This window comes from Mobula birostris, chromosome 3, assembly GCF_030028105.1.
Source record: "Mobula birostris isolate sMobBir1 chromosome 3, sMobBir1.hap1, whole genome shotgun sequence".
Lineage (NCBI taxonomy): Eukaryota > Metazoa > Chordata > Chondrichthyes > Myliobatiformes > Myliobatidae > Mobula > Mobula birostris.
In genome coordinates this window covers 154,124,483-154,196,571 of record NC_092372.1, presented here as the reverse complement: position 1 = coordinate 154,196,571, position 72,089 = coordinate 154,124,483, and the positions used below count along the sequence as shown (strand labels likewise).

General features: G+C 40.8%; 2 protein-coding genes across 2 annotated transcripts; one reads left to right on the top strand and one right to left on the bottom strand.

Moving 5' to 3' along the window:
* Positions 1–46,536: 46,536 nt before the first annotated feature.
* On the bottom strand, positions 46,537–49,277 carry alg2 (ALG2 alpha-1,3/1,6-mannosyltransferase). Its single transcript, XM_072253518.1, has one exon. The coding sequence runs from the start codon at positions 49,217–49,219 to the stop codon at positions 48,014–48,016; it is 1,206 nt and encodes a 401-aa protein (XP_072109619.1). The 5' UTR covers positions 49,220–49,277; the 3' UTR covers positions 46,537–48,013.
* A 332-nt stretch (positions 49,278–49,609) lies between these two features.
* On the top strand, positions 49,610–71,530 carry sec61b (SEC61 translocon subunit beta). The gene is made up of 4 exons (XM_072253519.1): positions 49,610–49,733; positions 51,011–51,114; positions 59,161–59,262; positions 71,157–71,530. Exons 1-4 carry the CDS (start codon positions 49,731–49,733, stop codon positions 71,242–71,244), a joined length of 297 nt encoding a protein of 98 aa, XP_072109620.1. The 5' UTR covers positions 49,610–49,730; the 3' UTR covers positions 71,245–71,530.
* The last annotated feature ends 559 nt before the right edge of the window (positions 71,531–72,089 follow it).

Here is a 72,089-nt window from a genome sequence, read left to right as displayed (position 1 = left end):
AAGGCACATTTGAAGATCTGGTCACTTCTGTAGTTAAAAAGTGCATAAGCAGGAAGTGCCAGGAACGGATAAACATGGCAGATACTGCAGGAATTTCCTGTCGCTGTCTATCTATCTCTGAGATTTTGGAGATTATTGGGAGATACAGTTCATCATGGGAAGTACTAGAGAGATGGGGAATTCAATTGTAGGAAACAAGAAGGAATCTCTTCTGTAGCCAAAAAGATGCCACGATTAAAGTTGAGAGTGCTTTGGAGTAGCTGCAGAGCATTTGGGGTGGAGAGTGAACAGCTAGTTGTGTGATGCATAAATGTAATGCCGATATGGATTAAAAAGGAGATGAGGCCTCCTCTACAAGTTGAATCTAGGTAGTTAGAAAATTGTATCTCAAATTTAGTCATTTGCGCCACATGCTGATTCGGGTAGAAATAACAGGATTTATTACAGGAATGAAGTAAAGGGGAATGTTTCAAATTCAAGTTCCAGGAAGACAGAGGAGTTGAACCAATGAGTGGGAGGAGGGTTTGATAATGCTGCTAGAGAGGGTGGAACCTAAAATAGACAGGGGTTGGGAACCTCTGCAGGAAAACAGATGGAAAAAATTAATAGAACTAAGGCTTTGTCTTAATATGTAATAAGTAGCATTGCTGGGTCCAGATGAGATTAAGGCAATAGTAAAGAATAATTTTGGTTCTGGTGATGTAAATCTGTATGGAACTAAAGAATGTAAAAGGGCAGAAAACATTGGTGGCAGTGGTTTACCAATTCCAAAAGTAGTGGTGACATTGGGCATAATGTTAAGCCGGAAATTAGGTGTAAAATTCGTGTATATGGGAAGAAGGTTTGGGCAAACACATGGAGGAGCCAAGTAAAGAACAGACTTATTATTGCACAATGATAAAGGATTAATTAGCAGTCGTGTAGTGGGATGAGTAACTACAATATGGTATAATTCTTGAATGAGCTGGAGAATGATGTACTTACTTCTGAGAGTAAGGTCCTAAATCTTAAAAAAAATAGTTGGTTCACTCCCATCTAACATAAAAATGAGACCGGAAGGATAGATCAAACATGACTAACAATGGAATTAGAGATGCTGTTAAATGTGAGGAGGAGGCAAACAAATGGCTTGAAAAAGCAGAAAACCTGTAGAGTGGGAACAGTTTAAAACCGAAGAAAGACCAAGGGATTAATTAAGAGGGGAAACAGATTATTTGAATAAGCTTGTAGTAAATATGAAGATTGCATGGGAAAGCAAGTACTGGTGTGCATGAAGAGGAAGATTAGTGAAGATAAGCAAGGACCCTTGCACAGCTAAGCTTCCCAGCTATGTTGCGGATACATGATCTTGTGAGGGGAAGGATAGGGAAAGGGTGATCGATTGATAGTTGATAGGTTCCTAGGGTCCAACAGTCTGCATTTCAGAAGTGATCCAAGAAATAGTGGATGCAATGGTGGTAATTTTCCAAAATTCTTTGTAATCTGGAACAGTTCCTGCAGCTAGGAGGGTAGCTAATGTGATAACATTAATCAAAAAGAGAAAAAGAAAAAAAGGACGAGATGGCTTGTCATTGCTATTCGGATATATTATAATCCACTAACAAAAGATGTACTGTATTTGAAAATCAGTGACAGGATAGATTAAAATGATCATGGATTTATGAAAGGGAATCAAGCTTGATAAATTCATTAGATTTTTTTTGAAGATGTAACATAGAATGGATGGGAGGGAACCTACAGATGTGCTTTTTTTGGACTTTTGGATGGCTTTTGATAAGGTTCCACGTAAGAAATTTGTATGGAAGTAAAAAGCAGGGAGGATTTGGGAATGTTTCCATGGATGTCCTGCATTTGCCCAGTAGTAGAGGTAACTGTGACTCATCCTGAGGAAATGAAGCTTGGTTTGAACATTGACTGACCTCACTCTCACCAGCAGGTTGTGCTAGGACTTGCCATTGGCTTGTCAGGTGATAGCAAAAGTTATAGTGGACACAGGACTTGTATCTGTGCTCATGAATGATCTTTTCTGTTTATGACAAATTGTTGTAGCAGGAATTGTCCATCACAAATTCACACTAGTGGGATGGAGATTCATTTGTCACACTGCTATCTCCTGTAATGTGGGAATGTCAACTTTAGTGCATTGAATGGTGCAAGGAGTTGTTGCTTGCATCCATCTACCACCCAATATCCATGGTCCATTTTATTTTCTTCAGTAGAATAATGGATAGCCTATGAATATGGACAAACTGGGTAAGCACTTGAAAAAGATTGCACTTTGATCTATTGCTGCAGCTGGAAGGTGAGTGGTCTTTCATATCATTGCTGGTGGTGTGCAGCCTGTCAGGTTGATCTGCAAGGTGTCAGTGCTGGCCTCAAATGCACTGGTCATGTTGAACCTACCTGTTCTGTATGCTTCTGGTGGACATTCGCTGCACATAGAGTTCTGCATCAAAATAACTTCTAGCGGTCTCTGTGTCACAACTGTATCCTAATGCAGAAGATATAATTTGGTTTCTAAAAATTTCTAGACTGCAGATGTCTGGTATAGCAGCCCTAGGGATGTAAATTATAGTAATGAGCAATTAAATTACACTAGTTCGAGTTCTCAGAAAGACAAATCTTAACTCCTGCACTCAATTTAAGTCTGCTTTCACCCGTCTGCCAAAATAAAAAGGTTCTCTCTCCAAAAAGACATCTGACCTTACAAATTATCCCTGGTGAGATTAGCAGATGAATATTTAGGCATAGCAGGGTTAAAACTTGTTTAAAAATAATCAGTTGAGTTAGCTAATATCTCTTACAGAATTGTCAATAGCATTGCCAAAGAAATTTCTAGGCTCTGACTTCATTTGTCTATTTGCCTACCAACTTCATTAAAAGTTTTCTGATTCCCAACTATCTATCACTACTGTTGTATGGCAGATAATAGAGTTGCTCCCTCATAGTTCCAGTGACCCAGGTTCAATACTCCAGTGCTGTGTGTGTTGAGTAACCATGTGGATTTCCTCTGGGTGTGCATTGGTGGGTTAATCATCCATTGTACATTGTCCCGTGTTGGTGCGAGGTAGAACGAAGGGAGGGCATTGAGGTTAACAGGAATATAGAGCGCATAAATTATAAGGAAAGTTAATGGAGAAACAAGGTTGCTCTGTAGTGCTTGGTTCAGTCTATTCCTTGATTTAAAGGTCAATAGAAGCAGGTCTGATCAAAGGCAAAGAGCAAACAACAGTGCAGTCACTGTGAGCCTACGGGGCCATTCCTGCTGCTCCAGGATTTACATCAAAATATCTTATGGTGACTGCTTGGCTGATGAAGATTCTAGAATTACAAGCCTTAGAGTGGACATCCAGTGAAGGTTTTGTGTCTGATGTCTCTCTGGACAGAATTATGAGATAGGTTTGGTAGTAGTTACTGAGTCCATTGTTGAGGGTTTCTCTAAAACACCCAAAGTTTTGTGGCATTCAAACCATTTTAGAAAGTGAGGAGATTGCCCCTCCCCCTCCATAAATTAGACCTATTGTACCTATCTTCCAATGTTCAGGGTTCAGCTTCAGATTTCTGCCTGCTATTATATATATTACCACAACAGTTTTTGTAAAATATCAATAGAAACAATAAATTTGTTGGATTTGTATGATTTCCATTTTTACCAGCGTTATTATCACATGGAAGCAAAGTGCCCATTGCCATGTGTTCAATAAAATTAATATCTTATAATAGATGGCAAAGAAAATAAAGCACTTGTGTGCCTACCAGCTGATTGAAATGCATTTCTCTCCCATAGCTAGGGTGGACACATCACTAACTGGCACATGCACGGATGAGGAAGATCAGAGTTGATAAATCTCTTCTGTCTGTCATTTTTCTTCCTCTTCTCCATGATATATTTTGGCCTGAAGATGATTTACTGGATGTATGAAAACATCTTTGCAGTAAGTTTTTGTGACTTCGGAGATGTTACCAGCAATGCTTGAGGTCTCAGTGATAAATTTTCCGCTTGTCCTTTACAGATCCATTTATTACCTGATGGAATGTGTCAGAATATTCAATAACCTGAAGGGACTATATAGTCCTTTCTTCCTGTCTCTCCGAGTGAGATGCAGACTGCAATACCCACATGTCCTGAGGGTCCATCAAATGAAATGGTCAAGGCCTGTTATGGCATTTTATCTTGAGCTGTGATCCTCAAGCAAGCCATGTTATTAGATCTGTTTGGATATTCTATTTGTTGTCATGGCTATACCACTAAATATAAAGTTCATGAATGATGAGACAAGTTAGAAATATACTTCAACCCTTGGGATGTTCCAGCAATGAACTTGGGGCATATTGCAGTCTTCCAGAATCAATGTTGCATTTTATATTTCAGGTACCTTTGTCGGGTTTTTAGAGAGGTTGTGGATATTCCAAATTACAGAACTAGCAGTCTCTTGAGCCTTCACATTTTGTGCCCTCTCCTTGTCCATCTAATTACTTTATGTACCTTCTTAACTTTCTATACTCTTGCAAGTCCTCTTATTTTCAGTTTAACAGAATTGCAATGAACTTTCTTTATTTTTTTTATCCAATTCTTTGACCTGGGCTGATCTTTGGAAAGCCGAACCACACCACATCCAATTTTTCATCCAGGCAGTGTACGATGTGCTTCCAAGCCCATCAAACCTGCACACATGAGGCAAGGCAGAGTCATCTGCGTGCCCACTGTGCTCCAAGCGATGAACCCTGGAGCACATCTTCAGCGGCTGTGCAAGGGCACTTGGTGAGGGACGGTACAGGTGGAGGCATGATCAGGTCCTGAAGACCATCGCTGAAGCCATCAGCGCAGGAGTTGAGTGGGCGAAGCAGTCCCGACCCTCCAAGCAGACCATTGCCTTTGTCAGAGCTGGGGAGCAGCCAATACCTGCCAAAAGAACATCTACAGGCATTCTGACCTCTGCAAGGGACTGGCAGCTGTTGGTGGACCTCGAATGGCAGCTGAAGTTCCCCAACCATATCGCAGCCACCACCCTGTGACCAGACATTGTCCTAGTGTCTGAGTCTACTAAGCAAGTGGTGCTGCTGGAGCTGACAGTCCCATGGGAAGATAGCTTGGAGGAGGCCTTTGAAAGGAAGCTCTCCAAGTACGCAGGACTGGTCAGCAACTGTCAGCAGGCTGGATAGAGAGCGAGGTGTCTCTCAGTGGAGGTTGGTTGTAGGGGATTCGCAGCCCGTTCCCTAGTTAGAGCCTTCAGCAATTTGCTCATTGAGGGAGAGGGGAAGAGGAGAGCCATCCACAGTACCACCAATGCAGTAGAGAGGGCCTCAAGATGGCTGTGGCTCAAAAGAGGGGAGCCATGGAGTCATAAGTAGCTAGCCATCTGGACACAAGCTGGGGTCTGATCAGCCCCGGCTGGGTCACCTGGAGGAGGGTGTATGATGTTGAAAGACCCGAAACACCCGATGATTCCAGGAACATCACTGAAGATGTGTCCAGAAGCATCAGTAGATGTATGTACACAGCAGTTTATCACTTAAAATTCAGGATCCTTATCTGCCCTGTTACAGCCCTAAATTGCTATTATTCCACTTCTGTCAGGCCTTACAACATTGAGATCAGTTTTCCTCCAATTCATGACCATTAAATTCTGCACCATTCTTCATCCATTTCCATAACTACCTCAAAACTTGGAGTTATGGTCACTGTCTCCAAACTGTGTATCAGGTCAAAGGCAGGGAAGTCGGAGTTGGTCTGGGATGGAGGATTAAAGTAACAAGCAAGCAAAATATTGAGGTCAGTCTAGAGAACTGAACAAAGCTGCTCTACTGTACAAATTTATCAACAAATCTATGTTTGGTCTCCAAAATGTAGAGAGATCACATGCATTTCCTCAACATGAAAGGAGTAACAAATCTAATCAGTCCAATTATTGCTCTACCTAGTTTATTCTTAATCAACAGCAGTACATGTGTGTATATGTGTGTGTTAATTGATTCTCATTTAGTGTTCCACTACAGTGACTTGGCTCTAGGTCTTGCCCCAAATATAGACAAAAGACCTGGCTTCAGAATTAAGGGGAGAATGACCACCAGTGACAATGTACAGTAATGCAGCATGAAGTCAGTTTGTATCAGGATGAAATCTCCAGACTGGTAGGAGCCAAATCTAGCAAAAAGTGAGTTTGCTATAGCTGTTGATCTGTCTCAAGAAATAATTGCATCTGTTGCCTCGTTCAGTTTCCCAGAACCAAACACTTTCATTGGTTTCAACAGTGTCCTTCCCTCCATTATAGGGGTAAAAGTGAAGATGTTCTCCAATGAATGCTTAGTATTCAATTCCATTTATTATTACTGAGTTAATGAAATCAAAGCCTAAATAATATTAAGACTTGGATGGTTAAGTGGTAAGTAGTATACAAGTAATGAGCACTGATGGTCTCTGACAAGAAGACTAAATGCATCAACATGCAAAGGCATCACCATCACCAAGTCTCTAAAATTCAATGGCGGGAGTGGGATTCATCATTTATGAGAATCAGCTACATAAATATTGTGACTCTAAGAACAGATTAGAAGTTGAGTATTCTGTAATGATTTACTCATCCACTGAGTCTCTGAAGCCTACCCAATATCCACGAGGAAGCGTCAATAGTGTGTTGGAATACCGCGTGATCGATTACAGCTCCCATTAAGTGCTGCACTATCCAAGATTAAGCAGCCATTTGACTAGCATCCGATACACCACGATGAAGTTTCATTCCCTCCAGCAGAAAAGCACTATTGTGTGCTTCTACAAAATGAATTGTAGACTGCAAAGGTACTCATAGGTCCGTGATTCCATCCACACAAGACAAATGCGGGTGGTGCATGACAACAATTTCAAATGCAACTCACTCTAGGCCATACTCTTCAGGAAATATATAATTGTCCTTGTTTGTCATTGGATTGAAACATTCAAACAGCCGGTCAATGCCTTCACCAGAAGAACTTAAATCAGCTGTTAATATTGTTTTTAAGAGCAGCTTATGAATGGTAAATGTTGACTTCATCTGTTTTTCATACATTTCACAAATGAATGATAAAAAAATTAAAATAAATGAATCCAAAGGCCACAAAGTTATTACATTTGTACATTGGAAAGCTTGATGGTTTCCACTCACAACAGTAATACATAGAACAACAATAAAACCACCAGCATTTTTATAGATGTAATTAATATATACAGTACATAATCTGTATCAACTAAGAACGATCATTTAATTATTATTACATTGCTGGGAACATACTATGATTGATTATAGGTCCTTGAGAAAGATTAAGATTGCTATCTACGAAGGAGAATCCTTGAAGACACCAGTGCTTAATTCATTAAAACAATACTTCAGAGCTGATTGGATGTTTGCACACAAATTGATTGCAAAGTAACAGTGTTCCTCAAACAAGAATGGACCCTCTGGAAGTAAGGACTAAACTTACTTGTGGCATCGATCATTTTTGATGAGCAAGCAGTATGTGAAAGTGAGCCTGGCTTCCTGTCAGAGTTGCTATTTGATTAAGCCACTGTACATGAGTGCAGTGCTGTGTTTATGTTGCCCACCGTATTTGTTTAAAAGTACAACATTAGCTCTGTCTCCAGAATATGGACTTTGCTTTGCGAACTGCATTATTATCCTCCAGATGGTCTTTGTATTTAATATTCCTCAAAGGATTTTTTTTTTTAGAATCACAGTTACTGAAAGCACGAAGGATTTTTATGACATTGGAAGAAGCAGAGTTAAGGGGATTGAGTAGGAGTGTAGGCATACAGATGTTGTCAGGGATAGGGCAAATAAACTCTTCTTCAGTGTCTACGAGACAAAGGAGATGGTTATCGACTTCACAAGAACATACACCACTCACACCCCTCTTTACATCAGCAGCGCAGCAGTGGAAACTGCAAGCAGTTTCAAACACCTTGGAATGCATATCCTCTCATGGTCCCAGAACACATTCTATATGTTCAAGAAAGGTCACCAATGCCTCTACTTTCTAAGGAGTCTGAAAAGAGCTAAACTATACTCACATCATTCTACCAATGCACAGTGGAGAGCATCCTAACAAACTGCATCATTGCACACTTTGGAAGCTGCTCTGCGGCAGACAGGAAGGCTTTACAATCGTAGTCGAAACTACACCAGGCCACCCGTCATCAAGGGCATACATACAAAGGGTGCCAGAAAAGAACCAGTAACATCACGAAGGATCCCATCCAATCTGCTCATGGACTGTTTGTCCCACTCCCATCAGGAATGAGAGTAGGTAACATCCACACCAAGACCACCTGACTCAAAGTAAAAATGAACAGCTCCTTTCCCCAAGCAGTAAGGCTGAACAACACCTCCAGCCATTAGCCTACCCCTCCATACCCCCAACCACCATCACTTTATCATTTCCTGTCAGTCACCTTATATGTCCAGCATCACTTTATGGACATACAATCAATCTATGTATACAAGCTATCTTATGTATTTAAATTTATTGTTTTTATATTATTGTGTTCTTTATCTTACTGTGTTTTTTCTTGTGCAGCATCAGACCTGGAGTAACAGTATTTTGTTCTCCTTTACACTTGTGTACTGGAAATGACTTTAAAACAATCTTGAATCTTGTGCATATGTCAGATCTGAATCGACATGGTACAGTTCCTTGGTATCTGTATGATCTATTGCTCAAAAGTATGAGGAATGGATTTCACAAGGAGGAAAACTACCATTACTAGCTGTCTTTGATCTTAACCGTGTGTACTCTAACCCCGAAGCAATGCTGATACTTAAATGACACTGCACTGAAACCAGTAACTCAGCCAATGTTACCCTGATGAGATGAGGGAGATTTCAAATCATTATTTGAAAAGCATGGTCTACAAAGGATTATTTACAATACAATAGATTCTAGTTAATTGGGCCATCGGTTAATTGGAGCACTTATTTGGGACAACTCTTATAGAACAAAAACTAATCGAGAAAAGAACCGGGGTTCCCTTAATTTATTTGGGACACTGTGCCACTTAATTGGGACAGGAGACTGTTGCCGAACAGTTTCTAACTTGCATCATCTCATACAGTTGTATAGCCGTTAGACACTACACTGCACTTCAAGCAAATAGTTTTTAAATAGCATCACTTGTGTTTGTTTGTGGTCAAGAAACATTGATTTTTATCACTGATAGTAGGTGAGGAAGAAGCAGTAAGACCATTCAGAACTGTTTTGTTCACTGCAGTTTCAAACATTCAGGCTTGGAGATGCCAAAAACAGTCAGGAGTGAAAGTGAAACAATTTCACAACTTTAACAAGTTAGGAACTAATGTGAATTTGAAGGTATCAACACTCATCTTGAATGTTACAATGAAAATGAAGATTTTGAGGATTCAATCATTGAAAGCAATGTATGAAGGCAGTCCATTATCTACATTAGGTTTCTGCACCTGGTTTGATTCATTTACAGTTGTTCAAAATAACACGGCAGCATATAGCTAGATGAATATATCCCCCGTGACTATTCCGAACTAATGCAGTTTTACAATACTGTAGTATTGGTAGATTTCTAATTTGTTCTGTATTTCATTCAAATACATTCTTTGTTGCTTAGCTAAACAGTAGTTAGTCTTTTTTATATGTCTTAAAATATTTCCATGAAACTTCAGATAATTGGGACAGTCACTTAATTGGGCGAAACTGTACTAGTCTCAATATGTCCTAATTAACTGGAATCCACAGTTCAATGAAAAGAAGAATTTTGTAGTCTTTTAATTAAAAATCAAAAGACAAGATAGCTATTTTTTAAAAATTCAACTTCCAGTAGGAAATAGTCAATTATGACAAAGATTTCCAAATGTTCTTGTCCTTGCATAGCACGCCCCAGGACTGGGAGAGTGTGCCAGCTTCTGTGCATGTATTTTTTTCTTTCTGTTTCAATTAGTGAATGATATCTGATACACATACACACAGCACTATGCACAAAATAAACTCAATAGATCTTCTCTTTCAGTTAAAAAAAATCAATAAACCTTACACAAGTATAGCTTTATTTAAAAACGCAAACAACAGGAATTCTGCAGATGCTGGAAATTCAAACAACACACATAAAAGTTGCTGGTGAATGCAGCAGGCCAGGCAGCATCTCTAGGAAGAGGTGCAGTCGACGTTTCAGGCCGAGACCCTTTGTCATGACTGCACCTGAAACGTCAACTGCACCTCTTCCTAGAGATGCTGCCTGGCCTGCTGCACTCACCAGCAACTTTTATGTGTGTTACAAGTATAGCTTTTACTTTTTTTATTGAAATAACTTTGATAAATAATTGAGCATAATCTGCAAGAACAATGTCACCTCTTCGTAAAAGTTCCAACAATTCAGCTGCTAAACACAAAGTATATATACTGGAAATTAGTACACTAGACATGTTCAATCCCTTATGTATTCATTTCCATTTTTCTGCCTATAGAAAATGACATTCCTCTAGACTGAATGAGTTAACCTGAAATTTAACCAAATCCATTTCAGTTCCGACTCTTTAAAGTGCTGAACTAAATTAGTTTAAGGACACACGGTTGTGTCACCCTTATAACATCTGTGCATATCTTATTATTCTTTGCACAAGTTTTCATCGTGAATATGAAGGGAAGGGATCAAACAACCAATCTGAAAGGCGTTATACTCATTTGTAAATGCTTGGATTCAGGAGGTGAATCAAAGGTGGTGATGATCAACATATAAGAGAGAGACTGAAAGTCTGGCTGAATGGTGCCATAACAGTATCAGCAAAACCAGGGAGCGAATTATTGGCTTCAGGAGGAGGAAACCAAAGGTTTACAAGACAGTTCTTATTGGAGGATCAGCAACCGAAAATTCCTCTGTGATTTTATTTCAGTGGACCTACCCTGGGCCCAGCACATAAGGGCAATTATGAAGAAAGTTTGTAAAGATTCAGCATGTCATCCAAAACTTTGATAAACACTGTTGCCAACAGGAAAAAGGCACAGGACACTCAGGACTCACACCACCAGGTTCAGGAACAGTTATTACTCCCCAACCATCAGGCTCTTGAACAAAAGGGGATAATTTCACTCATCTTCACTTGCCCCATCTTTGAAATGTTCCCACAGCCAATGGGCTCACTTTCAAGGGACTGTTCATTTCATGTTCTCAATATTTCTGGCTTATTTATTGATTATTATTATTTCTTTCAGTTTGTTGTGCTTTGCAGACTGGTTGAATGCTCAAGCTGGTGCAGCCTGTCATTAATTCCATTATAGTTATTATTCTGTTGTGAATTTATTGAGTATGTCCAGAAGAAAATGAAACTCGGGGTTGTATATGGTGACACTAATGTATTTTGATAATAAATTTACTTTGAACTTTGAGGTAATGTTTTTGTCATTTCTTGCCATTCTTGATTTAATTTGACCAGATGCAGCAGTATGTCAGGTGAAAATGTTAAATCCATCAGTCACTGAGAGAACTCAGTGAATTATTTGTTGTTGTATTCAGATAAAAGTTTAATATCAGGCAACTTAAACTAATCAAAGGGTTGCTTTCCCTGCAGAAAGGCCACTGAGCAAAGAGAATCACAAGTTTGGTTTTTGTTCATTACATCCCTCAATTAGAATTTTGCAACTCATTCAAAGCATGATTTTTAATGTAATTCAGTTCCTAGAATAACCTTCGTGACATGCTTTGAGTGTTTTGTTATTTGTTGCTCTCACTGTGAATGATGCAATGAAACATCCACATTTCAAGTGCAGTCATCTTCTTTACAAAGTTGTACTAAATCAGCCATTGAACATAATGCCAATTGAACCTCATCTACAGCAGTGGCAATATATTTCTGTCATGGTTCTGAATGGATGGAAAACACAGGAACAGGTCCTTCAACTACATTAGTAATTAATTGTCCATCTAAATTGATTCCTTATGCTTACATGGTTTGATACATTGACTGTTTATTTCCCTCTGTAGATGCTGCCTGACCTGCTGAGTTCCTCCAGCATTCTGTGTGTATTGTTCAACATTTCTGGATATGCAGTCTTTCTCATGTCTATGCTGTTTACATTCTTTCTGCACATTCATGTGACTATTTAAGAGCCTCTTGAACGCTTCTTTTGTATTTTGCCGCATCACTACCCCGGACAGTGCATCCTGGATTCACCACTTTCTGAGTAGTTTGATCCTTCATACTACACACAAGCTATCATGTTGATTAGGGTTTTCTCCCCTCCACCTTTCAGTCCAGATGAAGGGTTTTGAATCAAAAGGTTGGCTGTCCTGCTACCCACTCCTGAGTTCAGCCAGCACCTTGTTTTTGTTGCAGAATGAAATATCTTCTCATTGGAGGTCTATGTTACCAAGAATATTACAGACACACAGTTGCTCTCTTTAGTTAGTTTCTCTTCTTTCTCGGTTGTCCATCAAAATTCAATGACGATGTCCACTCCTTCAACGGTGAGACCTTTGGTGACTTTACAGTCCTATCCTGGACCCACAAACTCTATTGCAGGTGGGACATGTATATGTAGTAGTGGTGGCAACCATGGCTGCATTTCTCCTGGCTCTCTTCTGCTGTCTTCTGGTTGTTCTTTCCATCTCCAGAATACGAACCCCATCCCTACACAGCTGTTGCCAAGTAGCACGGTCAGCAGCAACCTCCTCCAGTTAGTTTATTTCATAGTAATTAACAAACCAATTTTTCAATCCCTTTAAAAATGGATTATTTCAAGTGACATTAAGATTAAGTATTGGAACTAAGGTCAAAATAAATCTCAAGGTTGTATATAGTGACATACACATACTTAGATTGTTAGGGAGTATTCTGGAGTTATGTGAATATAGCAAGTATAAATTCAAACAAGAACCAGACCTCGTGTAAACCTAAGTAAGTACAGGAAGCCTTCAATGAGCCTTCAGGTTTTTTTTGAAAATTGCAAGCAGTAAATTGGAATTAAAAGTTCAAGCTGCTCCACAAACTAAGAGGCTGCATATGCAAGAGCCAAACTTAAAACAATAGAGTTGTGTTAATTGGCTTGCATCTAACCAGGTAACATGGCTAAGTTATTTGCACCATTGCAGGGTCGATCATGGATGTTGCATCTAGCTGTCTAGATACAGAAGCATGGGCAGTACGATATGGAGAATAAGCTGTGCCCATGTAGCTCTCCCCTCCAGACATTTGATGAACCCAAAGGAACAGCAGAGACCAATACAGTTTGGCACCATCAGCATCGCTGGAATTGCCAGCCAACTTTGAACTCAACAGAAGACTGCTTAGGGACTCCAGCTCCAGATTTTTCCCTTGGGGTTTACTCCCGAAGCCTTCCCCGTGAGTGGTTAGAGCTACAAAGCAGCAGAGGTTTGAGATCAGAGTTTTCCTTCTCCTAGATGAGCTGCCAACCATGGCTGATGAACCCAATCTGCCCAAAGCAACTGGTTTTAAGGTACCTTTGTCCCTTCTTTCAGTAGAAACTGTTCCCCCGGGCTTAGTATCTAAGCCACACATGAAGGCCTTGGTTGGACTTGGTTGTCAGAGGCTGCTTGAGGTGCATGCCATTGAGAGCATTTAATAGGTAGTGGAAGCTTGTCCCCATTACCACCCCTGCCTATAACAAGCTTAATGAATCATTGTCACTTCATTGCAAACTGGCACACCAGACGGATGTTGTCACTTAGCATATCAAACATCACAGGTATAGGCAATCAATTGTTTTTGTGTATTTATCATATTTGTGTGCTCAGAACAGCCCTGGCAACATTAATTTTGGGTGTCTACCTCTCCATCATCAAAAAGTTTTAGAATAATTCACTTCTCCACAAGGCGTTTGGGTCTTCAGGGTTGTCCTTTCAGCTACAATATGCTTCCACGACTGATCTCAAAGGAACAATTTTCCAACCCGAAGTATTGAAGTAAACAATGTCATTGTAACTATTGAAATTGTATTGAATCACCTGCTGTTACTTTTGATGTTGCATATAACAACGTGATGTACTTTTGGGTTTGTGAGCCTTGATTGAGAAGGTCTCCAGAATGATGCCTGCTTGTTATGATGAATAGAGACTTCTATATTACCAGCTTCAGTGTCTTTCCAGTAACTTTGATCACAGTCACAACAAAATAATAAATTTGAGTTGAACTTTGAATTTAGGTCTTGAACATAATTCGGATGGAGAGTTAAGTGCCGGGCCAGATCGAAAAGGTCAAGGTGTCAGGGCCCAAGGCGAGGTACAGGACAATTAAGATCTCTGCTCCACGTTGTTTACTCGGCTCTGTGTTGAACTATGGGTCTTGGACTCTCTTTGTGGACTTCTATCCAGAAATGCTATTTGCTTGCAGTTACTGCTGGCATTTTTTCATTGCACATTGGGTGTTCGGTCATTTTTATGAGTTAGTTTATTCTTTTATTTTCTTATGTGCATGATGTGCTCTTTTATTCTCTGCACATTAGGTGTTAGACAGTTTTTTTCATATATATATTGGGTTTGCCTTTGAGTTTCTTTGTTTCGTGGCAGCCTGTTAGGGGGTGTAGGCCGCTCTGGATAGAGATTACCTTTTGATATCTGGCAGCTGCACTCTACCTTGTGGCATGGACGGGCATCACTGGTCCTCATCCATCTCCTAAATCTCTCACATCTACCTCCAATTGCAACACCCCCGTACACCGCTTCAGCTGGTGGGCTAAGCGACATGTGGGGGTGCTGCTAACATGGCACCACTGGTGAAGAACCTTGTCGACAAAGTCACAAGGCCAGGGCAGAGGAGTTCCCGGAAAAACTACAATGGTCACAAGTTCGAGACCAGGGAGGGCCACCGAGTTGGAGGACATCGGCTGTGGTCTGGCCTGGAGAGCGATGGGCACCACCAGGCCTCACTAGCCCAAGACGTGCATAGGCACCCCTACAACCCTTAAAAAAGGTTTGCTTGATCCGAACCAAACTGAACCATTAGCAGATGAACTTCAAGGTTCTATAATGTATACATACTTTGATAATAAATGTGCTTTGAACTTTTTGAACTTTAAATAATCTTCCATATTAACTGCAATAGTAACTACACTTAAGTTATATTTTATTGCTTTCAAAGTGTTTTGGAACATAATGTGCTCCATTTCAATGCAAGTCATACAGGAGTATGTGACTTGTGATCAGTAAATCAAAGCTCCGTCTGGAATTGAAGTGTATAAGTGTCTGGTGGCTCTCCAATGTGGAGTTTGTGGTACTTTTGTGAGATGGCATCTCCATAGCATCTTTTTTAAAAGAATCTTTGGAATTGGTATTAAAGTTTGCCAGAAATTCTATCCCATTCATGTTTGAACATCTGGGCGTCAACTAGATAGCTGACTACCGGTTTTATGCTTAGCAGTTTTTGAAAGTAAATCACCCGTCACTGTTTTTAACAGTGAATTCACATCATTATACAATATCCCAGAAGAAAAGCGGAGCCATCTGTTGTATTTGACCTAAAAGCATTTCAATGCATAATATGGCATTGCAGATGAATGTGAGTGTTTAGTGCATTCCCCATTGATGGGAAATACATTTGACATAGTAATGACAAAAAGGTTAAATATTTTTAATGTTTCTCTGATGCCTCTAACTCTAATTATTTGTCCGTTCTTCCCATGAGAGAGTTTCCTCCAGTGTACACAGCCCAAAGACGTACTGGTTAGCAGGTTAATTGTTCATTGTAAATTGTCCTGTGGTTAGGCTAGGATTAAATAGATGGGTTGCTGGGCAATGCAGTTTGTTGGGCTGGAAGGGTCTGTTTGAGCTGCATATAGTCATAGTCATACTTTATTGATCCCGGGGAAAATTGGTTTTCACTACAGTTGCACCATAAATAATTATTTAGTAATAAAACCATAAATAATTAAATAGTAATATGTAAATTATGCCAGGAAATAAGTTCAGGACCAGCCTATTGGCTCAGGGTGTCTGACCCTCCCTTGGAGTTGTAAAGTTTGATGGCCACAGGCAGGAATGACTTCCTATGACACTCTGTGTTGCATCTCGGTGGAATGAGTCTCTGGCTGAATGTACTCCTTTGCCCACCCAGTACATTATGTAGTGGATGGGAGACATTGTCCAAGATGGCATGCAACTTAAACAGCATCCTCTTTTCAGACACCACCATGAGAGAGTCCAGTCCCATCCCCACAACATCACTGACCTTATGAATGAGTTTGTTGATTCTGTTGATGTCTGCTCCCCTCAGCCTGCTGCTCCAGCACACAACAGCAAACATGATAGCACTGGCCACCACAGACTCGTAGAACATCCTCAGCATCGTCTGGCAGATGTTAAAGGACCTCAGTCTCCTCAGGAAATAGAGACGGCTCTGACCCTTCTTGTAGATAGCCTCAGTGGTGTTCTTTGACCAGTCCAGTTTATTGTCAATTCGTATCCCCAGATATTTGTAATCCTCCACCATGTCCACACTGACCCCCGGATGGAAACAGGGGTCACCAGTGCCTTAGCCCTCCTCAGGTCCACCACCAGCTCCTTAGTCTTTTTCACATTAAGCTGCAGATAATTCTGCTCACACCATGTGACAAAGTTTCTTCCCGTAGCTCATCTCCCTTGCTGATGCATCCAACTATGGCAGAGTCATCAGAAAACTTCTGAATATCCTTAAAGGTATAAATGTGATGAACCAAACATACAATGGAATACAATGTGAGATATATAATACGAGAGAATAGACAAATGAGATAATAGACAAACATGCTTTGAGTTTGTTGTTATTCACCATCTTATTTGTATGTCTAATGTCACTGGCGGGTAAGTAGGACAGACTAAGAAAAATTCACTGATGATTTTGGGGCTAAGGCCCACTGTAGAATATCAAACTGAATCCTTGGCAGTAGATTATATAGTCACTACAAAATCTGTTAAATAGAAAATTGTCCTTTGCAAGCTCTTCCCAGATTTGTTTATTACTCCTATCTGTAAAATTTAGAAATGGAGGAATGTTTCTTAACCTGAGGCAGCTCAGGAAGGTAGGCCTTGCCACATTGAATAATAAGTTGCCACTTCCAGAGGAGAACAAGTGCCATTTTAAATTTTAGTCCACATGTAATTTCTCTGGCAGTACATGTCCTCATCTGAAATTAAAAGTCAGATGGGCCATGTTCCAGCTGAGTGGTGGAACAGGCTCAGGAAGGGGCAGAGCCAAATCTCATCCTCAGTTCCCAGAGCAAGACACAATTTAATGGTGGTTTTCATGCTGAGTTCTGGCCATTCAGGTCAGGCCTATTCCAATGTGACCAACTTGCTGCACCTAAATCATAAATAATTAGTGTGTTGGGAGAAGGAACAAAATTAATGATTGTAAGTGGTTTATTGTACCAAGGGACAGTGAAAAACTTTGTTTTTTATGCCAATTTTAGAGACAATTTCATTGCATCAGTGCATTGAGGTATTACAAATGTAAAGCAATAATAGAATGCAGAATACAGGATAACAGAACGTAAATTGATCCCAAGACGGGATCACCCTTTTTACTGCAACTCATAAATAAAAGAGGCCTGGAATATATTCGTTACAATACCGTGTTGTTGTATTATTAGAATTTTCAGGCTTTGTGTTGTCTAGAGCACAAGTGACTCTAACCATAGAAGAGATTGGACTTTACTTCTGCAACACGTAGCATGCGTGAGCCTGATGTTATACTTGGCACATAATTATAACACTGGGCTCACTGCAGCTGTGAGGTGGTGGCAGTCAGCAATGCTAAGCATAGCCACTAATGCATTGGTTATGGCAGTGGCTGTGCTGGATTTCTAGGGGGCAAGGAAAATTATGTGACCTAATGACAGCCCATCGGGCATGTTTGAATAGACATGCTGATTGCTTTTACGACTGAATTGTGCCATGTAAAGGAACATGGAGACTGGAATTGGCCATTCAGCCACTCAAACTGGCTTTACCGGTCAGCTAAACCATGAGAGCATGGTTGATTTGTAACTCCACACAAGCATGTGTTTGCATAAGTAATTTTACTTGTGAAATCATTAATTGAACTTGTTGGAAGTGGCCCACATAACACACCATGTTTCTGCAAAGATATGAATTATTCTGTGACACAGAGGAGGGTTGTTGCACATTAGCACAGTGATCATGTAAGTTTGAGATTGGAATAATTGTAACAAAAAGGCGCATTTGAATACAGCTCATATAAAAACCCTGCTTGATTGATTTTGTTGTTTAAGTGCATTTAATGAAATGTTTGTTTATTTAAGATTTTAGTGGTGATATACTGTATTACTCCTGTGTTTGTGATACTGCAGTGATCATGTGCTTTATTCTAACATCACTTGCTGAAATGTAACAATGTAATATTATAAATTTTCTCATTGGAGGAGCTTGTTTTGTATATAAATACAGTCCATAGAAATCAAAACAACATAGCCTGTAATAAATAGTCCTTTGATGGCACGCTCCATAAATACTCACTTTAACATACCCTTTTGGCATTTTCTATCATTGATAGATCTATTAAAAATAATTGAATCTGAACTTTTGCTGCATAAAAATAAAACCCAAAGCCCTGGCTGAATTATAATCATGTTAATCACGTTTCACCTATTTGTGGGAATAATAAAGTTAACAACAGACTAAAGAAGAAATGTATTTTATTGCTGCAATAAAACTTAACGTTCTTCCAAGATAATAAGGTTGGTTAGTATGGTAAGGATCTACATTTAATAGATCTAACTGCAGTAAAATGAGAACATAATAACAATATGATTTTCATTAACCTTGGATTAACTCTGATCATCAATAATAACTAATGTAATAAATATTCCTTTAAGATCGTTGTGTTCTATTTATTCCTTCGAAAGCAGTGGCATGCTTCATCCCAGCTGTACACTTTTTCACTATTGATCTATCTTGGGCACTACATAATCTTCATGATTGCAAGCCGCTGTGTTACAGTGGAGTTCCTTGTACTGCTAATTCTGCTTCATGGAAACTGTCCCTTTTGCTCAACTTGTCCATGGCAACAAAGATGCCAAGTTAAAATTATCAGAATGCAATTATCAGCCTATATATAAAAAATTAAGGAAGATATAACAAGATGGAACCTGATTCCTTTTTTTAGTCTCAGTTCAAGGATTGAATCGATTAAAATGAATATATTGCCCAGACTATTATATCTCTTTCAGACCCTACCAATAGACATTAATCAGAATCAATTCAATGAATGGAACAAAATGTTATCAAGATATATATGGCAAGGTAAAAGGCCTAGAGTTTGTCTGAAAACTTTGGAATTAGCCAAGGAAAAGGGGGTGGGGGCCTACCTTCTCTTAGAGGTTATTATTTTGCAGCACAGTTGAGAGCTGTGATATGCTGGTGTAACCCATCATATGACGCTCAATGGAAAAACATTGAGGAGAGGATATTTTCCATCCCCATACAGGCAATTTTGGCTGATAACAGCCTACAAAGTTACATAAATACTGTTGATAATCCGTGGGTGAAATGGACTCTTAGAATATAGAAAACTATTATAAAAGAATATAAACTAGAGAGAGACATTGCAATTCTTAAATGTTTTGCATATGACTCGGATTTTACGCCGAATAAACTGGATGCTAGATTTAAGGACTGGACAGCTAAAGGAATAACAGCTATTTGCAATATAATGAAAGAAGGAACACTGTTCAGTTTTGAAATGCTCAAAGAGAAACACTTATTAGAAAAACAAGACTTTTACTGGTATTTACAGATGTGACAGTATGTTAATAGGACGGTTAAAAATGTAACCAAGGCAAGTACATGTCTGATAGAGCTATTTAGAAAAGCATATAATTCAGACAACGGTAGTAGAATAATTTCAAGCGTGTATAAGGGTTTGTCAAATCTTAAAACACATTCGACTTCATACATTAAAACAAAATGGGAGAAGGAAGGAGGGATAATAATATCTGAGGAAGACTGGACAATAATATGGAGGTATCAATGGAAGTGTACCAGTTCACAGAAATGGAGGGAGTTTGGGTGGGAAAACTTGGTAAGATATTTTATTACACCCTCTCAGAAATCCTGTTATGATAGTAACCTCCTGTCTGCTGGAGAAATTGTGGAAATCAAAATGCAAACCATTATCATATTTTCTGGGAATGCTCCGTTATCAAAGATTATTGGAGTGGGATACATAATGCCCTACAAGACATCTTTAAATGTGAAATACCCTTAGAGAGTAAGACCACGTATTTTGGATACATACGTCAAGAATGCTTGAAAAGAGAATGAATGTACTACTGCTGGCTGGTAAAAAGACCCTTACCAGGAAGTGGTTATCACAGGAGACCCCAACTTTAAATGTATGGATGGAAATTACAATGGACATTTACAAAATGGAGAAGATAACAGCATCTGTTAATCATAAGTTGCAACAATTTTATTCATACTGGAAAAAATGGTTTAACTACGTAACACCTCATAGGCCTGATTTTATTCTCACAAGTCAATGAATATGTTGTAAAAAAAAAATCACTTCCTACTCTGTACATAGTTTTCTTCTTTCAATTGTTCTTTCTTTCCTCTCTTTTCTATAAATGTATACCTCAGATAAATATTATGTGGAGATTTGTGACAAATATGATTATATGAAACGTATAAAATCCTAAAGGGATTGGACAGGCTAGATGCAGGAAGATTGTTCCCGATGTTGGGGAAGTCCAGAACGAGGGGCCACAGTTTGAGGATAGAGGGGAAGCCTTTTAGGACCGAGATTAGGAAAAACTTCTTCACACAGAGAGTGGTGAATCTGTGGAATTCTCTGCCAAAGGAAACAGTTGAGGCCAGTTTATTGGCTATATTTAAGAGGGAGTTAGATATGGCCCTTGTGGAAGGCTGGGGCGGGGTTCTGAGTTGGATGATCAGCCATGATCATAATAAATGGCGGTGCAGGCTCGAAGGGCCGAATGGCCTACTCCTGCACCTATTTTCTATGTTTCTATGTTTCTATATGATATATATGTACAGTATCTGAAATACATGTTATGGAAATGTTTGCTGATGAAATTCAATCTGTCTGTCTGGGTACCATATCTGATGCGGACTTTGGTGACCTTGGTTTCCCATATAGATCTAGCCTTCGTTTTTTGGATGACTTCCATTTCCTCAACGTGTAGCCTCCTGGCTATGCTTTTGATGTACATAAGCCAAGGTCTTCCTCTAGGTTTACTCCCCTCAATCTTTCCAGGGAGTATGAGTTTTTCTAGTTCATCTTTCCACATGATGTGTCCTAGGAATCTGAGTTGTCTTTCTCTTATTGTTGGTATGAGTGATCGAACTGCTTGGGCTCTTCTAAGAACTTCTTCATTTGATGTGTGTGTGGTCCATGATATTTTTAACATTCTCCTGTAGAACCATAATTCAGCTGCTTCTAGTCTCTTTTCCATTGCTGGAGAAATGGTCCAGCATTCACTTAGGAAAGAATAAATGTAGCACTGCAGTATTCTGTTTTCTAGTGTACGTGCTCATCTTTCTGTCTGTTAATTCAATAAAAAATAAATTACAAAAAAAGAATAAACATGATAATATAATACAATATAAGTACATATTTTAATGTCACATTTTCTGCATATACCCAACTTGGTTTACAGATTAGACAAAGTCACTAAACAAAGTATTACATTCACCCTTGGAGGTCGACTGGGGGGTGGGGGTGGGTGCTAACTCCATGAAATGAGTTTTTTCAGGGTGAGATGTCTGCATTTGGCCCCTATCTCTCGAAAGTCTGAACCTTTATTGTTCATATACCTGTCCAAATACTTTTTAAACAATGCATTTGTACCCACCTCCACCATCTCCTGTGGCAGGTTGGTCTGTATATCCATCAGGCTCTGCGCGGAAAAACTTAAGCTCGGGTCTGCTTTCCTTCTCTCTCCTTCAACCGGTGCCCTGTAGTTTTAGATTCCCCTTCTCCGGGAAAATGACTGTGGTTATCTATGCCCAATATTATTTAATAAACCTCTAGAAGGTCAATCCTAAACCTCCTTTGCTCCAGAGGAAATTGTCCCAGCCGACCCAATATCTCCTTTTTAATGGATGCCCTCCAGCCCAGTTCCTTTTAATTTCACTTCTCTGCATTCAAACCTCACCCCTTAACTCATTCGGTGCACTACTTGACATTCAGCTATGGCAAAGGTGAAATGTAGAAAACGACATCTGGCCATCACTTTCCCGACTGCACCCACATCTCTGGCCGTTTTCTCAGCATAACCAGACAGAGTGCATCGACGGTAATGGGTTTAATTGTGAACCCAGCATGAGGCCACTTATCCTATGCACCACAAAGGTCACTTCATCTCCTCTTCAGAACATTGCCCTTCTCGGCACCTAGTTTGACACCATATCTGCTGAAACTTGAAGCTACAATTGCATTCCATCAAGATTTGGCAATGTTGTAGCCAAATCGTCTTGCAAAGAAAGGCCGACATAATATATCCCTTCCTAACTGTTTTCTGTACCTGCACATTAAATTTCAGTGATCATGTACAAGTACATGCAAGTACCTCTGAAGAACAATATCTTTCAATGACTAACAAATTTTTAAAATCTGCCTTTCAGTTTCATTTCCCTATAAAGTGGATGACCTCTATTTTTCTATATTGTATTCCCAACTACCCTTTCTTCACCCATTCAGCTTGCCTGTTTATGTCTTATTCTCTTCACAACTAACACTTTGTAGCATTAAGAAACATAAATGTATTGTATTTAGTGGCCCATTAAAATTACTGATATGGATCATTGTGATAATCCAAGTCACACTGTCCAAATCCAAAAATGACATGTTAAATCCTACTCTCTCTTCTTCTGTCCATTAACAAATCCTTACTCAATGTTAGAATGTTATTTTCAATCCCACATGCTCAATTTTTGTTTATTAACCTCTTGTGTGGTGCCAAACTGAGGCCTTCTGACAATCCAAATGTATTAACAACAACCAGTTTCTCCAAAGTGAGATAATAGGATATTAGTGAACACTTTGATCTCCTTTGAGTTTGCAGTTGGATCTTAATATATCTACATATCTATTGTTGAAGCTGGATAAGATGTTGGCAAGGCCTAATTTGGATTATTGTGTGCAATTTTGTTCAGCTACCTACAGGAAAGATGTAAATAAGATTGAAAGAGTACTGAGAAAATTTAAAAGGATGCTGCCAGGGCTGGAGGACCTGTGCTACCATGTGATAAGTGCATGCCTCGCTTAAAGTAAACCCATAGTTGGACTCACATTGCAGACTCCCGTGTCTTCCTTTGAACTAGTTTAATGTTTTGAAGTTAAAAAAACATAATGTTGGGAATAAAGTATTTTAAAAATGAACCCGAGAACAACCTGTTGTTGTGCAGAAAAATGTTCAAGTTAAAAAAAAACGGCAAGAAAACATGCAGCCCAGCACATGCAGAGAGGGTTGAGTTTTTTTTAAATGCAGTGCAGCGCATGTTCTTCGGAAGGGAAGACACAATTGTATTTTTAAAAGAAGTTAAAAAATGAAGTATTTGTGTATTCAAAAAGAGTGAGTACTCTTTAAAAGTAACAGAAATGGCTACATATTTGGAAAAGATTGATGCATTTGATTACACAACAGATAACTGGATTTTATATACTGAACAGATTGAACAATATTTTGAAGCAAATTAAACAACCAATTTTGCAGAGTGAGTTGTATTTAAAGGCATACAGCTTGCTTTGAAGTTTAACTGCTCCTACCAAACCAGCAGAAATGAGATTTGTGGGTATTGTCAAAATAATACAGGAACCTCTAGAGCTGAAACCATTGTTGATTGCAGAATGTTGTAGGTTTCATAACAGAATCACAAAGAAAGGGAGTCCATTTCAAAGGATCAAACACTCATTTATTATCAATATATGTATCCATATACAACTCTGAGATTCATCTTCCCCAGATAGCCATGAAATAAAGAACATGAAAGTTGTTCACAGAGAAACATCAAACCCAACCCCCACACAAAAAGCATTACATGACTGAATTGAAAAGATTGTCTGAGTATTGTCAGTTTGGTAATGGGCTTAATGATACTCTAGGAGATTGCTTCATTTGTGGAATTTAAAAATGGCTTCTAACTGAAGCACAATTTATATTCAAAAGAGCAGTTGCAATCCTTGTTTCAATGGAAACCACAGACAGAGATGCAACTGAGTTGCAGTCAGGAATGAAAGTGAGCTTGAAAAAAATTGCAATGTCTGAACAGAAACCAGCCTGGCTGAACAAATTGTGTTATCAAGGACCAACATACACCAAACAAATGCAGATTTAAAGGTGAAATTTGCAGAAAATGCAAAAAAGTAGGACACATACAAAGAACAGGTTGGGCAGACAAAATTAAATGGACTATTCAGGGAAGAGAAAAAGCTAAAAAGTCAAGTTGCAGTTTCAAAAAGAGCACTGATCTCCATGCTGTTGATGAAAAATTTGATCATGATGAGAGTGATGAGGACTGTGTAGCCCTGAGATTTACCATGTGTAAATTAACAACAGACAAGCAATATGGCTTACACCAGAAGTGAACAGCAAATTAATTAAAATGGAATTGGACACTGGTTTGGCTGTTCCAGTCATCCCACAAAATGAGTTTGAACTGCATTTCAAAAATACTAAACTGAAGCTTGCAGATATCCAACTAAGAACTTATGCTCCAGAAAAGATAACTCCTGTGGGAATGACATTTGTAACAGTGAAATACAACAACCAACCAGCTATATTGAGCTTGTGCGTGGTAAAAACAGAAGGACCAGCATTGTGGGGATGTGACTTTGTAAGACAACTACAGCTTGATTGGAGATCCATCCACAATTTGCATGCCACATCCCCCGCAATGAAGCCAACTGAAAGCGAATTGAAAACTGTACTGGATGATACCACAACTGTCTCCATGCTGTACCCCATGAACCGTTGTCAAATAAGAGGCAAACAGGTGTTGATACCAACCTCAGTACCCCTGGTTGGAAAGCATATTGGACTAAGGAAGGAGACTCCAACAGTTTTTGTAGGCAACATATCTGAGAAAGATTGTGATATGTTAATCAAGCAACTGCTTGCAAAATGTGGCTTGGTTTTAAGTTGGAAGAGAGTTCAAGGAGCTTCAGGAAAGTTGCAATTATTCAGTGTTTGTGAGTATTAAGAACCAGAATCTGTTTGCTGGATGTAGACAGCTAACCTGATCCAAAACTCCAGTGTGTCATTGGGGATGTTTGCATCATCAGAGATGCTAACGGATGAAGCATCAAACTAAAATCCTGTTTAACACAGTATAGAGTCATAGAAAACTATAGCACAGAAAAAACTCTTCAGCCCATCTCGTCCCATTGACCTATACCCAGACAATAGCTCTCCAAACCCCTCCCATTCATGTACCTATCTAAACTTCTCTTGTGTTGAAGGCCAGTTCAGACTGATGTGTGCAATCAATCTGAACTGGTTTTGACTATGTCCCATCAGTAACAAAGCTAAAAACAAAAGAGGTTGTGCAGATCCTGGAATTCCAAAGCAACACACACAAAATGCTGGAGGAACTCGACAGGTCAGGCAACATTTATGCAAATAAATAAACAAAGTTTCAGGCCCAGACCCTTCGGGACTGGAAAGGAAGAGGGGAGACACTGAAAGAAAAGGGTGGGGGAGGGTAAAGAAGATAGCTAGAAGGTTAATAGATGAAGACAGGTGGGTGGGAAAGGTAAAGGACTGGAGAGGAAGGAATCTGATGGGAGAGGAGACTGGACTATGGAAGAAAGAGAAGAAGGAGGGACACCGGGGGGTGGTGATAGGCAAGTGAGAAGAAGTAAGATGGGGAATAGAAGAAGAGGGAAGGGGGAGGGAAATTTCTTTTTACTGGAAGGAGAAGTCAATGCTCATGCCATCAGGTTACTTCTCCACCCTGAGAGTGGCCTCATTGTTGCACAAGAGGAGGCCATGGACCCATGTGTTGGAGGGGATTGAAATGGGAATTAAAATGTTTGGCCACTGGAAAACTCTGCGTTTGGCAGATGGAACAGAGATGCACAACAGAGCAACTGGTCTCACCAATGTAGAGGAAGCCATATTGGGAGCACTGGATACAAATTATGACCCGAACAGATTCACAGTTGAAGTATTGCCTAACTGAAAGGACTGTTTGGGGCCTTGAATGGAGGTGAATGGGTAGGTGTAGCACTTTGGCCACTTGCAGGGATAGGTCCCAGGAGGAATAGGAGCAATGGGCCGAATGGACAAAGGAATAATGGAGGGAGTGATCCCTGAGGAGGCGGAGAGTAGCGGGTGGTAAAGATGTATTTGGTGGTAGGATACCTTTGGAGATGGTGGACATGTAGAGAATAAGGTGTTGGATGCAAAGCGTCATGCGATGGTTGGTTAGAACAAGAGGAACTCTATCCCTATTGAGGCTGCAGGAAGATAGAGTGAGCGCAGATGTCCTGGAAATGGAGGAGGGGCAGTGAGGGCAGCATCAATGGCGGAGGAAAGGAAACCCCATCCTTTGAAGAAGGAGACAATCTCTGATGTCCTGGAAAGGAAGATAGCCGTGGGAATTGGTAGGTTTATAAATTACATCAGAGATGGGAGAGAGGTGTTAAAAATAGACCAGGTGAATTTAGGGCAGGGTGGATGTTGGAGGCAAAGTTGATGAAATTGACAAGCTCAGCATGGGTGTAGGAAGCAGCACCAATGCAATCATCAATGTGGCAGAGGAAGAGTTGGGTAGCTTTACCAGGTAAGGGTTGAAACATGGATTGTTCTACAAAGCTGACAAAAAGGCAGGCATAGATATGGTCTTTTAAGAAAAAGGCTGACTGAAATGTTGTCCTCTTCACTGTTGGTTAAGATTACCTGAAAATAGTGAAACTTAGAAGTTTGGACAATTGCAGTGAACTTGGACCAGGAGGAGACCTTTGAAGATTATCACATAAGTACATAATGAACATGCTGTTAAGAATGATTTTTGGAGAAGGGAGCAGTATGCGTGTATTTGCTGAACACCAGCTTTAGTACCACAGTACTAATGGATCAAAATCTGGGTGGAATGCATTGCCAAGATGAAACAGAATTATGTACGTGGGAGCAAGGCTGCCTGTCAATTGTAGGTACTTATTAGATATGTAGCTTCACATGGTACCATATCTGTGTCATGACTGTTAACTAAACCATTTTCCATTTTATTGTAATTCACATTAAGTAAGAGTCCACACTTTTGAAAGGTGATCTTACTATTTGGAAAAGGTACTGTGTGATATTCTCATATAACTGCATAGCACAATTAGATAAATTTATTCTGTTGAAAGTTTTAAACAAATTAAGACTTTTTTTTCAGATTCACAGCCAAAATAATTATTGAACATGCCTATCGTTCATACAGTAATTCCCTGGCTTAGTCTCATAAATGAAGACATTAAAAAAACATTTAATAAAAGATATGTGTGACAGGTATTATTTCATTTACACATTACAACATTGCTCCTGTCACATGGTATACTTAATAAAAAATATCCTATCATACTCAGGAAAAATCTACTTTTTAATATGTTTTAATAGAACACCAAATAAAGCAATCTCCTGAGGCAGGGAGATACAATTTCTCCAGACAGCAGACAAGTCATAAATGAATGAAGAATTTTAGGTAATATTTCATTTGCCAACAGAAAACTGCAAGCAGTCTGCTGAATACATTTTGCCTTATCTGCATGAATTAGAAACACAAGAACCTGGTTATGTTCGGTAAGTATATCACTCATGGAATAGGAAGAGGCTAATTTGCATGAATTAAATAAAGCTGAAGTAAATCTTGATCAGGTCATTGTTATACATCCTCTCTAATCCTAATGTAAATTTCTGCTTAAAATTCACTGTGTGCTCTGACTTGGAAGAGATATGACTTTCATATTTGCAAAATTATCAATATAATTTTGGTATGTGCTCAAGTTATTTGAAAACCAATTCTAATTGTATAGTTAGAGTTTGTACAACTTGCACCAACTCCAAGAGTACTTGTCCTTCTGGATGAACATTTCTTGATGACATAAAGATTACATGTGAAATAGATAGAAAGCGCCCTGCAATTCTTTACACTTCAGATACTGAGCAAAAACCAGTGGTTGGAGATACCTGTGCTTGAAGGCCAAAAACTCCAAACTCGAAATATAGAAATGTCCAGGAACAATTCAATTTGTATTACTCTTGGTTAACTTCCAGTATTGAGTTCCAGTCTGACATTGGGACTGATCAGGAGCAGGAAATTTACTGTTTTTTTTTCAGTTTGGGCGTCAGAATCAGAATCAGGATCAGGATCAGGTTTAATATCACTGGCGTATTTATGTAATTTGTGGTTTAGCAGCAGCAGAACATTGCAATACATAATAATGATATAACTATGAATTACACTATGAAATAGATATAAATTAATTAAGTTGTGCAAAAAGAGAGCAGAAAAAATAATGAGATTGTGTACATGGGTTCATTGTTCATTCAGAAATCTGATGGCAGAGGGCAAGAAGATGTTCCTAAAATGTTGAGTGTGGGTCTTCAGGCCCCTGTATCTCCTCCTTGATGGTAGCAATGAGAAGAGGCCATTTCCTGGGTGATGGGAGTCCTTAAAGATAGATGTCATCTTTTTGAGGCATTGCCTTTTGGAGATGTCTTCGATGCTGGGAAGGTTAGTACCCATGATGGAGTTGGCTGAGTTTGCAACTTTCTGCAGCTTTTTCCAATCCAGTTCAGTGCCCCCTCCATACCGAATGGTGATGCAACCAGATAGAACGCTCTCCACAGTTTATCTGTAGAAAATTGTGAGCGTCTTTGGTGACATACTAAGTTTTTCCTCAAACTCCTAATGAAATATAATTGCTGTTGTGCCTTCTTTGAAGTTGCATCAGTATGTTGGGCCCAGGTTAGGTGTTCAGAGACGTTGGCACCCAGGAACTTGAAACTGTTCACACTTTCCACTGCTGATCCCCTCAATGAGGAGTGATATGTGTTTCTTTGGCATCCCCTTTCTGAAGTCCACAATTCCTTGAACTTACTTACACTGAGTGCACCACTTGTTGCAACATTACTCAATCAGCTGATCTAGCTCATTCTTGTACGCCTCCTTTTCACCATCTGAAATTCTGCCAACAATAGCTGTGTCATCAGCAAATTTATTGATGCCATTTGAGCTGTACCTAGCCCAATCATGGATGTAGAGCAAAGAGAGCAGTGGGCTAAGTACACATCCTTTAGGCGCATGGAAATTGGATGACTGGAGAATGATTGTATCCCCTGCTTTGCATTGCAATGATTTTTAGCTAAATACTAAAGAAAATTGGGGAGAAATTTCTTTATTTAGAGAGGTTGGAAAATAGAATTTGCTACAAGTCAGTGTGATAGATGTAAAACCGAGACAGCTACATTGATACATATGTTTTGGTCGTGTTCTGTATTGAAACATTTTTGGAAATCTATTTTCTCTACAATTTCTAAAGTTTTAAAATTAATTTACAACCTAATAAATTGACAGTTTTGTTTGGTATAATCCCTCAATCTATTCATGGTATTTCTCTTTCAGACTAATATGTAATTGCATTCATTACATTATTGGCCAGAAGGGCTACTTTGTTGAAATGGAAAGATGCTTCTGCTTCTACTTTGATACAATGGTTCTCTCAGGTGATACAATGTCTTAATTTAGAGAAAATCAGAAGTCGAACTTTTGCTCCTCGTTTTGATTTTGAGAAAAGGTGAGGTTCATTTGCCCACTACTATCATCTGATTTCAGTTAATTAATATGGTTTCCTTCCGATTTTTGTTTAAGTGGATGTGAGTTGGCGGATTGTTGTTTTTCTTTTACGGATGCTTGTATGACGTATAGCTCCAGGGTTGTGCTCCCAATGGGTTTTTTTCCAGTTTTTTTCAGTTAGTAGGGGTTCTTTTTATTCTTTCTTTTTGTCTTCAAAAATATTCTTAACACTTTATTTTTTCTTATTATTATTGATATATTGCTTAGCTTTGTTAATCAGTTGTTTGCTAATTTAATTCTTCGTTGTACATATTGACATATTGACTTGATAACCTTAATGTATTTTTTTGTTGGTCTTTAATAATAATAAAAAAAGTAATGGTTGAGATGAATAGTATCATTCATATTTAAGAAGAGCATCACCACCTAGCAACCCAGCTATTTTAACCCTAGCCTAATCACAGGACAATTTACAATGACCAATTAACCCACTAACCGGTATGTCTTTGGGGTGTGCAAGGATACCAGAGCACCCAGAGGAAACCCACGCAGTCATGGGGAGAACGTACAAAGTCCTTTCAGATGGTGCTGAAATTGAACTCTAAACTCCAACACCCCGATCTGTAATAGCGTTGAGATAATCACTACTCTACTGTGGCAACTTGATTTGATACATGTGAGACTATAGAGGATCTTGACAGATTTCTCCTTTCCTGAGTCGATCTAGAACAAGGAATGCAATTGAACACTAATTAACCATATAACCATATAACAATTACAGCACGGAAACAGGCCATCTCGGCCCTTCTAGTCCGTGCCGAACTCTTACCCTCACCTAGTCCCACCGACCTGCACTCGGCCCATAACCCTCCATTCCTTTCCTGTCCATATATCTATCCAATTTAACTTTAAACAACAACATCGAACCTGCCTCAACTACTTCTGCTGGAAGCTCGTTCCACACGGCTACCACTCTCTGAGTAAAGAAGTTCCCCCTCAAGTTACCCCTAAACTTTTGCCCTTTAACTCTCAACTCATGTCCTCTTGTTTGAATCTCCCTCACTCTCAATGGAAAAAGCCTATCCATGTCAACTCTATCAATCCCCCTCATAATTTTAAACACCTCTATCAAGTCCCCTCTCAACCTTCTACGCTCCGAAGAATAAAGACCTAACTTGTTCAACCTTTCTCTGTAATTTAGGAGATGAAACCCAAGCAACATTCTAGTAAATCTCCTCTGTTCTCTATCAATTTTATTGACATCTTTCCTATAATTCGGTGACCAGAACTGTACACAATACTCCAAATTTAGCCTTACCAATGCCTTATACAATTTCAACATTACATCCATTGTCTATGAATATAAGAATGAAAAGGCATTGCATAGTTTACTCTGGCATTTTTTTATTATGAATAAAGTTTACTTTGATAATTAGAGCAAGGTGCCCCTGTGCTGACTCTCTCTCTAACTGCCCCCTTCACTCATTGTCCAGTTTATCCCCATGCTCATCCCGGGTTTACATTACAGAGACTTCCCTTTACCTCCCCGGCTCTTCTTGCATGTTCGTGAGCTTCTTTTGTCTCCCCCCAGTTCCAATAAAAGGTCTTCAACCCTGTTTCATTTTCCACAGATGTGGCCTGACCTGCTGAGTATTCTCTGTATCTTCTATTTTTAATTTAGATTTCTGGTATCTGCAGATATCTTTTTTTTAAATTTTACTCATTTCCCCTTTTAGCTTTAAATCATTTGAATGTCAACTTTAAAAAATTACTCCCTTGGATCTGCTTTAAATGCAATTGTAGTTGTGTTTCAGCTATTAAGATAAGGAGAGACTTGGAGATGATCTCTTCACTTTTACAATCTCAGGGGATGCGGTGAACTAGACTCTCGGGAGTGGGGTTATGGTCAGGGTGGCTATTGCTGGGGTTGGATACTATGCTGAGGCCTGTTGCCAGAAGTCGAACCTCTGGTGGGTTCCATTACTCCACACCGACGAAAGCATCAAGCAAGATTAGAATCGTCAAGGATGAGAGCAGAAAACGTACAACTGTTCAGCGTTGTCAGCCTGCATTTGACACGTCTCCCTCTCTTCTTGTTACTACCATCAGACAGGAGGAGCAGGAGTCTTGGGTCCCACACCCTCATGTCCAGGAGCAGTTGTTCATCGGCAATCATTGGATGAGTTTCACTCGCCTCAATGCTGAATGGGCTCCACAGTTGTGGACTCACTTCCACAGACTCTGCAGTTCATGTCCCGTGTGTTTTTGTTTATTTTGTCTTCTACCATTTGCAGAGTTTGAAATGGTGTTTAGCTCACTACTCCTCGAGGTTTAATCACTTTGGCGCTGAACTGACTGCAGCTTTGGCATGTAACCATCAGCACTTGCCTCAGCACTAACTGGTTCTGTGACTGTGGACTCACTTCGTTCTTTTTTTTTGCACATTGAGTATCTGACGATTTTTGTTGTGTGGGCTTTTTTAAGGGATTCTATTGCGTGTCTTTGTTTTGAGGCTGCCTGCAAGAAGACAAATCTCAAGGTTGTATACAGTATACTGTCAGTACCTCCAGTTGAACTCTGTCTTATTGTGTGTTTTCCCACCAGCTGTCAGTCTGTGGTTTTGTATTGCCATGTGCTCCTGTCCCCACTCCAGCTCTACTCCAGCCCCTGTATTACTGAGTACTCCACCTCTCATCTGCTTCTCATTATCACCTGTATTGCAGCCACTTGTGTCTCATTGTGCTCCACCTATCATCTGCCTCTCTGTTTATTCCTCAGTGTAGTTCAGTCCCGTGTTTTTACCTGTTTGTTGCCAGATTGTGCCAGTGAATTTTCCTGAGCCCTTCCAACTTTTGTATCTGGACTCTGTCCATCTGAATGTTGCCTCTGCCTGTTTCCCAATTCTGGTTTTTGATTTCTCTGGATGTTTTGATCGCTGCCTAAACTTTGGTGCTGACTTTGTTTACACCTCCGGATTGTACTCTGTCCATCTGAATATTGACTCTGCCTGTTTCCTGATTCTGGTTTTTGGATTTCTCTGGATGTTTTGATCTCTGCCTGAACTTTGATGCTGACTTTCCACCTTGGGATTTGTTACTCAATTAATATCACTGTGCACAGTACTGGGTCTGTGATTGGATCCCTGCTCCAGTGTCCTGACAGTACAACCTGGCCAGAATGAATCCAACAGGCTCCGGTCATCTGAGAGCTGCTCTGGATCAACAGGGAGTGATGCTGGGGAGACACCAGAACTAGCTGGACTCTGTGTTCACGGCAGTGGAGTCACTTTCTGCCAATGTAGCCGATCTTGTGGCCCAGACTCAGTCACTCCAGCTGTCCCAGAACATCCATCAACATTCTGTGATTGCATCTTCTGCCTTGCCCTCCACATTCTCGCTTACTCCTCCCATCCAAGAGCCCTGTCTGCCTCCTCTAGAAAAGTACTCAGGCGAGCCCGGTACCTGCCGCTCTTTTCTTTCCTAGTGCACCCTCATTTTTGAATTACGACCAACATTTCTGACTGATCGAGCCAAGGTGGCCTATGTCATCACCCAACTGTCCGTTGGGCGAGAGAATGGGGAACAGCTGTCTGTATCAGTTTTCAGTTATTTTCTGAGGAGATGAGAAAAGTGTTTGATCACTCCAAACATGGAGAGAGGCTGCCTGTGAAATGCTGCACATACACCAGGGGCGCAGATCTGTGTCAGATTACGCCATAACGTTCCAGACCCTAGCCACCTGCAGGCAGCTGGAACTCGGAGGCACAGTACGACACCTTCCTGAGTGGCCTCTCCGAAGACATCAAAGATGAGCTGGTCACCCAGGACCTTCCTGTCACCTTTGAAGCCCTGGTGAGTTTGGCCATCCGTATTGATATTCGCCTTCAGCAGTGCCGCAGAGGAAGGGGTTCCAGAGGGTCCCTGGGGGCACGGGGTGAGTTCCAAGCTCCTCGTCAGTCTACATCGCCCTGCCATTTGCCCCCGTCTAGAATTCCTGTTCCAGAGCCCGAAGCTACGAAGGTTGACTGTACCTGCCTGACGCTGACTGAAAGACAAAGGAGAATCAGCATCCGCTCCTGTTTATACTGTGGCCAACCAGACCACTTCATCTCCACCTGCCCAGTAAAAGCCAGCGCTCACCAGTAGGACAAGGAGTACTGGTGAGAGTGACCCCTGTCCAGTCCTCCTCTATACCACTCACTCTCATACCTGCTTCCCTGGAGTGGGGCGTCCAACGGCGAAAGGTCTCTGTCTTTGATGATTCTGGTGCGGAGGGGTGTTTTATCAATTCCGGCTTGGCTGCCCAGTGGGGGATACCCACGTCTGCTCTCCAGTCACCATTAATGGCCAACATCTTGAACAGTCAGAGATTGGCTAACATCGCCCATGTGACGGCCCCGGTGAATCTCAGTTTATCCGACAACCATCATGAACAGTTAACCCTTTATGTTATTGACTCTCCTCAAGCTCCCATTGTCCTGGGCCATTCCTGGTTAGTTAAACACAACCCCACATCGACTGGCTCAGTCACAAGGTTGTAGGTTGGAGCCCATTCTGTCACTCCCACTGCCTCCGCAATGCTCAGATCCCCCCAAGGATTTCAGGACCTTAGTGCCGTCCCTCCTGAATACATGGACCTCAAGGCTATGTTCAGCAAGTCCTGGGCCACTTCCCTGCCGCCTCATCGTCCATATGATTGCACCATTGACCTCTTGCCTGGCACATCTCCCCCAAGGGGCCGCCTGTATTCCCTGTCCATACCTGAAACAGAAGCCATGAATGAGTACATTCAAGAGTCTTTGGCGGCAGGCATCATCCAGCCGTCTTCCTCCCCTGCTGGTGCTGGTTTTTTCTTTGTTGAAAAGAAGGATGCCTCCTTGCATTCATGCATTGATTACCAGGGACTGAATGAAGTCACGGTTAAGAACCATTGCCCTCTTCTGCTCATGACCTCGGCATTTGAACTGCAAGGAGCCTCAGTTTTCACCAAGCTTTATCTCCATAACGCCTACCATCTTGTCCACATCTGCGAATGGGACGAGTGGAAGACGGCCTTCAACACCACCTCAGGCCATTACAAGTATCTGGTCATGCCATTCGGCCTCACCAGTGCCCCCGCCATCTTCCAAGCCCTGGTAAATGACGTTCTCAGGGACATGCTCAACCAATTTGTTTTTGTATATCTCGACAACATTTTGATTTTTTTTTTCTCTCTCTCTAAGTCCCTTGCTGAACACACAGGTCATGTCTGCAGAGTTCTCCAGCACCTTCTGGAGAACCAGCTCTTTGTGAAGGCTGAGAAATGTAAGTTTCATCGCAATAGTCTCCTTCCTGGGGTAAGTAATTTCAGGCAGTTCCATTCAGATGGACCGACAGAAGGTCAGGGAGGTGGTCGAGTCTTCCCAAACCTTGACTTGTTGGGAGTTGCAACGCTTCTTGGGCTTTGCTAACTTCTATCGCTGCTTCATGAGAAATTACAGTACACTGGCTGCACCACTCACTGCTCTTGTCTCATCCGCTGTCAGATTCTCCTGGTCTCCTGCTGCTGAAGAAGCATTCCCTGACCTGAAGGAACGTTTCACCTCTGCCCCCATCCTGATTCAACCGAACACTGACCCGCAGTTCATTGTGGAGGCGGATGCATCTGAGATTTGTGTAGGAACTGTTCTCTCTCAGCACTCGGCCAAAGATGAGAAGATACACCCCTGCACCGCCTTCTCTCACTGCCTCGCTCCCACGGAGTGGAATTTCGATGTGGAAAACTAGGAGTTGCTGGCTATGAAGCTAGCTGTGGAGGAGTGGAGGCATTGGCTGGAGAGAGCAAAGGTACCATTCTTAGTCTGGACTGATCACAAGAATCTGGAATATATCCGTATGGCCAAGCGTCTCAACTCTCATCAAGCTCATTGGTCCCTGTTTTTCTCAAGATTCAATTTTACTGTCCTTCCGCCCCAGTTCCAAGGATGGAAAACCTGATGCCCTCTCCCAAAGATTTCCTTCCTCTGAGGTACCCGATGTCATCTTCCCTGCTCACTGTCTCGTGGGTGCAGCGCAATAAGACATTGAAGCCAAGGTGCAAGCTGCTCAACAGAGCGAGGCAGCCCCTAGTCAATGCCCCACTAACCGTGTTTATGTTCCCAGCTCTGTCTGCTCACAGGTATTGCAGTGGGGTCATTCTTCCTGGTTATCCTGTCACTCTGGAACTAAGTGTACTCAGGCCTTCAGCGGTTCTGGTGGCCCTCCATGGGAGATGATATCTGCAACTTTATCTCAGCCTGCTTGGTCTGTGCTCAAGGCAAGAACTTTAACCAGTCACCTGCTGGTCTGTTACAACCCCTGTCTATCCCCCAAGAGACCCTGGTCCCACATTGCCCTGGATTTTGTCACCGGTCTTCCCTCATCAGATGGTAATACCACCATTCTCATAGTGGTTGTTTGTTTCTCCTAGTCTGTACACTTCATTCCTTTACCTAAACTCCCCTCAGCCAAAGAAACAGCCAAATTACTCGTACTGCATGTTTTTAAATTGCATGGTTTACGTGTAGATGTTGTGTCAGACAGGGGCCCTCAATTCACATCCAACTTCTGTAGGGCATTCTGTAATCTTCTGGGTGCCCCCATGAGTCTGTCTTCTAGATTCCACCCACAGACCAATCAGGCTACCCAACAGCTAGAGACAGTATTGTGGTGTCTGGTCTCCCAGAACCTCTCTGCATGGAGTCAGCAGCTACCCTGGGCTGAGTACACCATAAACTCTCATCCGTCCTCATCCACTGGTCTGTCCCCTTTCGAATGCTGCCTTGGCTACCAGCCTCCACTGTTTCCTGCCCAGGAGGAGGAGGTTGGCATTCCATCTGCTGAGGCATTCATCTGCTGTTGTCAGTGGACTTGGAGGCACATTCGCTTTGCCCTTCTCTGTGCCTCTGCTAGGATCAAGTGTCAAGCTGACCGCCAAGGCCCCACGTTACCACCAGGGACAGCGTGTGTGGCTTTCAACCCAAGACCTGCCCCACAAGGTGGCTCCCTGCAAGCTCGCCCCTGTTTCATCGGCCCCTTTCCTATTGCTAAAGTCATCAGCCCTACTGCCGACCGTCTCAAGCTGCCCTCCTCTCTCCGCCCTTTCATCCTACCTTCTGTGTGTCCCGCATCAATCCTTTCATGAGCCACCCCTGTCCCCGGTTCCCAAACCCCACTTCCTCCACGGCTTATCGATGGGTCAGAGGCCTTCGTGGTGCGTCGACTGCTGGACTTCATCGATGGGGCTGTGGCCTCCAGTATCTTGTGAACTGGGAGGGCTACGGTCCTGAGGACAGGTGCTGGGTCCCCGCTGGTAACATCCTGGACCCTCTCTCATCAGGGACTTCCATCGCCAGCACCCAGCTCTACCTGCTGTGATGCCAGGAGGGGTCTGTGGGGGGGGGGGGGGGTACTGTCAGTACCTCCAGTTGAAGTCTTTTGTGTGTTTCTCCCCCCCTAGCTGACGGTCTGTGGTTTTGTATTGCCATGTGCTCCTGTCTCCCCCACCCCCCAACTCTACTCCGGCCCCTGTATTACCGAGTACTCTGTCTCTCACCTGTTTCTCATTATTACCTGTCTTGCTGCCACTTCTGTCTCATTGTGCTCCACCTATCATCTGCCTCTCTGTTTATTGCTCAGTGTATTTCAGTCCTGTGTTTTCACCTGTTTGTTGCCAGATTGTGCCAGTGAATTTTCCTGAGTCTTAGTAAATTGGATTAGACATTGGCTTCGCGGTTGAAGCCAGAGAGTGGTAATAGATGGTTACCTCTCTGACTGGAGTTCTGTGACTAGTCGTGTGCTGCGGGAATCAGTGCTGGGTCTATTGTTGTTTGTCATGTCTATCAACAATATAGATGATAATGTGGTAAACTGGATCAGCAAATTTGTGAATGACACCAAGACTGGGAATGTAGTGGACAGCAAGGAAGACTATCAAAGTTTGCAGTGAGGTCTGGACCAGCTGGAAAACTGGGCTGAAAAATGGCAGGTGGAATTTAATGCAGACAAGTGCCAGGTGTCGCACTCTGGGGGGACAAACCAGGCTAGGTCTTTCACAATGAGCTATAGGGCACTGAAGAATGCAGTGGAACAAAGGGATCTGGGATTACAGAAATATATTTTCTTGAAAGTGGTGTCATAGATAAGGTTGTAAAGAAAGCTTCTGGCACGTTGGCCTTCATAAATGAATGCATTTGATTTATACATTAATTTATGAAAGCCAATGTTTTCAGCATGAAAATTTCCTTTAAGCAATGTACTTTTAAATCAACTTGCTGACCTACAGATCTCACAATCTTCTGAAGGACTTGGCAGACCAAGCAGATATGACACCTTTAAGCAGAAAAAGGTTTATCGCCATGGCCGGAAATAAGGCAGGAGCTTGGGGATTTAAAGCCGGCTGAAACACAGGGGGATGAGAACCCCTCTATCCAGTATTTTGTTAAGAAAGGTGCATTTGCTGGAGAACAAAATTGAGGACCTGAAGGCAAGGTTACTGCATTGGAGGGAAATGAGAGATTGTTGTATCCTATGTTTGAATGAGATGTGGCGTACTCCTAGCACGCTAGATACTGCAATCAAATCCAAAGGCTTCTCAACTCGCAGAATGGATCAAACTTCCAATGGAACCCTTCATTGAAGGGTTCATACTCATAATAGTATCTAACAGGTCAGCATCCAATATGTAAGGAAAATTACTTAAATATTTTTGTAAGAAATGTCTAAGTTGGAGATATTGTAAAAAGTGTGAGTATGAAAGATAATATTTATCAACTAATTGTTCAAAGGACATCAGTCTACCTTCTTTAAATAAATCCAAAAAAGAATTAATACCTTTATTTTTCCAAAGTAGAAAAATTGGATCACTCAAAGAAGGCTTAAAGTAGTTTCGATAAATTAAACTACAAAGCTTAAATTTTTTAAAATTTAAAAAAAATTGCGGAACTGAAGCCAAGTTTGTAAAGAACGCTTAATCACAGGGCATAAGTTTAAATTAGCAACTTTAGCTAATTGTATAGGCAAAGCAGCTCCCAATAATGAGGTTAAAAAACTGTTTCACAGCTTTCAATACCAAATCTACTCAGATAGGCCTTCTTATCAACCCAATATAACCAAAAGGACATATATCACACATTAACAGCCCAATAATACATTCTTAAATTAGGCAAAGCAAGACCTCCATCTCTTTTCAACTTTTGTAAATGACATTTACTAATTCTTGGTCTTTTATTATTCCAGATAAAAGATAAGATAATAGAATCAATCCAATCGAAAAACTTCTTAGTCAAAAAAGCAGGGATATTCTGAAGTAGATATAAAAATTTTGGTAAAATCATCACTTTGACTATATGGATGCCACCAACAAGTGAAAATGTAAGTGGACTCCATCTACTAAGGGGTAGAAAACGCTGGTGGGAGTTGTGTACAGGCCATCTAACAGTAGTAGTGAGGTATTAAACAGGAAATTAGAAACGTGTGCAATAAAGGAACAGCAGTTATAATGGGTGACTTCAATCTACATGTAGATTGGGTGAACCAAATTGGTAAAGGTGCTGAGGAAGAGGATTTCTTGGAATGTATGCGGGATGGTTTTTTGAACCAACATGTCGAGGAACCGACTAGAGAGCAGGCTATTCTAGAATGGGTTTTGAGCAATGAGGAAGGGTTAATTAGCAATCTTGTAGTGAGAGGCCCCTTGGGTAAGAGTGACCATAATATGGTGGAATTCTTCATTAAGATGGAGAGTGACATAGTTAATTCAGAAACAAAGGTTCTGAACTTAAAGAGGGGTAACTTTGAAGGTATGAGACGTGAATTAGCTAAGATAGACTGGCAAATGACACTTAAAGGATTGACGGTGGATATGCAATGGCAAGCATTTAAAGATTGCATGGATGAACTACAACAATTGTTCATCCCAGTTTGGCAAAAGAATAAATCAAGGAAGGTAGTGCACCCGTGGCTAACAAGAGAAATTAGGGATAGTATCAATTCCAAAGAAGAAGCATACAAATTAGCCAGAAAAAGTGGCTCACCTGAGGACTGGGAGAAATTCAGAGTTCAGCAGAGGAGGACAAAGGGCTTAATTAGGAAGGAGAAAAAAGATTATGAGAGAAAACTGGCAGGGAACATAAAAACTGACTGTAAAAGCTTTTATAGATATGTAAAAAGAAAAAGACTGGTAAAGACAAATGTAGGTCCCCTACAGACAGAAACAGGTGAATTGATTATGGGGAGCAAGGACATGGCAGACCAATTGAATAATTACTTTGGTTCTGTCTTCACTAAGGAGGACATAAATAATCTTCCAGAAATAGTAGGGGACAGAGGGTCCAGTGAGATGGAGGAACTGAGCGAAATACATGTTAGTAGGGAAGTGGTGTTAGGTAAATTGAAGGGATTAAAGGCAGATAAATCCCCAGGGCCAGATGGTCTGCATCCCAGAGTGCTTAAGGAAGTAGCCCAAGAAATAGTGGATGCATTAGTGATAATTTTTCAAAACTCGTTAGATTCTGGACAAGTTCCTGAGGATTGGAGGGTGGCTAATGTAACCCCACTTTTTAAAAAAGGAGGGAGAGAGAAACTGGGGAATTATAGACCGGTTAGCCTAACGTCGGTGGTGGGGAAACTGCTGGAGTCAGTTATCAAAGATGTGATAACAGCACATTTGGAGAGCGGTGAAATCATCGGACAAAGTCAGCATGGATTTGTGAAAGGAAAATCATGTCTGACGAATCTCATAGAATTTTTTGAGGATGTAACTAGCAGAGTGGCTAGGGGAGAACCAGTGGATGTGGTATATTTGGATTTTCAAAAGGCTTTTGACAAGGTCCCACACAGGAGATTAGTGTGCAAACTTAAAGCACACAGTATTGGGGGTAAGGTATTGATGTGGATAGAGAATTGGTTAGCAGACAGGAAGCAAAGAGTGGGAATAAACGGGACCTTTTCAGAATGGCAGGCAGTGACTAGTGGGGTACCGCAAGGCTCAGTGCTGGGACCCCAGTTGTTTACAATATATATTAATGACTTGGATGAGGGAATTAAATGCAGCATCTCCAAGTTTGCGGATGACACGAAGCTGGGCGGCAGTGTTAGCTGTGAGGAGGATGCTAAGAGGATGCAGGGTGACTTGGATAGGTTGGGTGAGTGGGCAAATTCATGGCAGATGCAATTTAATGTGGATAAATGTGAAGTTATCCACTTTGGTGGCAAAAATAGGAAAACAGATTATTATCTGAATCGTGGCCGATTAGGAAAAGGGGAGGTGCAACGAGACCTGGGTGTCATTATACACCAGTCATTGAAAGTGGGCATGCAGGTACAGCAGGCGGTGAAAAAGGCGAATGGTATGCTGGCATTTATAGCGAGAGGATTCGAGTACAGGAGCAGGGAGGTACTACTGCAGTTGTACAAGGCCTTGGTGAGACCACACCTGGAGTATTGTGTGCAGTTTTGGTCCCCTAATCTGAGGAAAGACATCCTTGCCATAGAGGGAGTACAAAGAAGGTTCACCAGATTGATTCCTGGGATGGCAGGACTTTCATATGAAGAAAGACTGGATGAACTAGGCTTGTACTCATTGGAATTTAGAAGATTGAGGGGGGATCTGATTGAAACGTATAAAATCCTAAAGGGATTGGACAGGCTAGATGCAGGAAGATTGTTCTCGATGTTGGGGAAGTCCAGAACGAGGGGTCACAGTTTGAGGATAAGGGGGAAGCCTTTTAGGACTGAGATTAGGAAAAACTTCTTCACACAGAGAGTGGTGAATCTGTGGAATTCTCTGCCACAGGAAACAGTTGAGGCCAGTTCATTGGCTATATTTAAGAGGGAGTTAGATATGGCCCTTGTGGCTACGGGGATCAGGGGGTATGGAGGGAAGGCTGGTTCTGAGTTGGATGATCAGCCATGATAATAAATGGCGGTGCAGGCTTGAAGGGCTGAATGGCCTACTCCTGCACCTATTTTCTATGTTTCTATTTCATAGAGTCTAGCAAATGAACAAAATTGGCTTTATAAAGAATTTATAATTCACTATTACAATGGGATAAGCATCCTTTATTTAAGATTAAACAAGATTGGGAAAAGGAACTCAATTTGACCTTTACGACGGAAGATTGGATGTGGATTCTGAAGCTGGTTAACTCTTCTTCGATCTGCTAGTCATTCACTGATTCAATTGAAAACTGTACATCGTTACCATTTGACGAAGGAGAGATTGTCTAAAATATTCCCTAATGATGATAGTTATTGTCAAAGATGTAAAACTGAGACAGCTATACTGACATACATGTTTTGGTCCTGTTCTATACTGGAACAGTTCTGGAAGTCAGTTTTTTCAACAATTTCTAAAGCACTTAAAATTAATTTACAACCTAACAAATTAACTGTGCTTTTTGGAATAATTCCTCAAAATATCCATGGTATCTCTGTGTCTGACCAACATGTTATTGCATTTGTTACATTGATAGCTAGGAGGGCCATTTTGTTGAAGTGGAAGGATACATCGGCTCCCATTTTGTCACAATGGTTCTCTCAAGTGATGCTATGTCTTAGTTTGGAGAACATTAGAAGTCGAACCTTTGAACCTATGTTTGATTTTGAGAAAAGGTGGGGTTCATTTGCTCGTTATTATCATTTGAGTTAATTAATGGATTCTCCACGATCTAATTGTAAATTTTTTGGTACTTTTTTTGCTGGCGGTTTGATGTTTATCTTTAGAAGCTTTATATATGACACATGGCTCTGGGGTTGAACACCTAATGGGTTTTTTTTCTTTGTTCCCCACTTTTCTTGCTTAGTAGGGGTTTTTTTTCATCACAAAAGTTTTTCAATCTTTAAACAATGTTTTTTTTCTTGAGACATTGTAAGTGTTGTTTACTTCAATGTACTCGTGTTTATTTTGGATAAAAATAAAAAGATTTGAAAAGAAAGAAAGAATGGATTGAACGGCTGATTTGGAAAAGACAAAAGGTGGAGATATATGTTTCCTGATAAACTCTGAGTGGTGCTCCAATGTGGTGGTTTTGTCAAACTCCTGTTCCCACGACCTTGAACACTTAACATTCAAATGCTGTCCGTTCTACTTACCTAGGGAGTTCTCCATAATCCTGACCACAGTTTATATACCACCAGTGGCCGACTATAATCAAGCGCTTAAGATATTGCATGATGCCATTTCCAAACAAAAACAGTCCATCCTTATGTATTACAAATCATAGTCGAGTGTTCACCAGGCTTATTTGAACCTGTAACACCTGGGGTCCCAACACACATAACCTCTTTTATACCAAGGTAAGGAATGTCCAGACTGTGTTTTCATAAATCTGATCACTTTACTGTCATTCTCCTAACTGAATACAGGCAGAGGCTAAAAGAGCAAAGCTTCAGAGATTAGGACAACAAAAAGGCAGTTACAGGAGGCAGAGGAACAGGTGTGGGGTAGCTTCGAGTCTGGACTGGGCCACTTACCTGTAGATCTGAATGAATACATGGTGGTTGTCCAAGACTTTATTAGAACAGTTGTAGATGAATGCATCCCCATAAAATCATTCAATCTTCCCCAACCTGAAGCCCTAGATAACCACGAGGTTCGCAATTTGCTGAGGGCCAGATCAGAGGCATTCACGTCTGGTGACCAAGGAAGTTACAAGAGGAACCGGTACGATCTCCAGAAAGCCAATTCATGGGCGAAGTGGTAATTCCAGACTAAACTTGAATCAATGAACGATGCTCAACAGTTGAGGCAGGATTTGAATACTATAACCTCTTATAAAGTTAAATCAAGCAACGTAGGTGACAACAGAGCTTCACTTCCAGATGAGGTCAATGCCTTCTATGCTAACTTTGACCATCAAAACATGGAGGAACTATCACAAACTCCCACAGCCCTTGATGGTTCTGTGATTTCACTCACTGAGGCTGACATGCGGACAGGTGAGTGAACCCATAGAAAGCACCTGAGAGTACCTGGCCAGGTAGTACCTGTGCTGATCAACTGACTGGAGTGCTCACTGAGGTCTTTAACATTTTGCTTCAGCAGTCCATTGTACCCACCTGCGTCAAGCAGGCTTCAATTATACCAGCGCCTAAGAAGAATGTTATAACCTGCCTCAATGACTATCATCCAGTAGCACTTACATCCATAGTGATGGAGTATTTTGAGAAGTTGGTGATGAAACATATCAACTCCTGCCTGAGAAGTGACTTGGATCAGCTCCAGTTTGCCTACCATCACAGCAGGCAACAGCAGATTACATTTCACTGGCTCTTCACTTAACCTTGGAACCAGCAATGATGCAAGTATCAGGATGCTCTTTATTAACTACAGCTCGGCATTCAATACCATCATCCCCTCAACACTCATCAGTGGTCTTAAAGACTTTGGCTTCAATGTCTCCTTGTGCAATTGAACCCTCACTGTCCACGCCCCAGTCAGTTTGGATTGACGACATCTCTTCCTCAATCTCCATCAGCACAGTTGCACAAGGCTGTGTGCTTATCCCCCTGCTCTCTTTGCTTTACATTTATGTCTGTGTGGCTAAGCACAACTCCAAAGCCACATTCAAGTTTGCTTACAACACAACTGTCTTAGGCCAAAACAAAGGTGGCGATGAATCAGCATATGGGAGGGAGACTGAAAATCTGGCTGAGTCTTCCCATAACAACAACCTCTTACTCAATATCAGCAAGGCCAAGGAGCTGATAGTAGAAGGAAAGCAGCAGCCCATGAGCCAGTCCTCATCAGAGGATCAGTGGAGAGGGTCAGCAACTTTAAATTCCTCATTGTTAATAATTCAGAGGACCTGTCCTGGGCACAGCACAGAAATGCAATTACAGGGAAAGTTCTGCAACGCCTTTACTCCTTTAAGAGTTTGCGAAGATTAGGCCTGACATCTAAAACTTCTATAGCTGTGTAGTGACTGGCTGCGTCACAGCCTAGTATAGAAACACCAATGCCCTTGAACAGAAAATCCTACAAACAATAGTGGACACCTTACAGTTCAGCACCAGAATTGAACTCCAATCTCCGGAAGACCCCGGGCTGTAATAGCATCACGCTAACCGCTACACTACCATGGTGCCCTCGGTAATCAAAATAAGATCGTAAGAGTGCAGAGAAAATGTACAGGATGTTGCCAGGATTTGAGGACCTTAGTTATAAGGAAGGGTTCAATAGGTTAGGACTTTATTCCTTAGAATATAGATTAAGGGGAGATTTGATAGAGGTATACAAAGTCATGAGGGGTATAGCAGGCTTTTTCCACTGAAGTTGGGTGTGACTGCAACTAGTGATCATGGTTTACTGGTGAATGGTGAAGTGTTTAAGGGGAACATGAGGGGGACTTCTTCAGAGGGTGATGATAGTGTAGAATGAGCTGCTAGTGTAAATGATGGATGCAGGGTCAATTTCAACATTTAAGGGTATGGAGGGCTATGGTCCGGGTGCAGGTCCATGGGACTAAGCACATTAATGGCAAGGCATGGACTAGATGGGCCCCAAGGCCTTTTTCTGTGTAGTGTTCTATGACCATGAAACAAATGGTAATGAAAGATCAGTGGTCTGAAATTTAGCACCATTTCCTGTAACATATGTCTAGCATTTCTAATATCTGTATTTTACCGTTCACAATTGATCTTAAAGGTGATGGAGAGTGACCTTGAAGCCAGCAAACCTTGTGAAGGTGCTACTATTTCAGGGATCTCCAGGATTTTGATCTAGCAATGACAAAGGGATGCAATGTAGCTATGGTGATAGTTAATAAGGGGGAAATATTGCTAGTGGCATTCCTATTTACATGTTACTCATCTTCTAACTGTACAGGATACATGTTATAGGTTTGAAAAGGAAGCCTTGGCAAGTTACTGCAGTGCATTTCAGCACTGAGATATTCTGTGTCAACTTATCAGGCATCGGACGGTGTGCCAATAAAGCAGAGAGCTGGCAGCATGATCATCTTCAAAACTCCACACATTTGGGCAAGCAATGAATATTCCATCAAACCCTGAACTAGACTAAGTAGAATGCTGTGTAGATTTGGGTGCCCCAACATCAAACATTTGAATAGCAGCAGGTTATTATGACCTGCTGAGTTTGTTCAGTCACTCAGTAAGATCCAGAATCTGAATATTGTATATCCAAGGCCAAGATAAACTTTAATTCAGCTTCCGCAGTTCTAGGGATAAAAACGCTAGATTCTTAACTCTTTCTCAGTTTCATCTTAAACAAGTGAGACTTCATTTTGAAAATTATGCCTTTTTCTAATTTCCCTGAGCACACTGAGAATCTTGGGTTAAATAAAATCCTCTCCTCATCTGTTTCTTTGTAAGACAAAGCAATTTTTGAGAGGAACAGATTCCATGAACCTTCCCGGAACTGCCCTTAAACTCTGTAAACAAGGGAGTGTGTGTGTGTGGTTTAATAAAGTAATTGTAGAATGATTTCCCATAGAATAGAGTCACTAAGCACTTATTTTAAAATTACTTCCATTAAAGATTAGAATAATTTACTTACACATTTGCTACATATTGCAGAGCTGTATTTGGCAAGAATAGCTGAGACAGATCTTTTTTTAGGGCAGAATTTAGTTTCATTTCCTCATTTCATATCATTGCTGATCTGATACAAGTTTTTTTAAAACTTAGTTTCTTCTAGTATAAAAGAATATGGAGTGTGGCAAAACTAATCCTCCAAAACGTAAAACTGCATTTGTACAAGAAATGTATAAATAGTTACCCTGAAGCAGTAATAAAATGACTCATCCTCCACAGGTTAAAATTAATTTATTGCTTTTAATTTTCAACAAATCCCATTTAGCCTTGAGCATTAATTTCACAGATTTACTAAAGATAACATTTATAATCCTTGTAGCTTTTATATTTAGTTTTGTACTTAGTAATTGAAGTGTTTGGTCCTACGATTCAGAAATAGTGGATTCAAAGTTACCTCACTGACTACACATGAAATTATTAAAAAGCAGGAATTGTCAATCCAGAGAGAAACAGAAAATCTAAGATTACCAATCTAATTACTCATGAACATATTGTACTGTTAATGACAAGTAGGAATGCAGTTGTAAAGAGCAACATACTACAAGTAATTTTTCAAACAATTGTTTGGTTCAAAGTAAGACACTGTTGTTGATTTTTGTTTCAATTCAATGAAATACAGTCAATTTGACTAATTTCTCCATATTGGTCTGAGTGGCAAAAGGCTTTTGAAACAAGGATTAATAGAAATATATTTTCAGAGTCATTTCTCATGATTACAATTTTAGTTTGATTTCCATTCAACAGAAACCACTGATTGTAATAAGGTTAATGTTAAATGTAACTTCTACAACAAACAGTTCCATGTATCCATTAACATTACTGTCCCTTTAGTAAGGAGCCTTTCAAAAATGGTTCCAACAGAAAAAGCATCTAAATCATTAAAAGCAGCAGGTTATGCTTGACTGACAACAATGAAGGCATAGGTATGCCAATAGCATTCAACAAGAACAGCTGGGAGTCGGGTCACCTCAACCAATGTAAGGATTTAGATGAGAGGACTTCAACAGTACCAAATAACAGAGTAAGCCACAGAGCTTCACTGAGTGGAGAAACAATACCACCAGCTCTGCTGGTTGAAGGGATAACTGGCAAAGATGTGCTCTTAATATGCTATGAATGTTGACATGCTCTGGCAACAACCAGTCATTCTGAAATAAATCTAAAGTTGGAAGAATACAGTGGGCAAGTATATAAATCACGCCTAGTAAACAGTGGGGTGAGTGAATTTTATTTTAAATAAAATAAAGAATTTGAGATTGCTTCTTTGGTAATGAAAAGGACTTATGTAACATTGCATGTGACATTTCAAAATAACGACAAAGTATCATTGCAGTACACTTATTATTTAGCTCACAAAATGCTAGCCATTTTAAAATATTTAATTGTTTGCATGAAGAACTTTTCATGTTGTTTTCCGCCATTTCTGCCCAGTCCAAAGAATCCCCTCATCTCATCTCCAAGATGGATCCCACTCTTTCTGCGATACCCCTGTTTTCCTTCTTGTCCAAAATTCCACCTGCCCTTTTGCTGGCCATTTCCACTACCGTTCATTTCACCTTAACAAGAGCCCCAAACTATCCTGCCGTATTGTTGTAATTTACCTGCGCCAGCTATTGAAAGGAATATTGTTTTCAATCAGTGTGTCTGACTGCGACTACAATAACACCGCAATTACATTCCAGTGTTCCAAGTTTCATTATGCTAAACTGCATATATAGCGATATAACTGTTCCTCGAAGGCATCTGTAGAAAATGTTTGGAGTACTCGAGTTCTGCCAGCGGCTCCCATTTTTGCCCGTAATTCAGGTGTCCTGACAATTTTCTCCATGGCTTCAGCGAAGCAGCTGGGTGACGGCTCACACAGGAAGCCGGTGACCCGGTCCTGGACTGACTCCAATGGCCCTCCCGAATTGGCGGCGATGACCGGGCGCCGGGTGTACATGGCCTCCAGAGGCACAATGCCGAAGTGCTCGTTGCTTGGGGTGTACAACACGCAGCAGCAGCGGCGAAGAAGCCAAACCTTCTGATCGTCCGTGAACGACCTGATGAAAGTCACATTGTCGGTCAGCTCCAACCGGGCCGCCAGTTCCTGCAACTCGCTGTAATATTCTACGTTTTCCTCCAGCCTCTTGTCGTAGCCGCCGGCCAGGACAAGGTGCACCTTCTGCCAGTCGGCCCAGGCCAACCTGGCGCGCAGGGCGTGTAAGGCCTCCAGGCCCAGAGCCAGGTTCTTCTTCCGCTCAAACCGGTTGATGGAGAGGAAAATGAGCTCCTTATCAGGAAGCAGCGGGGTGTCGAAGCCCGTGGGCTCCCGGTCCAAAGCGGCGAAGTTCAGCGACGGGTACAGCACGTCGAGCTCTAGGTGGGCCAGCGACTTGAAGGTGCGCTTGAAGACACCGGCCGTGAACTTACTATTGACGACTATCTGGTCCGCCAGGCCGGTGGTGACCTCCTCCAGCCAGTCGAGGGGCCGCCGGTACAGCCGCTTGACTGCGGTCCGCCTGTGGGTCAGCAGCAGGTCGGGGAAGTGGCAGTAGAAGAAGACTCGCTTCGGGCGCCGGCACAGCTTGAGGACGGGCAGGCAGGCCGAGACCTGGTCGCAGAAGACCACATCGAACTGTTCGCCGCTCAGGAAGACCAGGTAGAAGGCGACGAAGAGCATCCGCAGGACGGCGCAGATGGCGTGCCCGCGGCCCAGCACACTGCGGGGCAGCCAGTCGCCGGCGCACTGAACCCGCAGCTCCGGGTCCAGGCTCTCGCTGAAGCAGCGCGCCGGGTCGTGGTGAGCCGTCCAGATCTGCACCTGTAAGCCGCGGCGGCGCAACGCCAGCGCTGCGTCCAGCACCAGCCGCTCAGCCCCGCCGATGCCCAGGTCGGGGTGCAAGAATACCACACTCACCATGGCCGGCCAGCCGGCACTCGGCCCGTCTCCCCCTGCAGCCCGGGGGGTCCTCAGCCGACTACGCTGTCCTCAGTGGAGCCTGAGCAAAAATAAAGGACCATTGCCACAAGTGCCGAGGCGCTGTGAAACGTGTGTCTTGCATACAGATTAAATTATTACACGCTGCATTAAAGTAGTCAAGATTTAAAAAACCGGATACAGAGAAAATGCAGGCAAAGGGATAATAAAGATCAAGTCATAACGAGGTTGATTATCTTGTACATACTATAAATTCAATGAAGTTACAGGCGAACAATTTTAAAAAATATGACTGATGTGATTTTCCCCTTAATGTTTAAATGTATTTTTCTAATTTGATTGCTCAGGCGACGTGAAGGCTCCCAGGCAGAGGGAGGGGTCCTGATTAGTGAGTCGTGGCTACTTTCGGCAGCTTGCTTTCGGGTGGTTCGGATCGGGTCGTCACTCGTACACCGTGTGAGGGAGCCGGGCTCCGACAGACAGCGACGTTATCATGGTTTGTGGACTTCCAGAACGGGGTATCTCTGGAGACGCGGTCTGTGGGTCGGCCAGAATCCCGGGGAGGGGGTGGCAAAACCTGCCTAAACGGATAGCAGGCAGCCGGAACAGGCAGGGCCTTCACTTCTCCCCAGCAGGGAACAGTGATTTCGGGGCCTCGCCGAACCAACCGCTGTCCGGCTTTATAGAAGTGATTTCCATGTCTTTCTCAGCCGTTTGTATACCTAGGGGGGAAACGAACGTGTGTTTCTGACGTCTTTTTGTTTAGGTAAACTGATGAAGAAACTTGGTTGCAGTAATGCCACGTCAGCAATACCAAGCATCTAGATGTCCTTTAGTACATTTTATTTATCCACAGTGTGAACATTGTCAATTGAATAACTCGCGAAATGAAGGGAACTTAGTGTTTGACTGTAAATGTGCGTGTATTTTATTATCTCTGTGCGTTCTTGTATTTGTAATAGGTTTCTTGTTCTGGGGAAGGGATCTGCACAGTTATATTTCGTGACTCAACTATTATTGAAGGTGTGGTTCTATCTTGGTCTTGAACAAGTAACTTTGACTGACCATCATTGCAATACAGAGTACTGTACCATTAGACAAACCATCTTTTGGAGGAGACATTTTCTTAGTTGCTCAGTGTAAAATGAGAAACAGCGTGCAATAAGGTGATCTTGTAGCTGTTGTTTTTGTATGCCTGTTCTATTTTGAGTGCTGGCATGTAGTTTATTTTTAAAACAAAAAAGCTAACTAGGATCACATTTCATATTTAATTTACTATTTCCTTGAGGAAATATATTAAAATAAAGCCTGTCTTTGTTATGTGAAGTAAAACAGATGATGTGCTCCAAGAATGTAGATCAACATTAACTTCCACTTAACAATCCAAAGTGATTACTTAAATTAACTGGATGGAGTTGTAAGTCTTAACCTTGCAAACTATGGCAATTCACAGTTTCAAATAGGATGGATTAATTTATTTTGATTAAACACAAGATTCAGTGTTGGTTGCTGAAGGTTTTCAGCATCTGCAGGACCTCGTGTATTTTGCGTGTTGCTCAGTTTATTTTGATTATTCAGTCTCCCTCCATGACTGTTACTTGTTAGACCACTTTATTCACAACTTCGGTAGAAAAGGAGCACTGTACTTTTAAGAGATGATGGAAACCTACTATACTAGGAGGTTAGATTTTGGATCTACATTATTATTTACGTCTATAAATGGCAAGAACATTTTACTCCCTTTGTGCTAATAGCTTGCTTTGACCCTTTCAGCCTGGACCAGCGGCAAGTGCAACAAATGTTGGTGCCTCCAGCCGATCGCCTAGTAAAGCAGTGGCCCCCCGGGCTGCTGGTGGTGGATCCACAGTGAGGCAGAGGTAAATAGTTTTGAAATAATATTACTTACAACATCAACCTGATGGCATAAATATCAATTTCTCTATCCTTTTTTTTCCTCCCCCTCCCTTTTTCCTCTTCCCACTCTGGCCTTTTACCTCTTCTCACCTGCCTATCACTTCCCCCTGGGTCCGCTCCTTCCCTTTCTCCTATGGTCCATACTCCTCTTCTTTCAGATTCATTCTTCTCCAGCCCTTTACCTTTCCCACCCACCTGGCTTCCCCTATCACCTTCCAGCTATCCTCTTTCCCCTTCCCCCACCCTTTCATTCTGGTGGCTTCCCCCCTTCCTTTCCAGTCCTGAAGAAGAGTCTCAGCCTGAAACATCGACTGTTTATTCATTTCCATAGAGGCTGACTGACCTACAGAATTCCTCCAGCATCTTGTGTGTGTTGCTTTGATTTCCAGCATCTGCAGAGTTTCTCATGTTTACATTTAATTTTGAGTTCAGAATTGATAATTATGGTGACTCAAGAAACAGAAACTTTGTCTTGGAAAGAGTTTACCAGAAACTTTGTCTTGGGAAGAGTTTACCAAGTGTACAGAGGAACAGGTTAAAGATTGTGCTCAAAGCCTCCTGAGAGAAATACAATATTCCCACTGACCTCTTCAATCTTAGGCCCATAACTGCTCAATGTGGAAGAGGAGCAGTTGCGATGATATTAAGAACCTCAAAGCAGATCATTTCACAAACTATATGCCTCCTGCCCTATCAGTTACTGCCAGTCTATTTGCACAAGCATCTGTGGTTCCCACACTGATTTGATCAGCTACTTCAAAGCTCTCAAAATCAGACAATTATGCTCAATCTAGGGACTGCATCAAAGAATAAGGAGCAATTAGTATTTTGTCATAAATGTGAGAAACAGATTAGTAAAATTAAAGATTGCATTATGTCATTGTAAATGTATTTCACTAAAATAATAAAACCAGTGGGCTGAATAGGAGGCATTATGTTTCCTTAAATAAAGATTGACTTAATAGTACTTACCATAAAATCTCTGCTTCAAGACTGTGCTGAAGTAAGTGATTTCAGCAATGTGAAAGTACATTTATTTATTTAGCAATACTGCGTGGAGTGGGCCCTTCCAGCCATACTGCCCCAGCAACCCCGCAGCCTTGATTAATTCCAACCTAATCACGAGACAATTTACAATGACCACTTAACCTATCTGGTACCCCTTTGGACGGTGGGAGGAAACTAGACCTCCCAGAGAAAACCCACACATTCCATGGGGAGGACGTACAGAATGACGCCGGAATTGAACTTTAGAAAGCCCCGACCTCTAGTATTGTTGTGCTAACCGCTACACTACAGTGATGTCCACATATATCTTTTGATGACACCAAAAAGCAAAAATCTGTGCTTCCATTAACGATTGCTGTCATGTGATTAGGTGGAATTATACATGGGGATATCTGATTTGGAAAGGTTGGTTTTAATTATGATTGTGACCATGGTCTGCTTGCATTATTTTGGCTTGCACACAAGTATTTAGACTGAGTGATGGATGTTTGCCGACACTTGTGGAAAGTACTGCATTAATTCAACTGGGAAACCTTTCATACTCACCTCATTTGGGAAGAATCTGGCCCATTGAGGTTTTTTATCGTGTGTTCCTGTCTTTGGACTGACTATTAGTCAAATCAATATGCAGTTACTTTTTTTGTGTCTCTTCATATATTGGGCTAGGCAGACTGGTTTGTAATTTTGTGGAACTGAATTGAGAGACTAAAGCTTTTCTAAAGTATTAGGCAGACAAAACTAAACATTTCAGTTGGTGTTATGAAACAGTTAAATATGACTGGCAGTATGCGCTTTCCTTTCCTTCTGAGGAATATCAAATTGTGAAACAGTTACTGATAGGTCAGTGTTTCTCCATGTCACTGACTTCTTCACAATACCATAGTTTATAACTAGATTTAATGTATCATAGTTGAATAATTCTTAAATATTTAAATGGGCAAATTGTGATACATTAATATTTATTCTGGATAGAATCAATCAAATGTATTGTTACTGATGTATGTTGTGAATTTTGTTTTGTGGCAGCAGTGCTAGATCAAAATTGGTGGAAAGTGCAGTAAGTAGAGCAAAAGAGGAATAGTGAAATAGTGTTCATGGACCATTCAGAAATCCGGTGGAGGAAAAGTTGTTCTTAAAATGTAGGGTGTGTTTTTTTCTGGCTCCCGTACCTCCTCGTTGGTAGTAATGAGAAGAGGGTATGTCCCAGATGGTGATTGTCCTTCATAATGGATGTGGCCTTCTTGAGGCACTATATTTTATCCTCAATGCTGGAAGAGTTAAAAATTAACGTTTATTTGTTTTGCTTAGTGCTGCTGTTGATGGGGGGGAGGGGTGAGAGGGACATTTTGAAGATCAAGATAGAAGGAAAAATAAACCAGTTTTATGTAGTTCCAACAATTTCTGCAGGTTAGCGCTGCCATCAGCTGTTGATCTAGATTGCTTTTCAACATCCAATTGTAACAACGTTAAGGTTAGACTTTAAAATATCTATAGCATTTTCAACTCAAATTTTTAAAAAGCTAATTTTATTCAATTTTGGATTGCTGTTTATTATTGCACCTTGTTGCCATGTTAACACCATTAGTATTGTATGTTGAGATTGAGTTCTTTTGTGTTTGTTGCTCTTAATATTGCATTGTCAAACATTGCACATTTCAAGTGCTATTCATCAATTTTGAATCCAAGAAGGCATTTTCTGTGAGTTAAGGAATTTTGACACCCTTGTCATTTAAGAGCTTCAATGTCAGAATACATTGAAGATTTACATGACAACTAGTTGTTAAAAGATGCCTTTTTTTGTTTCATTGGATAATTGAAATGGCCTTTACATACAGTATGACCCTGTAATTTAGGGTATTGCTGCTGTAGTTGTTTCTGGCTATTTAATCAAAGAATTTATTGTGCCTTTCTGCAATAAAGTCAGGTCAGATTCAACTAGTATGCTTAGAAATTGAAAAAGCCACAAGCTTAACTTTATGCTTGCACTTTCCCTTCCAATGTAGGGAGCAGTGCGATTCTGAAAGGTTTGATCTAAGTTAATTGAATAACCATTGGATACCTAGTATGGGCAGGATGGGTTGATTCAACCCTGCTTTTGCATGCGGAATGAAGCCAATGTAGAAACTGTAGATTATTTCCCTAATAAGGCAGGTAATGCTCGAAGGGATGAGAAGTTTAATTTTTAAGACCATCCCCAATGTTTTTTTTCCACTACTTAGTTGCCAGGGATTTCAAGGACTCATTCAGGATGGAGACACAGGAGACTGCAGATATTGGAATCTGGAGCAAAAACAAACTTATGGAGGTACTCAGCAGGTCAGGCAGCATCTATGGAGGCGAAGGAATGCTCAACGGTTTGAATTGTGACAATACGTCTGAGCATTAGAGTTACTGACCTTTTGGATTTCTCCAGCAGTTTGTTTTTTGGGTCATTCAGAAAGGTGTTGATCAGATTCTGTCCATCTGGTATCAGGCATGTGGCTGATGCTGTCTGCTGATTCAGCCATGTTAAATGTAACTAGAGTTTCCCAATGCAGGATGTTAACCTGGGTCAGGATGTGATTGTGGTTAACTTAGCTCTGCCATGGAGTTGAAGGATTTTGAGGGAAACATCATTGATGTTTCTTTTCAATGCACTGAAGTGCTTGCTGTCATTTAACAAGGTTGCAGAAGCATGTAGGAAATATTCTGTGCCAGGTCTGGGGTTTTGACCTTGGAATACCCTTTTCTGCAGTTGAACAAAAGCTGCATGAAGGTGATGGTGGTAATTTTATAACGTATTGCTTTGTTGTCCTTGGTCATTCCTGCTCAACGATGCCTCAGCAGCTCCTTAAAATAAGATTTAAGGGCCTTCAGGTGGGAGTTGAGTGGAGTGAAAGTTCAAATCTGAAGCACCTCAGTGCATTTGTCCCTCAAGGATAAATACACTTAGCCACTCTATTAGGTATACCTGCTCCTTAATGCAAATATCTCATCAGTCAATCATGTGGTAGTAACTCAACGCATAAAAGCATGCAGTGGTCAAGAGGTTCAGTTGTTCAGACTAAACATCAGAATGAGCAAGAGATATGGTCCAGATGACTTTGACCATGGAATGGTGCTGGATGGAAGTGGTTTGAGTATCTCAGAAGCTGCTGATCTTGGATTTTCACGCAGAGCTGTCTTTAGAGAAAGGTTTGAAAACAAAAATACATCCCCTGGGGAGCAGTCCTGTGGGTGAAAGCTTATTGATGAGAGGTCAGAGAAGCATGGTCAGGCTGTTCGAGGGAGAGATGCACGCATGCACACATGCAGGCATCTATGGAAAATGGTACAGTTGATGTTTTGAGCCAAGACTCTTCATCAGGACTGGAGACAAAATGCTGAGGAGTAGATTTAAAAGGTGGGCGGAGGGGAGAGAGAAACACAAGGTGATAGGTGGGGGAGGAGGGATGAAGTAGAGCTGGGAAATTGATTGGTGAGGGAGATACAGGACTGGAGGAGGAGGAGTCTGATAGAAGAGGACAGAAGGCCATGGGAGAATGAAAAGGTGGGGTGAGCATCAGAAGGAGGTGAAGGATGGGCAAGGAGATAAGGTGAGAGAGGGAAAGGAGATGGAAAATGGTGAAAGAGGGTGAGCAATACCAGAAGTTCAAGACATCGATGCTCATGCCTTCAGGTTGGAGGCTACCCACACAGAATATAAGGTGGTGTTCCGCCAACCTGAGTGTGGTCTCATCACAACAGTGGAGCAGGCCATGGATAGACATGTCGAAATGGGAAGTGGAATTAAAATGGGTCGTGATGAGGCCACACTCATGCTGACAGAACAACACTTTATATTCCGTCTGGGTAGCCTCCAACCTGATGGCATGAACACCAATTTTTCAAACTTCCAGTAATGCCTCCTTCCCCCACCCCCCCATCCCCTCACCATTCCCCATGCCTTTTTCCCTCTCTCACCTTATCTCCTTGCCCACTTGTCCCCTCCCTCTGGTGCTTCTCCCCCTTTTCTTTCTCCCATGGCCTTCTGTCCTCTTCCATCAGATTCCCCCTTTCTCCAGCCCAGTATCTCTAATCAATCAACTTCCCAGCTCTTTACTTCTCCTTCCCCCTCCAGGTCGCACCTATCAGCTTGTGTTTCTCTCTCCCCTCCCCCACCGTTTTACATCTACTCCTCAGTTTTTTTTCCTCCAGTCCTGGCAAAGAGTTTCGGCCCAAAACGTCAACTGTACTCTTTTCCATAGATGCCTGCTGAGTTCCTCCAGCATTTTGTTGCTTGGATTTCCAGCATCTGCAGATTTTCTCTAGTTTGAGACTGTTCAAGCTGATAGGAAAGCAACAGTAACTCACACGTTACAATAGTGCTGTGCAGAATAGCATCTCTGAACTCACAACTCATCGAATCTTGAATCTTGAAGGCCATGAGCAGCATAGTGGCCACTTAATTAGGTACAGAAGGTACCTAGTGGCCACTAAGTGTGGGTCTTTGTAAATGTTGTTAATTTAACAATTGATTTCTGCACTCTGCAATTGTTCTGTACTGCAGAGTTGGCGGAACTTGGATATGGTTGGGCCATCTTGCATTACTTTTTAATGTTGACTGTCGTGTCATTATTTGTGTGCTGAAGCATTCTCCAGGATTTGTGGAGGTAATATGTTGATGCTTTAGTTTCACAGGCTGTTACAATGCTTGTCACAATATAGAGAACTTCACATTTTGCCTACATATTGATTCTTTCTGAGAATTTTGCTATATTTAAAAAGAAGCAACTGCATTTCAAAAGTATTTCATTGGCTTCAAGACATTTTGAGGTTATGAAACTGCCATCTATATGCAGATCTTTACTTAACAGCAGCAAATTTTGATGTAAGGGAAGAACAGGGATTAAGTCCTGAGGGCTATCACTCGTTAGGTCTCCTGTCTACAGAAGTGGTGCTCCATCCTGCATTAGTGATACTGATCCTGTTAAAGTAAGTGGAATTTCTCAGCTAAATGGCAGAAAGAGATAAAATAGCCCTTATTGGATCTGACAATTTCTGTCTGATGCATCTGCCTGGGATTGAAGATAATGTAGTTATTTAGATCCCAGGGGAATACTATAGACCCAGTTTGTTGCCATCTTTTACAGGATTCGTAACAGAGGCATGGCTTGAACTTTTAGTTTGTACTTACCACTCCACTCTTCCCCACCCCCACCCCCCCATCCTCTCTACTGCAGGGATAGTTTTTGGTATGGCAACAAAGAGTGAAAGTCAGATGCTACAGATTATAGAAATCTAAAGTGAAAGCAAAATATTGCAAAAGCCCTGCTAGTTAAGTGGGATCTGGTAATAGGAAAGCAGTTAACATTTCAGGTTAGAGACTGGTCAGAACTGGGAAATAGAGATTTATATAGAAGGCAAACACAAGGAAATCTGCAGATGCTGGAAATTCAAGCAACACACATCAAAGTTGCAGGTGAACGCAGCAGGCCAGGCAGCATCTCTAGGAAGAGGTACAGTCGATGTTTCGGGCCGAGACCCTTCGTCAGGATTAACTGAAAGAAGAGCTAGTAAGAGATTTGAAAGGGGGAGAGGGAGATCCGAAATGATAGGAGAAGACAGGAGGGGGAGGGATGGAGCCAAGAGCTGGACAGTTGATTGGCAAAAGGAATATGAGAGGATCATGGGACAGGAGGCCTAGGGAGAAAGAAAAGGGGGAGGGGGGGAAGCCCAGAGGATGGGCAAGGGGTATAGTGAGAGGGACAGAGGGAGAAAAAGGAGAGGGAGAAAAAGAATGTGTGTATATAAATAAATAACGGATGGGGTACGAGGGGGCCTGTAAGGATGAAGCCACACTCAGGTTGCTGGAACAACACCTTATATTCCGTCTGGGTAGCCTCCAACCTGATGGCATGAACATTGACTTTCTCAAACTTCTGTTAATGCCCCACCTCCCCCTCATACCCCATTCTTTTTCTCTCCTTTTTCTCCCTCTGTCCCTCTCACTATATCCCTTGCCCATCCTCTGGGTTCCCCCCTCCCCCTTTTCTTTCTCCCTTGGCCTCCTGTCCCATGATCCTCTCGTATCCCCTTTGCCTATCACCTGTCCAGCTCTTGGCTCCATCCCTCCCCCTCCTGTCTTCTCCTATCATTTCGGATCTCCCCCCCCCCCCCCCCCCCACTTTCAAATCTCTTACTAACTCTTCCTTCAGTTAGTCCTGACGAAGGGTCTCGGCCTCAAACGTCGACTGTACCTCTTCCTAGAGATGCTGCCTGGCCTGCTGTGTTCACCAGCAACTTTTATGTGTGTTGCTTTATATAAAGGGGATATTTTAAGTTGTAGAGAAGGTGGTGAGAAGGATGGAGAGACATTGTAATAGAATAAAGCCAGGTCAAATGGGGTGAATGGGCAGTAATTATGTGTCACAAGACTGGAGATCATGCTTTAGTGGACTATTGCTACTTCCTTTTCCCACTCCATCCATTACCACTGCGAGCTTCTTTCAGTATTTTTAATACTGTTTCCTTCATTAACAGCATTGGACCCAGGATCAAGTTGTGTCAAGCCCTAATGTTACTGATGCTACCTCCTTTCATTTCATCCCTTCTTGCCCAATCAACATGGGAAATCACATCCTGTATGTTCAAGATAGTTTAGAGTGGGGATTGAATGGAACTTCCTCAAACCTGTCGCTACTGCGTGATATGTAAAGATATCCCCATTCTGCATTGCTGTCTTTCCATTTTTGTACATGTATAGCTTTTAACAAAGCTTTATTTTTTACCCAGTTCAGAGGAACGAAGCAGTATTCTATGTGTAATTTATTTTTGTATATTTTCAGCTGTGATTTTGTAATTAAAAGTAAATGGAATTATAAATATATATTCTACCAGAAATTATTTTGATTGTATCGAAATTACTATAATCTTTGGTAAAAGATACATGTGAATACCTTTGCTGTAGTAATTGAAAGATAACAATGTGATGTGGAGCTTATTTCTCTCTTCCCTCCCCAAACTCCCCTTTACCTCCCCAGGAAAGCTGCCAATAGTGCAGTGAGCCGAGCTGGTCGAACTACCTCTACGGGTACAGGGGGAATGTGGCGATTCTATACAGAGGATTCTCCTGGGCTTAAAGTGTAAGTGCATGTTCTGGACACTGAATCACCATAGAGCAGGGGTCCCCAACCTTTTTTGCACCGCGGACCGGTTTAATATTGACAGTATTCTTGCGGACCGGCCAACCGGGGTGGGTGTTCAAGTAGGATTAAACTCACCTCAACATGTCTTTTACAGTTAGGGTTGCCAACTTTCTCACTCCCAAACAAGGGACAAAAGTAGCAGTCAAATCCTGGGACACTTTACCTGAGGCAAGACTACCATGACCATTTCAGTACGAAAGATTTCATAGGAATGCTCTACCTTAGCGGGGGAAATACGGGACAGTTGGACACCCTATGTTCAAGTTCAGCAGTGGGTGTGACAGGGAATGAGGAAAGGTGCAGCTGACTCATATCGTTTCCTCACGGCCCGGTAGCACATGGTGGTTGGGGACCGCTGCAATAGAGTGTTCATCCTTTAGCTAAGTAAGATTGTATTGTCTGAAAGTCTGCTTAAGTATGTTAGTAAATATTCTAATATCTATAAAGTCCTCTTCATTTTTCATTATCCATTTTGCTTTTCTTTAATCATGAAACAATGATTGCTGATGCCATGAGCACGTATTTGTTTAGAATTGGCATTTGAAGCTGATGTCATGGTCCTTTTTAATAGTAAAAGGATCCAGTTTAATAGGAGTACCTCTCATTGATTGGTAATTTACAATCCAGGGTTTGTTTAACTATATTTCATAATCATCTTTTAAATTTGCATTGTACTGCATTTTTCCCCTCTGAAACTGAAAATTAAAAATAATATGATCTTCATTTCTACTTCGTTTTTTAAAACACACACAATGATGGAAGTGTTGCCATGTGATTTTTGCTGTTCTGAGAAAGCTGAAAATTTTCAGTTGATCAAAATGAAAGCCATGCTTGAAGTGGAAACAATTGGGATGTGTTTTTATTAATAATAAGTTGATAAATCATTTGTTTTTAATAGGGAGGGTGAGGTAACTAGAATGTGATCCTATGGTTAATCCGCTGTGAGGGAAATCTTGAATTCTTCCCTGAGATCTGTCAATTCCTATTTCCATGAGGGTGACTTACTTATGGCTACATTGTGTGAAATGTTTCATTTGGAAGGTTTATCAATGTAATATTTTTAATACATATGAAAGAGGAAGGAGGAAAATAGAAGTTCTTCAGTGACAGATTTTGGTACTTTCTGTAAGTTTGAGGTAGACATGTATGCTCTTGAACAGTTTGTAATATGAGACTGCAAAAATCTTTAGGCTATTAATTTGCTGTTGTGGTTTTACATAGAGCAGGCATGGACTAGAATGCAAAGGGCCTTGTGCTCTTCCTGTGCTTCTATTAAACCTGTATATTACAATATGCATACTGACTAATAATACATTTAGGATTAAAGGTTTAAAAAAAACACGAATGATGGGGAGTCATAAATAGAACTAAAAATTTAGAAGTAGGTCTAATCAGGCACTGAAATTGAAGCCAACGTAGGTTAGAGTGATAACATTGAATGATAGGGCAGGGTTGAGGTCCCTGGTAGTCTATTCATATTTCTATTTCTTTCTACTATTATTTTACTGTATTTAAAGTTGCCATATCTATTTTGAGGTTTAATTTGATTTAGTTTTCAATATTTACACGTTAATCTACTTTTTTGTCAGTCCTTTTCTTCCTTATTGATGAGCAGGTTTCCCCTACGCCTTGATTTCAGTCTTCCATATGAATCGTATACCGTGATCATAGTTTGGCCTAATAATATTGAGATTATTGTGGATAATATTAAAATATCTTAACATTTATTATGTAGAACAGTATGGGAGGACATCATACTTTACAGGGAGAGGTTGGCCAGGCAAGGTCTTTATTTCTTGGAACACAGGAGAATGAGAGGCAACCTTATAAAGTGTTTAAAATTCTGAGAGGCTGTTGTAAGTGAGGAAACAGGTTCAGTAGGTCTCAAAGGCAAGGACTCTGGACACACAGTCCTGGTAGTAGAAGATTTTGTTTACAGAAGGCAAACGTGGGGAAATGGCAACAGAAGCAACACGCACAATTTACGGCAGTTGTGGAAAAGTTGGATTGGCAATAAAACACGTGGACAATTATAACAAACGTGGGGAAATCGCGTGGGAACAAAGCGTGCGCGCACCCCCACACCCCCAAGGGAAAAGTCAATATGATACCTGCCACCCCTTGACTCTGTGCAGGCACGGCTCTATGCTATTAGGGACAATAATCAACGCTCCCAACCCTATTCAATGCATAGCTTACCATCAGTTTCTCCAGCGCCGTTCCACGGTTCTCAGCCTGGAGTGAAGCAGGGTGGTCCCTCGGAGATGGCAAAGAGAGTGAGTCCAGCACACGTGGCACCCTTTTAGTGCAGGAAGGCTGGAGGGTCTAGCCCAGGTAATTCACAGGGGGCGGGGGGCAATGGCTCTATGCCTGCAGAGTTAAACTGCAAAGGCCAATTGTCCGAGGCCAAGTACAAGGCTAATTAAGGGGGCCAATGGTTAGGTGTGCATTGATGGGTGAGGAGGGGGTCAAACCTTGATTAGCAGGTGGCATGTCTTCTGACCAGGTAGTGGGTAGTGCTGTCTCAACCCCTCCAATACAGAGGCATAGATAAAGTGGATGATAACTGTCTTTCCCCCAGGGTAGAGGAGTCCATAATTCAGGGGCAGAGATTTTGGGCAAGAAGGGTGAGGTTGAGGGACCAGAGGGGCAACTATTTCACACACAAGGGTGGTGAGTATGTGGAATGAGCTGCCAGAGAAAGGGTTGTGGCAAATACAATATTATCGTTTAAGAAACTTAATTAGTCAGTGGATGTTGTTTACTTGGATTTTTAGAAGACCTTTGACGAGATGCCACACATAAGGCTGGTTAACTACGGGAAAGATATTAGCATAGACAGAAGATTAGCTGACTGGCAGGAGGCAAAGTGGAAATAAAGGGGAGGTTTATGGTTGGCTGCTGGTGACAAATAGTGTTCCACAGGGTTGGTCGGATTTGACAAGTGTTGGGAATGCTTCTTTTCATGTTATGTCATTGATTTCAATGATGAAATTGATGGCTTTGTAGCCAAGTTTGTGGATGATATGAAAATAGGTGGATGTGCAGCTAGTCTTAAGGAAACAAAGAAGTCTACAGAAGGACTTGTACAGATTAGGAGGACGGGCAAGGAAGTGGCAGATGGAATATAGTGTCGAGAAGTGCATGTTCATGTAGTTTGATAGAAGGAATAAAGGTGTAGATTATTTTTTTAACGGGGAAATAATTCAAAATCAAAGGTGCAAAGGGACTTGGGAGTCCTCGTGCAGGATTCCCTAAAGGTCAACTTGCAGGTTGGGTCATTGGTAAGGAAGGCAGATGCAATATTAGCAATCATTTCAAGAGGACTAGAATGTAAATTCAAGGATGTAATGCTGAGACTTTATAAGGGATTAGTCAGACCACATGGAATATGAGCAGTTTTGGGCCCTTATCTAAGAAAAGATGTGCTGGCATTGGAAAGCATATGAGGAGTGTTTGATGGCTTTGGGCCTGTATTCGCTGAAGTATAGAAGAATGAGGGGATCTCATTGAAACTTACAAATATTGAAATGCCTAGATAGAAATGATGTTTCCTGTAGTGATGGAATCGAGGACCAGAGAGCACAGCCTCAGAATTGATTTAGAACAGAGATGAGAAATTTCTTTAGCCAGAGAGTGGTTAATCTGTGGAGTTCTTTACCATAGATGGCCATGGATGCCAAGTCATTGCGTATATTTAAAGTGGAGCTTGATAGGTTCTTGAATAGTCAGAGTCAAAGGTTAGAGGAAAGTGAAAGAATGGGATCTATTCTCCTTTTCCCTCTCTCACCTTATCTCCTTGCCCATCGCCTCCCTTTTGTGCTCCTCCCCTGTTTCTTTCTTCCATGGGTTTTTTGTTCTCTTCTATCAGACTGCCTCTTCTCCAGTCCTGTATCACTTTTACCAATCAACTTCCCAGCTCTTTACTTCATCCCACCCTCTTCAGGTTTCACCTATCAACTTGTGTTTTTCTCTCTCCCCTCCCACCTTTTAAATCTGGTCCTCAGCTTTTTGTTCCAGTCCTGCCGAAGGGTCTCGGCCCAAAATATCGACTGTACTCTTTTTATCCCATAGATGCTGCCTGGCCTGCTGAGTTCCTCCAGCATTTTGTGTGTGTGCTGCTTGGATTTCCAGCATCTGCAGATTTTCTCTTCTTGTAATAAATCAGCTATGATGAAAAGGCAGAGCAGAATCGATGGGCCGAATGGCTTGATTCCTGTGTTATGGTCTAAGATGAACTTGGATAGGTTCTGGAGGGATACAGGCTGAACGCAGGAAACTTAGGACTAGCTAGATGGACAATGTGGTTGGCATGGACTCGGGCTAAAGTATCCCTTCTGTATTTCTCTATAACTCACCCTTTGAATCAGGAGGTTTTACTGCAACGTGCTTAATGGTGATGGAGACTGTTGACACCCTTCTCTGGCTGCATATTTTGCCCCAGATACCTCTTTGGCAACAAGCTCAACTGAGATTGGGAGACAGCAGTTAGCATCATATCCAGTAAGAGGCAGTCAGAGAGCCTAAATTATCTGGGCATTTGTCAACACAAAGAGTAAGTGATGCTAAGCCAGTGCTCATTGCCTGGAAGCAGACGTAAGGAGCATGTTTTGGTGCTAAGCGACACCAGTCTATATAGGAAGTAGTTGCACATTGCCTCAGTGGCAAGGAGATCATGATCTATTGTTGAAACAGCACTAGCAAAGAGCTGGGGTTTTCGCCAGTTCCCAGCTTGCAGTCCAAGAAGATGTCTTTTTTTTTGTGTTAAAATACAGGTGGGTACATACTGGACCAAGAGCGCCATATTGAATCAACACTCTCCAAAGTAGTATGAAGCAAGGGACTGATGTATTAATGCTGAGTCTTGTAACACTCAGCAAAATCCAAACTACCTAGGCATAGTATTAAAGTATTTAACTACTTAGCCTAACAGTGAATAGTGTAAATAAAAGTTAGAAACAATGTAACAACTCAGATCAGCAGAATCTGTGGAATGCAAAGGTGGATTTGCAGCTGTTGACAGGCTCTCGTGTTCTTGCATTATATTTCCAGTGAGCTATTTTTCTGATTCTTACTGGCAAAGCACTTTATTGATTTTTAAGATCTCCTGTATCTGAGATATTGCATGAATGAGCATCAAACAGCTGTAGCTAGCAATTCTACAAGTAAATCTTGCAACTTATTTTTACTCCTTCCCTGCAGTGAGCACTGTCAACGTTAAAAAGAACAGCTGTTTCAGGTCTTTGGTATTTTTAATTGAAAGTTTGTTGAAGGCAGCACAGTGTGACTAGTCTACTTTCAATATGGCCTTTTGATAATGGCAGCTATTGTTAAATACATAGGCTTGATTTTTGAAATGATACTCTTTTAAAAATGTATTGGATACGATGTAAGATTAAATGTTGGTATTGCTTTATAAAAAAAAGTGTTTTAAGATTGCAAAGGTGACCAAATGCTGATGAAAAGAGGAAACCTGCAGACGTTAAAAGTCTGAAGCAAAAACAAAATACTCAAAATATTTCACAGATTAGTCAGCATCCAAGGAGAGGAAAAAATAATGTTTCGGTTGACGACCTTTCATCAGAACTAGAAAAGTGAAACAAGCATGTTTTAATTCGGCGACAGAAAGGACTGACAAGTATAAAGGGAATGTATGTGATAGAGTGTAGATAAAAGTTATCCAGATTAGAATTACATTAAGTGCCATCTGAACATAATTGCTGAGTGAATTTAAGAGTGAGGAACAAAATTGCATGCTGCAACTGAGATGCAGAATACAATAATTGTTGGAAAACTGAAATAAAACAGTTCTGGGAGTAGGCAACAGATCAGGTAAAATTTGTGCAGAGACAAACAAATTGAGTTAGTTTTACAAGTGGGTAATCTTGCATCAGAGCTCCAGATGAGCTGTGCCTTAAAACTTATGTTGGTTTTTGATGGACCAACAGAACAATGTGGGAGGCCAAAGACAGTGATCAGAGTGGGATGGACAGTTAAACAGACTGGAAGCTCAAGGTCACCTTTTAAGGTATTTTGCTAAGTGGTCATTGAGAATGCATTTTATTTCTTCAGCGTCGAGGAGATCACGTCATAAACATGAAATGCAATGTACTAAATTGGTAAATGTAATTCAATTGCTACCTCACTAGAAGGACTTTGCCTAAATGGTAAGAAGGGAAGAGGTAAAAGGCAGGTATTACATTTCTTGCAGTTACATGGAAAAGTGCCTTGAGAATTAACAATAAATCAATTTTTGCAATTATGCAGATCAGTTATTTTGTACGCACTATAATCTGTCGAATATTTAATTTTTTTTATCCTTGGAGGACTTTGCTCTTCAACAGATCATTGGCTCCGTTGGTAAACCAGTGCATTTTAGGAAGTTACCATGCAACATTAAATTAATATGTTAATTTAATAAATTTCTAATTAAATGATCGGCATTGCAGGATGCCAAGTATATGGGAGACTTGCATAAGCATATTACTTTTTAACTTGACAACTAAATTGCAGCATAATTACAAATAAATGGCATTATTATTTTGCATTTTGAACTTCATAACCATGCAGTAGGTTATGATTGGGGCAGTAACCTGCTCAATGCAGCCTTGAATGTTTCAAAGAAATAAAAGTGGGATGTTCTGCAAGGTGATATTTAGCAATGTCGTTTTGATGAGCTGAAAAAAAAACAACTGTCTCCAACTCCTACATTTAGTGACCTTTTATATTTGGTGGTTTAACTTTTTTTAAGTGAATTGTCTTGTATGTGATGCCTGTCTTTGGCTTATAGTGAGATGTATTCAGTGATAAGCTAATGAAATTGTGCCACACCATTTTTTTTTTCAATGAGATGGGCTAGATAGTTGAAAATCCATGGCAAGAAAGGGAAGTCCATGGCATGTCTGTTAGTCATTCTGACTCAGGAACATTTACTGTGCCTTTCACAGAGCAAAAACTCTGGGGGAAAAAATCAGTCACTCTGCTACATTATATACTGCATTTTGCACTGCATTGTGACGATAGCGATTGATGATGGGAGTTTTTACATATTTATTTACAGGCCTCCATTGATGTTCTAGAATCAGTTTTGTAGAAGAGCATTTCAGATGAGCCTCAGGTGGCAGAGATGGAGGGAAGATGTACGAGGAATAGCTTATCTAATTTTAATTACATAAGTAGGGAAATTTCACTCAGTTTGCTGTAAACAAAGCCTCATATAATTAAGGGACAGTTATTGAATATGAAATATATTAGTTTATGGACTTTGGTGATAAGGGAATGATTTTTTATAACTTTCGGTACTTTCCATGGCTTTATTGTAACTTTAGAGCAACATGTCCATGTTGGGGTTGGGGGGGTGGGGGAGGCAGCACCTACTCATTACAATGGAACTATTTTGCTTACACAGTGCATTCCAGTTAATTGGTCCATTGGTTAATTAGGTTAGCCGCTTACTTGAGACAACTCTTAAAGAACAAAAACTGAAAGAGAAGATATCCACGATTCCCTTTGTTTATTTGGGATACTATGCCACTTAATTGGGACTGTTGCGAATAGTTTTTACCTAGCATCAGTCACGTCACTTGTGTGATATTAGACACTACACCTTGCTTAGAGTGAACAGTTTTTTAACAGCATCAGTTACATGTGTTTGTTTTTTTAAAAAAACAATGATTTCTGTCACTGATAGTTGGCAAGAAATAAGCATTAAGACAAATCAGAACTGTTTTGCTCACCGTTTCAAGCACTGAGGCTTGGCAATGTCAGAAATGGCCAGGAGTGAAAATGAAATAATTTCACACCTCAAGTTAGGAACATCAAAGAATTTGAGGGTCAGCAATCATCTTGAACGTTACAATGAAAATGAAGATTTGGAGGTAACATATGAAAGCAGTCCTTTATCTACACTAGGGGTGCTTGCACTGATTTTATTCCTTTACTGTCAATCATTGCAGCTTGCACTGAATGAATTCCTCTGTAAGTAACTATTAGGAACCAATACCCAGTTTTATAGTACTGTATTAGTGTTCACTTTGTTCTGCATTTCATTTAAATACATAGTTTGTTACCCAGTTGAACAGTTTTTAATACATTTTTAACTATTTTATTGAAACTTCAGGTAATCAGTATCAGAGTCACTTTATTGCCAGTATGTAAAACATACCAGAAATGATTGTAGTTCGGTGCCAAGCATAAAACAAAGGACAATACCATAACAGATAACACAATAGCAACCAACAATTTATAGGATAATAGTGCAAACAACCATGAGCAATCACTTAGCAGAACAGTCACATGTGCAAACGTCAATAATCAAACTTAAATGCATATCAACAGAACAAGGAGAGCAGGAAGCTGAATAGCTACAGGAAAGATGCTTTGGAGATAACATGTAGTCCTGGTGGTGATGGACTTGTAGTGTCTCACTGATGACAATTTGGTGAATAGGTGACTGCTAGGATGGGTGAAGTTAACAGTAATTTTTTCAGCTCCTTTCTTCGCTCTGGTAATGAACACATCTTTTAATGTTGGTAGCTGACAGCCAATAGTCTTCTCTGGATGACTGACATCCTGGATTTAGAGAGGGAGGAGGCAGTGGGAAACGAAACGTCCAAATGTGTCCCAATCCATGGTTTCCAGAATTGAGTGAAATTCTTGTATTCCAGATTAAATCTCACCAATATCTCTACTTCCAGATCAACAACTAGTTTTAAGTTGACAAAAATGTCGTTTGAGTATTGTAAAAACTAATTTTATTTATATTACAGATATTAGGACAGGTGACCAACAATTTGGTTAAAGTGATAAATTTTCAGGAGCAACTTTGATGAAGAGTGAAGTGGAGAGATTTTAAACCTAGATAGTTGGAGGCGTGGTAGTCAAGGTATGAAAGTTGTGGATGTGCAAAAGGCCAAAAAATAGAGTGGTGCAGTGAGATTTAGTGTTTTATGCTAGTTATTGAAATGGAAGAATGCCTATCAGTAACAAATTTTAAGTGTTGTTACCATTCACTAGGAATCATTGTAGTTCAAGCACAGGAGATAACAAGTACGGATAGCAGACAGATGGTACTGGAATTGAAGCACCAATGAGCTTCAATGAGTTTTGCATTGGGTGGAAAAGGAGAAGTCAGCAGGCACCTATGGAATAGTCAAGGCCATGTGGTTTTGGCAGCAGATCAGCTGAGGCACATGCAGAATCAGATTGGTTTAATATCACTGGTGTATGTTGTGAAATACATAATAAACTATGAATTACAATAAGAAATATATATATAAAATAAGTAGCGCAAAAAATGAGTTTACGAAGTAGCAAGGTAGTTTTCATGGGTTCATTGTCTGTTCAGAAATTCAATGGTGGAGGGGAAGAAGCTATTCCTAAAATGTTGAATGTGCATCTTCATGCTCCTGTACCACTTCTTGATGATAGCAATGAGAAGAGGGTATTCCTAGGTGTTAGGCTCCTTAATTATGGATTAAGGCTCCTTTTTGAGGCCTCTCTTTTTGAAGATGTCCTCCATGCTGAGGAGGTCAATGCACATGATGGAGATTGCTGAGTTTGCAACTTTCTGCGGCATCTTCCGATCCTGTGCAATAGTTCCTCCAAAATGAAGGAAACATTTTTAGGGGTACGTTACCCTAATCTACCTAATATTAAATGTATCCGATATTCATGTAATCAGCATCTGTTCTGAAAGTGTTCTCTTTAAATTACCAGTTTTCTGTGATAATCATGCTTCAGTGGACTGATGTCTTTGTCATCAGTAAACATCAAAGATCTTTTCTACATGGCCCCAAAGACTTATGAAGGTCTTCAACAGTAAATTTGTAAAATGTGTCTTTCTGGAGTGGAAAATTAGATGTATACGCCTTTAAATGTTACTTCCATCTCTCTGGTGGGATTATTTTTTGTTTCTGTCAATTTTAAGCATTTACTAAGTGGCTATATATACTCTTCTAGTGGGTGTCTAACTTCTGAGTTCATCTTAACTCATTTCAGTTTAGTAAATAATTTGGATAAGTGGCATCTGTTGCTCTTAAGGGTAGTATTATGTTCATTGGGTGTTGTCAGTATTTTTTTTGAAGGTCAAATGGTAGCTTGGATTTGTATGTTAGTGATAGATGAGTTTATCAGCTTTGACTGTGTTTCCAAGAATAGGCACTCATTGATCTGAGGCTTTCAATACCTTGTGTTTATTGTACTACACTTGGGAAATGAAACAGGAGCTTTATGTCAAAGTCCGTTCTTCATCTAATAACTTGATTAAGTCAGATGAGGTCAAGATCTAAAAAAAAACGTATCATTCACTGGTCAAAGCTGTGATTGTTTTCATTTTAAGATTCAGAATATATTTAATCAGTAACCATAACTTAAAGGGAGGGAGAGGGGGGAACATCGACTCAGACCATGAGAGGCCTGCGTCGGGCATTTTCATGCCTTACAAGGGGCAGATTTAATAAAAATTTTAATTAGAGCAAATTGTTTGAAGGTAAAACAGCAAACTAATAAATTTCACGTCAATTAAATGGTTTCTACTTGAATGTTTAGTTCGGAATTAGTTCAAAAGTCTGTTTATTTTTATACAGCTTTTTCTTTCATATTCATAATTCCGAGCTAGCTGTCATGTACAAGGACTTGAGTTTTAAATGCCTACTTTGAATTTTTGCCTGGATCCATGGTTCTTTGTTCTTAGAATAGGAAATTGTGCCTGCTGACATCATTGTGTCATTGCATTTTGTCTGAATCCAATTTGTGCTCCATTCTGCTGCAATAGTTAATTATTGTGAATAAAATGAGAATGTGGGCATTTGAAAGGAAGAGAGCATGGAATTTGACATTTGATGCAGGCAAGATGTCTGAATTCCTATCTTCTGTGCTGGATAATTCTTTAAGTCACTGACTTTGGGTTTTGCTATTTTAAAATTTGCTTGGATAAAATCTGTTAATATTATGCTTAAATTCCTTACTAAACAAACATAAAAGAATATGAACTATCACAGTAAGTTATAGTTAGCTGCATGATGCCAGCCTTTGTGTTCTAAAGCTGAAGTTGTTGTTACTTGAACTTTTTGTCATTGAGATTTATTTCAACTTTTTGAGAAGTATCTCCACTTCAGATAAATCACATACAACCAGAATTGTTCTGGTTCTGAAATGATCCAGTGGGATGAGGTTTAGACTTTTATATTTAACCTCTTAAAATATGTCATAAGCTGTTGAGAATCATTATAGGACCATCTTTGTCTGTGGTTAGAATGTGGCCAAGATTTACTACTTGTGCAAAATATGCAATTTTGTGATAATTATTTCCTTTGTTATTGAGTTTTAATTAAATCTTGGTCTGGACACCTTAAGGCTTTGTAGCAAAGCTTTGATTGTAAGCTAAAGTAGTGTCAGAAGTGTAGATGGGTGCTCTTCACTTTAACTTCACAGGAGAAGGAAATGAAAGGAGAGCTATGAGATTGAGTTTCCAATTAAAAATTTGTCCAGGTTATAAGTATACATTATAAAAAAATTATCTAAAAGTCATTGGGTTTTAAGTTCATGTTTTATGTAATATTTTGTAAGTCTATTTAGAAGGAGAAATGCCAACTTTTAAGTTCAGAACAATGCATGCCTTGTTCTAGATTCAACAAGTTTTACCTAAGCTGAGAAGGTTGAAATAAGTTGTACTTTATACATAATGACAATGCAGGCTACTCTTGCTGCACCACTAGGTGTCTCTTTTGTCCCTTGGATTACTGTCATTACATTAATATTGGAAGTAAAAACAAGCTGTGTGTGTGCTATTAAATGTGCTTCTATTGATTTTTCTTCCTCTCTCTTCTCAGTGGGCCTGTTCCAGTGCTTGTTATGAGCCTACTGTTCATCGCTTCAGTATTTATGTTGCACATCTGGGGCAAGTACACTCGCTCATAGACCAGACCTCGGCAACTTTCTCCAGTGTCAACTTAATGTATTCATTCATCCTGGACCAAATACCTATTTTTATGAGAACTGATTTTTGACACATTACATCCTGCTTATGTAAATTAAAGTGAAGATCTTCTAAAGACTGCATGTGGCACCTCTGTTCTTTTACTTATTTCAGTAAGGAGAAGTGTTTGATTTCTGAAGTCTTTGAAAGTGTCTTTTTGAACTTTTGTTTTACATTTTTGTAAAACAGCTCACTGGTATTCTCCATTAAAGAAACAAGTCTTACTTATCTCTCTATTGTGTTTTTTTGGCATTAACAAACTCATTTACTTTGCATACCATGCTACAGATACATTTATGTGATGCATTTTGTAATATTTTGATAGTATAACACATGAAAAGGTTGCTTTTATTTAATCCATTAGCATTGTTAAATAATTCAGTCACTGCACCTTACTAAGATTTGTGTTAAAGGTACTCTGAACTGGATATCACAGAGGGATAAACATGAATCTTTTCTTCAAAGGATCTCAGTTCAATTCAAAGTAGATGAAAATATCCTTGAATTAGTTATCGGTTATTTTTCAGTGGCACTGAGATATGCTCATCCTAGTGTAAGCTATTGTTGGTCTAAAGATATATTTTTAGAAATTTTGTAATTAAATTGGATTTGCAAATAAAGTATTCTGGAAATTGAAAACTGAAAATGAAAAGAGAAAATGCTGGAAATATTCATTGTGTTAGGTAGCACATATAGACCAAAATGAATGTTTCAACCTGTGACCTGTCATTAGAGCTGCGTGTATTACATTTGCTATTAGAATCTCGGATGAAATGTGTTATATTCC

Excerpts from the sequence above, each read along its gene's own strand:
- alg2 (XM_072253518.1), bottom strand. The coding sequence starts at position 49,219 with ATGGTGAGTGTGGTATTCTTGCACCCCGACCTGGGCATCGGCGGGGCT.
- sec61b (XM_072253519.1), top strand. Across the intron at positions 51,115-59,160 it reads GGATCCACAGTGAGGCAGAG|GAAAGCTGCCAATAGTGCAG; the intron begins GTAAATAGTTTT and ends TTACCTCCCCAG. Across the intron at positions 59,263-71,156 it reads GATTCTCCTGGGCTTAAAGT|TGGGCCTGTTCCAGTGCTTG; the intron begins GTAAGTGCATGT and ends CTCTCTTCTCAG.